This window comes from Octopus sinensis, linkage group LG1 (assembly GCF_006345805.1).
Source record: "Octopus sinensis linkage group LG1, ASM634580v1, whole genome shotgun sequence".
NCBI lineage: Eukaryota > Metazoa > Mollusca > Cephalopoda > Octopoda > Octopodidae > Octopus > Octopus sinensis.
Genome location: NC_042997.1, coordinates 18,614,190 through 18,686,278, shown reverse-complemented (window position 1 = coordinate 18,686,278; position 72,089 = coordinate 18,614,190). Strand labels below are relative to the sequence as shown.

Here is a 72,089-nt window from a genome sequence, read left to right as displayed (position 1 = left end):
CCAGATAAAGCAGTAAAGTTGTTTAAATCTTTTTATGCTATTGAATACAAGCTGTGATTATTTTTGATTTTCGAAACATATTCCTAGAAAAATAAAATAAAAGTTGTATTTTTGAATATTTTCAAAATATTTTACTCTTAAAATGTAATCAAATTATAAAATACAGCTAGAAAAAGTCAGTTTAAAATAACAAAATAATTTGTGACTTCAGGTAGAGCATTTTCTTCCTCTAGGCATATTATTTCTTGTTACATGAATATTCATAATCAACTTTTATATATTCTGTATGTTTCCCTTTAAACAATTCGCTGTTGATAATTTAAAACAAAACAAAATCAAAATAATTATTTCCTCCTAGAAGTAAGCATGGCTGTTTGGTGACAAAGTTTGTTTCACGACCACTTGGTTTCAGGTTCAGTTCCATTGCCTCACACCTTAGGCAAGTGTTTTCTGCTATAGACCCAAGACATTCAGAACCTTGTAAGTAGATTTGGTAGCATATATACAGCCACGAAACATGTGTCATTATTCTACCAATTATATACGTTTTTATTATTTTTTTTTTGCAATTTACTTAATCATTGACATTTTAGTGTTATTTTATTTTAATATTTCTATTATATGTAATTTTCTAGATGGTGTAATTTGATTGTTCATTTTGAATTGATAAAAAGTGTTTTTTTTCTAATTTTTTATATATATATTATATTGTGTGAAATTTAATTTAGTATATGTAAATTGAATTTTTCCCTGTAAGTTTGGATTTATATTCCCTCAAATGATAATTATATATATATCCATCGATGGAGTAGTTTCTCCATGGCGCAAGCCTGGGCGGTAGGAACAAAGACACTGGGCTGCCCAGACACCAGAATCTCCCTCTCGGCCCCCCCAGACATAATCCAAAGGAATGCAGTGCAGTACGTTTGGAGTCTGGTTGGCTGCAGGAGTTGCCGGAAAAGGGTCGAGATTCGACACCCTACCGCCTTCGGGGCTCCACTCCGGATTTTCTGTCTGGGTTTACTCCCATAGCCTTTCCCTCTCCCAAGAGCATCCGCAAGGCAGCGGAGCGAAGGTTTGGAGTCAGAGTTTTCCTTCTCCTAGACTGGCTGCCAACCAAGGCTAACGAGCCCAGTCTGCCCACCTGGTTATACTGCCAAGTACCCGGTCGCGCCAAACAGCAGGCTCAGTGAGAACAGGGTGTACCGTGTGAAGGTGCTGCTGTGGACACAGTAGTGCAGGAGAGGCCATTAGCAAGAACTTTCCACAAGGCGCAGCCAAGTAGAAGTTCTGCAGCGATCATTACACCTGGAGAGGAGAGGCTATGAGAGACGCAATCACTTTCCTTTGCCCCCCTATATATATATATATATATATATAAAATAAATATTAGGGAATAAATCCAAATTTACAGGGAAAAAATCAGATTTAGGATTAATCCAATTTTATAGTAAAATATTATAAAATATTATTAGAGACAAAACCACTATTTTGCAAAACAAACAAGGAAAGACTTAATCAATACATAAAATTTAATAAATAGTCAAAAAAACCGCCACTACAATTGTTCTTGTCTTGATCGACAATCTTCAGGTGGACTTCCAATCTAAAATATCAATATTTTAAAATATAAAAATAATAATTTTAAAATAATTAAAGTATGAATGAAAAAATATAAATATATAATCCATATATAACCTATATATAATCCATATATAATCAATATATAAACAATATATAAACTAAAATAAACCTATCAACAATTAAATATAAAATATAAAATATAAAATAAAAATAAAAACAAAAAAAAAAAAATAATAATAATATAATAATAAACTATATATACACCCATACACATATACCTAATTATATATAACCATATCTAACTACATACACTAAATCACACTCCTATATATATATCCCTATACATACACATAAAAACGTCTAGGCAACTATAAATAAATAAAATAGCTAAATACTTCAACACAATACTTATTCATACCCCACACAAAAACACATACAACCCACATTCACGCTCTAGAAAACGGACATCACTTAAAATTATGAACGGAGAAATGGAATAAATGGAATTAAAAATTATATTCACTTGGTAAAACGAACACTACTTAAAAATTATGAATGAAACAATGCGATAAAACAACAGACATCGCAAATAGACACAAATTACTACGAATTCCTTAAAAACCTACCATGATAAACCAAAACTCATAAAAACTATAATGATAAATCTCCCTTTACTAAACTCTATAACATACCTATATAGCAATCCCCCTAACCTAAACATTCACACACAAATACACACACGTAAACCACACACCCACGACATATACAAATACCCACACCACTTACACCCATACCTTTACATACATATAAACCTCAACATATACTCCAAAAACCCACTCAACCCCACACAGACAAATAAACACAAAAATTATGAATGGATTCTTTTATAAAACTACCATGATAAGCTAAAACTCACAAAACATAAATGATAAAACCTCCCTTTACTAAAACACTATAACATACTTATATAGCAATCCCTTTAACGTATACATTCACACACAAATACACACACGTAAACCACACACCCATAACAAATACAAACACCCACCCCACTCACACACACCCACAAGTACATATAAGCCTCAACAATACACCAAACAAAATTACTTTACCAAGGAACTTAACATATGTATAAAAAGTATAACCGCTCTGGAAACGAACATCTTTTAAAATAATGAATGGATGGAATGGAATAAATGGAATTAAAAATAATATTCACGTGGCAAAACGAACACCACTGAAAAATTATGAATGAAACAATGTAATAAAACAACCAACATCGAAAATAGACAAATTACCACAAATTCCCTAAAAAAAACCATGATAAACCAAAACTCTTAAAAACATATAACGATAAAATCTCCCTTTGCTAAACTCTATAACAAACCTATATAGCAATCCCCCTAACTTAAACATTCACACACAAAAAACACACACGTAAACCACAGACCCACGACTTATACACATACCTATACTAACTTATAAACCTCAATATACACCAAAAACCCACTCCCTCCCCACACAGACAAATTAACACATACATCCCAAAACCTAAATAACAAACCCATATACACATTCACACACAAACACACACACACGCAAAACACCACACACACAACAGATACATATACTCCCTCACATATACGCATATACATACTCACTAAACTCGATATATACAACAATATTTACACACCCACACTCATACAGATAAATAAATTATACAACTAAAAACTCACACACAATATCATATACATAAACACTCCAATAAAAAACAACATTAAACACATCGTAATTAACCAGAATATCAAAAATAACAATATGACATAAGGAGAAATAAAATACATACTTACAAGTCAGTTAAATTTGAAGTGAAGTGAAATTAAATTCTTAGCCGTTAAAAAAACCAAACCAAAATTACGTTACCATAGAAATATAACTTATGTAAAAAAAAAAGAATACGCGCCATGGAAAGTAAACGTCATTTAAAATTATGAATGGAGAAATAGAATAAATGGAACTAAAAACTATATCCACGTGGCAAACCAACACTACTTAAACAAAATTTATTATGAATGGATTCTTTAATAAAACTACCATAATAAATTATTATATACAATTATGAGCTTTAGCTCATCTTAGCAGCTCTAACAAACAACTTGCAGTAACCCAAATCTATTCTCGATACCTGCCTTACTACTACACTATTCCATTCCCAATTCCAAGCAACGCTAGCCCACCACCCGGTTACAATTCCCAACTCCACCCATTCATTCACAATTTCAACGACGGTCAACTCCACAGCGCTACATATAAGCCTCAACATATACACCGGAGATTCGCTTTCAATCCGTGCGGATGGGTGAGAGTATACATTGAGTGTAGTGATAATTTTGTTGTTTATTTGTCTGTGTGGGGTTGAGTGGGTTTTTGAGTATATGTTGAGGTTTATATGTATGTATAGGTATGTGTAAGTGGTGTGGGTATTTGTATATGTCGTGGGTGTGTGGTTTGTGTGTGTATTTGTGTGTGAATGTTTAGGTTAGGGGGATTGCTATATAGGTATGTTTAGAGTTTAGTAAAGGGAGATTTATCATTATATGTTTTATGAGTTTTGGTTTATCATGGTAGGTTTGTTAAGGAATTCGTAGTAATTTGTGTCTATTTGCGATGTCTGTTGTTTTATCGCATTGTTTCATTCATAATTTTTAAGTAGTGTTCGTTTTACCAAGTGAATATAATTTTTAATTCCATTTATTCCATTCTCCGTTCATAATTTTAAGTGATGTCCGTTTTCTAGAGCGTGAATGTGGGTTGTAGTGTGTGGTGTGGGAGTATGAATAAGTATTGTGTTGAAGTATTTAGCTATTTTATTTATTTATAGTTGCCTAGACGTTTTTATGTGTATGTATAGGGATATATATATAGGGGTGTGATTTAGTGTATGTAGTTAGATATGGTTATATATAATTAGGTATATGTGTATGGTGTATATATAGTTTATTATTATATTATTGTTATTTTTTTGTTTTGTTTTATATTTTATATTTTATATTTTATATTTAATTGTTGATAGGTTTATTTTAGTTTATATATTGTTTATATATTGATTATATATGGATTATATATAGGTTATATATGGATTATATATTTATATTTTTTCATTCATACTTTAATTATTTTAAAATTATTATTTTTATATTTTAAAATATTGATATTTTAGATTGGAAGTCCACCTGAAGATTGTCGATCAAGACAAGAAACAATTGTAGTGGCGGTTTTTTTGACTATTTATTAAAATTTTACGTATTGATTAAGTCTTTCCTTGTTTGTTTTGCAAAATAGTGGTTTTGTCTCTAATAATATTTTATATATATATATATATAAACATCTAAAAGTATATATGTGTGCATGTGTAGAGGCATCTGTGTGTGTCATTGTCAGGACATAATCTAATAGTTGTAAGCGAGCATCACTGTCATATAAATGGTGTACTTGATGTTCAATCTTCTGTGAAGCATATCCAGCAATATGAAAATATCATTTTATCTGGAAACAGGTGAAAGTTAGCAATAAGAAGGGCATCCAGCTGCAGAAAATCTGTCTTAATGAAATTCCTCAGACTCATGTGAGTATGGAAAAGGGATGTTAAAATAATGACATAGATAATGATGATGATGACAATGATGATGATGATGATGATGATGATGATGTTGATGATGTAATTAGAATATTCCCTAAATAGTCATTAAAAGTTATCCTGTTATCAAACTGTATTAAAAGTCTAATTTGTAAAAACTCAAGAGATATTTCTAGCCTAACAACTCTTCACATTATCTAGCTCTGATTTAAATGGTGTCACCTCCCTTGAGATAAAATTGTTTATATCCTGTCACAGTTTCTATTTCAACCTTAGTTGGAAATAAACACTGTAAGTACAATGTGCAAATAAACATCACTTTGATAAAGAGTAGGAATGATCTAGCACCTTGCTTTCTTGTTATGCTGAGACAAAAGAAGCATTCTATATTTGTTATGTTGCTGAGCAGAAGTTCATTTTGCCAGGATGAGCTCTACTAAAGCAGCTATTATCTATAATTAGTGAACAGAATTTCATTTTATATCTTCGTTTGAGCTTCAGTTCAGAATTCTATAATTAGTTTTTTATTACCTAATTAAAATTTGCTTTTACATGGCATGTTTTGGCAGACTGGGCAGTACTGTTGACCTTCTCACATCCTCCAAGAGCAGTGAGATTGATGCGGGTGATATACTTTTGAGAAAATGCATATTGTAGAAAAGAGAAAGAATCGGCAGGGTTATCAGATAATATAATATCTGATGCAATTCTTTGCTTGTTACTGAGGCATAGTGATGTGAGAGAGATACTAAGGCAGCTACATAATTATTAATGAAAGTGAAAGAAAAATTGGGAAACAGAGAAAGAGAAAAAAAGAGAGTAGGTGGTATCAGATACTATCATATCTGGTGCAATGCTATCTATTGTTACTGAAGCCTAATACTTGGAGGCTAAGACTTGTGATGAGATAAATGTAGTGGTATAGGTGTATTCAGACAGATAGATTTAATGTTTTATTTTATTTCATGATACAGTGAATATGGGAATGGATAACAAAAAGATGAGAGAGTACTTTGTACTTAAAAGGGACAGAAAATTGAGACATAGTAGGTACAAATAGGGGAAAGATCCAGATTTATGAGTATATATATATATTTGTAAAAAATGAAGTTTCAAAATGCTGCTATATTAGAAATTTTGATTTTTATATATACATTATTTATTTAACATGTTTCGGTTCTTGAAATGACGAACCTTATATATATATATATAATATATATATATATATATATATATTATATATATATATATACTAGCAGTATAGCCCGCCATTGCCTGGAATTAAGTTAGGATTATTAAGCTAATCAAGCACTTTGTTTCAAACCAAACTAAGTAACACCGACATCAAATTTTAGCAAAATCCATTGAAATTGGTAAATGTTTGGCTGAAAATGGGTTGCAGACATAAGGAATTGGTTTATCGATTTTTCCACTCATCTTTTTTTTTTTTGGAGAATTTAAAGCATTCCAAGATCTCATGGGTCCTAAGTAATGCCAGCATCAAGTTTGAACAAAATACATCAAAATTGGGAAAAGTTATGGTTGAAAATGGGGTGTAGCTAACTTTAGTGAGAAATCCTATAAGGAATTGGTTTACTCATTTTTCTTCCTGATTGAATGGAAACCCCCATAAGGAATCAGTTTATTGATTTTTCACCCCAAATAGGACTTAACCGAACACAACATTGCTGATTCAAAAAATCTATATTTATACTTTAAAGTTGGTTTTCAAACCCAACCCAGTTCTGCAGAATCAGTGTTGTGATGGGAACGCATGGGTTGAGAGTTTGACTGGCAGAGGTGATCAGATTGCACATGCTGGCCCTTTCGAAACCACTACCCCATCATCTAACCTCCCTTAGCCCATAGGTAGGGAACCCTTCCAGCAAGGAAAATAGAATGCCCAAAAGGGCTCCCGATCCTCTATGTCAAAAGAGGTTATGTTTGGATCACAACTAAGCCTTAACCTAAGCCTAAGCTAACCTAGTGAAAGAGGGCTCAGGAGCCTCTGAAGGGCAGCAACTAATCCCGATCTTGACCTAACCACTCCTAGGAGTACTATCGGTCAAAGCTGCATCGAAGGTTGCCTCAGAGAAGGATATGTAATGGTTTGTTGGTTTAATGTTGCTATTTTTATCTCTAATTATACAGTTTTGGTGTTCGTTGTCAGCATTCCTACGTTTATTAATATTAGTGTGGTTAGGAAGGTGGAAATTACTAAAATTTATTCTATTCTTTTCGTTAGTAAACTTTTGGTTGTGGTTCTCTTATTGGTTGTTTTTTTTAGTATAGTTATTGTAGTGAAGATTGTCATGTTTTTGCTGATGTTATGTTTATGATTTTTATTGAAAGTTTTTGTTATACGTTTATTGGGGTTTAGTATTTCATCAGGTGACTTGGGTTCACTAATATTATCTACGTTATTCGTTTCAAGATAATGTTTGATATGATTAGTATTGGTACAGTCATGTTTATTATACTTAATTTCATAATTATATCCTGCCTTCTTAAGTGCCAGGTTATAATAGCCCTTATGGTTGCTAAATATTTCCTCATTAGGTGATAGTAGAATTATTCTTCACTCTATGTTAGTGGTTAGGTTTTCTATAATGTTATTTGGATGGTTGCTATGCACATTTATATATGTTAATTGGTGTTAGGTTTATGGTAAAGATGGTGGGTAGAAGTATTAAGATTGAAGTTGATGCCTGGGAAGTTAACTGAGTTGTTATCATTTTCAATGATAATAGATAGTCATTGGTTTTTAAAAAAAGTATGTAGTCACTTTTTGTAGAGTTCTAGTTTTCTGTTGGAGGTGTTTCTAACTAAGAACAGTATAGTCTACCTTCTAATTCAGGGAATTCTTCTTTAAATTGGTGTAGCAGGTAAATCCCAACTAAGACGGTTACCTCTGTGTTGATGGGTACATCGAAGCAGTCTAGTGTGTCTTTCCTGGTCCAATATTTACCTTCATGTAATATTACAGTCTTTCTAACTTCAAGTATGATTTTAATTTCTTTCATTGATAATTTAGTTCTTTTCTTGGCAAAGATAAGTGCCTTATTTAGTAAGATAGGATTAATAGATTGGTAATAGCTGTTTACATCCAGTTGGATGAATTTACAATTTTTCTTATCTTGTAGATTAGTGAATGAGTTAATTGCATCTAGTGTTTTTGACCACAGGTGGAGATTTATTTTGGATCTAAGTAATTGCAGGTATTTGTTTATAAAAATTTTGCTTAATTTTCCTAGGTCAGATTTACAAGGGCAGATGAGCCTTACATTTGGATCTGTGTGAAAGTTAGGTTTGTGGTCTTTTAGGCTAATTCTAGATCTAAATGGTTCATAAACTTCAGTTATGTCATCAATTCCATATTCACTTATTAATTTCTTCGGCTTTAATATTAATGGATTTAAGAACATCTTTGTTTATTGTCTTATATATATATATATATATATATGTATATATATATATATATTTGTAATTTCTTTGTGTAGGAGATTATGGTATAAGATCTACATCTATGTTGTATAGATTTCTGGTTCTATCAGTCTATATGATAATACCCTTCAATTTTCGAAATTCATTAACTTTATGATTCAAATTACATAGGTGTTTATTCCTGAAAATGTTTTTCTGAGACTTAATATTTCTAAGTAGATTCCATAGGTCGTCTTCAAAATTTTCCAATATACGGTTTGCTGGGGCGACTTTCCAGGATTTAAAATTACTTCTAATTTTAATGAGTTCTTTGTTTTATTGTCTAATTTTTCTTCCATACTATTTTCTTTGCTAAGGAATAAAGCCTTCCATTTCATTCTTCTGGTGAGATCATGAAATTTAGCTATGATCTCCTTAATGTACTCCTTATGAGTAGGCAAAGGTACATCCTTAAGAGATGTTTCCATTTCAATCATCTCCATTTTTTTCTTTATTTTTTAGAAATTAAGTTCTTATTAATATAGGTTATTAAAATGGTAATAGTAATATAGATGTATAAAGGTTGAATGTGGATTCATCCTTTAATTTGGATGTTTCCAAACAAGGATTCTAATGCTGACTCTTCATATTATGCTGGGAGTTTACAGGTGTAAATTTCTGAAGGTATGAAAGTAGTACTTGTATATAATGTATGGTGAATTTATGGAATGAAGTCCCATAAAACTCATCAATTTAGTTAAAAATGGAGGAGACAAGTTGTTAAAGTATATAAGATGTTTAATTCTGGCAGACGATCATTTTCTACAGAGATATGATAATAATGATGTAAATTCATGATTGAATTAAATTAAATTATTTAAATATCAATGTACACCAGTTCTATATTTAACAGATGAGGAATTATGCACATTATTTACATTATTTACATTTGATGGATATTTGTCCTCATTGTGTTTGTTGTTAACACAGCGTTTCAGCTGATATACCCTCCAGTCTTCCTTCATTAGGTGTCATGAGAAAATTTCAAACCTAGGTTCTTATTCCTAAGGTATTTTCGGTGTTATTATTTATTATTTTTATTATTATTATTATTATTATTATTATTATTATTATTATTATTATTATTATTATTATTATTATTATTAATATTATTATTATTATTATTATCATTATCATCATCATCATCATCATCATCAACATCATTATTATTATGTGTCAGAAGGAATGGAAATGTTGCCCATGATGACATCAGATATAAGTCTTATATGATGAGGAGGAAAGAAAATCACTACATCAGATCTAAAAGGCTCTTAAACAAACAGAAAAATCCAGCACAAGATTTGATTTGGCTTTTCTCAAAGGAGAAAAATTTTCACCAAGATCAAAAAGTTAACAGAAGAAATGGCAGATGGTTATATGCAGACCCTTCTAAAGTTCCAAGTGTTATACATACAAAATTTCCTGCAACTGTCATGGTTTTAGGGGTTGTCAGCAATGAAAAACATGTGATACCTCCTTACTTCTTTTCACAAGGCCTTAGAGTTAACTCTGCAACCTACATTGAGGTCCTGGAAACAATTGTTAAGCCCTGGATAGACAGTGTATGCAAGGGAAGGCAATATGTGTTTCAGTAAGACTCTGCACTATCACACATGGCTCTAGTAACACAAGAATGGAGAGATGAAAATTTTCATAAACACATAAACCCTAACATTTGGCCTCCTAATTTCCCAGATCTCAATCCATTGGACTATTACATGTGGAGCATGGTTGAGAGAGAGGTCAGTGAACATGCCCATAACACCAAAGATTCTTTGAAAACTGCCATAGTCAGAGTAATATCCAAAATGAACCAGGACCACTTGATTCGAACATGAAGAGGATTTAGGTCTCATACAGAAGCAGTTGTTGAAGCTGAAGGTGGCTTTATTGAAAAACATTTTTTAAAAGAAGATTTATTTTTATCCTCATATCTTGTTACTATATATCTGTTGTTTTTTTATAAATATAAATCTGTCCTCAAATATTTTATGCACCCTGTATAAATTCAAGCTAGTCTGTTGGGTTTGACTATGAAATAAACTGCAACTTGGTGATTTGTAGCATAAAGAGAAATAAACTAAGTACTAGATTGAAATAAGCATAGTTAGCTAAAACACTTAACCCTTTTGATACCAACCCGACTGAAACCGGTTCTGGCTCTGAGTACAAATGTCTTGTTTTCATATGTTTTGAATAAAAATCTTCCACCAAACCTTAGTCACAATTAATGTTCCTAACACTAGCTGAATGATAACTAAGTTACTTTACTAAATTCTTTGTTATATTTAAAGTAATTGAAAGAACCACAGAGAGTCTCAAAATAAATGCAGTACCGAAAGGGTTAAAGCAGTCTCCCAGAATGGCTGCAATCCAATGATTAAATCTAGTAAAAGAATATGTGTGTGTGCATGTGTGTGTGTGTGTGTGTGTGTGTGTGTATAGCAATATGATATTAATGAGTCAATATACTAGTATATGAACTATGACAAGCAATACATTAATGACTATCATTGCTGGAGAAAATATATTTCACTCTAAGAATAATATTAACTTGCAAAGAAAATGCTATTTCTGCATCGATAATCTCATTATTTTTATACAATAATATAAAAGTTTTACATTTGCTTTTTCTTTTATTTTTCTGTATTTGCTGCTATTGTTTAGAGATTATTGAAGCTGAGGAAATAGATTTGAAGAAATTCACATTAATTTTCTAAAATCCATAATTTCAAATGAGACATTATCATATAAATTTTCCCTCTTCATCTTATATCTTTCAGTAAACTTCTTACACTTTTAAATACCTGATGTGTGTGTGTGTGAACATGTGTGTGTGAACATGTGTGTGTGAACATGTGTGTGTGTTTGTGTGTGTGTATATATATATATTATGTATGTATGTATATAATATATAATTATATATATATATATATATATAATATATATATATAATATATATATATGTATATATATATATATATACATATATATATACATATATATATGTATATATATAAATATATGTATATGTATGAATATGCATACATACTGTTGTATATATATATATATATACTATATATGCAGCATATATATACACATATAGATATATGCATGTTTACATGCATATATGTGCATGTATGTTGTATATATGTATTTATTTACATATAATATATATATATTATATATATATGTATATGTATATATAGCGAAGAATATATATATATATATATATATATATATATATATGATATATATATATATAATATAGATGTATATATGCATATGCATATACATATATGTATATATATATGTATATATGTATGTATATATTATGTGTGTACATCTATATGTGTATGTATGTGAGTGTGTTTGTGTGTGTGTATATATGTATATATATGTATATATATATATATATATATATATATATATATATATATAAATACAAACACATACACACACATATATATATTATGTATATATATATATATATATATATATATATATATGTACAGATACACATACGTGTTTGTGTTTTGGGGTGGAGGTATGAGTGGAGAGTGCAGGGTAGGTCTGTTTGTATGTGTGTGGATAACACATACTGTCCGTTTGCTTGCTATGTCTAAATTATCTGATTAAGAAAGCTATATTTTCTCATTCACACTATTAACAATCGGTGGATTCATTGAAACGCGATGATAAAGAAAACTGCTTAGTAATGCCATTACTATGGGTTTTTGTCACATCAGTTTTTTTTTTTTTTTTTGTTTATTTGTTTGTTTACTGGTCTATTTGTTTATTCTATGCAATTAGAGACAAAACTTTGCATTTTCGTTCTTTTCACAGCATCCCGGAAGTAGCTTTCTCATTTGAAATAAAAGACATTACTAGAAGTTCGTTGAGAGAAAATATCTTGTCGTATCATAATCTGACCTTTTATTTTGTTAGTATTTTAGTTTTGTTTTTTGTTTTATTTTTATTTTATTTTTACCATTTATTTCGCTGATAGAGAGGGGGAAATATGAAATAGTTGATGTTCAGATGCTATGTGCTTAACAAAAAGTAGTAGTAGTAGTAGTAGTAGTAGTAGAAGCATAGTAGTAGTAGTAGTAGTAGTAGTAGTAGTAGTAGTAGTAGAAGCATAGTAGTAGAAGCATAGTAGTAGTAGTAGTAGTAGTAGTGGTGGTGGTGGCGGTGGCAGTAGCAGTAGTGACAGCAGTGGTGGTGGTGGTGGTGGTGATAGAGGTAGTCGTGGTGGTAGTAGTAGTTGTGGTGGTGGTGGTGGTAGTGGTTTTGGCAGCAGTGGCAATGTTTTGATGATCTTTAATATATTAACAAAATTAACAACGTTCGTAAAATAATAACAAAAATAATCACCGATAAGCAGAGTGAGAAAAGCGGTTTGTTTTAAGCATTAAGATATAAAAATAAGAATAAAGAGAGGAGGGGGAGAATAGGAATGGTGACAATAAGAAGTGGAAATGGGTGGAAAAGAAAATGAGCTGGTTGTGCAAAGAAATACACAAAAGGAATGAATAAATATCAATTCAGCCATAGCAGTTTTTATTATATTATATATATACATACATACATACATACATACATATATATATATATATATATATATATATATATATATATATATATATATATATATATATACATACATGCATATATATATATATATAATATATATATATATATATATATATATATATATATATTATATATATATATATTTGCATTTGATTTTTTAATGTCTCTACCCTCATACTTTCTTGAGTTGAATTGAGCAAACACTATATGAGAGAGGTTTTCTTTAAGTGTTAGAAATAGTTTTTTTAGCTGCTATTTCTAACGAGTTCAGTATGCGGCAAAGTAATTTATTTTACTAAGCCCTTTTATATAATGTAATAATTTGAATTTGCCTTAAATGGTCCCTTTGCATACTGAATACTTGGTGAAATTGATTAATTAATTAATTAATTTTACCCTCAATTGTTGAAATTATATATATATATATATATATTGGCGCAGGAGTGGCTGTGTGGTAAGTAGCTTGCTAACCAACTACATGGTTCCGGGTTCAGTCCCACTGCGTGGCATCTTAGGCAAGTGTTTTCTGCTATAGCCCCGGGCCGACCAATGCCTTGTGAGTGGATTTGGTAGACGGAAACTGAAAGAAGCCTGTCGTATATATGTATATATATATATGTGTTTGTTTGTGTGTCTGTGTTTGTTCCCCTAGCATTGCTTGACAACCGATGCTGGTGTGTTTACGTCCCCGTCACTTAGCGGTTCGGCAAAAAAGAGACCGATAGAATAAGTACTGGGCTTACAAAGAATAAGTCCTGAGTTCGAGTTGCTCGATTAAAGGCGGTGCTCCAGCATGGCCGCAGTCAAATGACTGAAACAAGTAAAAGAGAGAAAAAAAGAGATAGGCGTAGGAGTGGCTCTGTGGTAAGTAGCTTGCTTACGAACCACATGGTTCCGGGTTCAGTCCCACTGCGTGGCACCTTGGGCAAGTGTCTTCTACTATAGCCTCGGGCCGACCAAAGCCTTGTGAGTGGATTTGGTAGACGGAAACTGAAAGAAGCCTGTCGTATATATGTGTTTGTCCCCCCCCCCCTATCATCGTTTGACAACCGATGCTGGTGTGTTTACGTCCCTGAAACTTAGCGGTTCGGCAAAAGAGACTGATAGAATAAGTACTAGGCTTACAAAGAATAAGTCCTAGGGTTGATTTGCTCGACTAAAGGCGGTGCTCCAGCATGACCACAGTCAGATGACTGAAACAAATAAATGAGATAAATGAGAATGAGATATATATATATATATATATATATACATGCACAATTCTAAATGTTATGACAAAACAAGAGATATGAACAAGAATGATGAGACAAGTGGAAACTGGCAGTGAGCTGGGAGTTAGAGAAAACAAACAAAACTCTGTCTGCTTTGCATCCATGCTGATTTAGGTAACATCCCATATCACAGCATTTGAGCAAGAATCTTTTCACCAGTGTTTGGTTACTGGAATTTCATATGGAAACCTATTATATCTTTCTGTACTGCTTTGTTGGATCACTGTATTTTTGAGAATTTTGTTGACCATATCACTCCTAGTACTTACTTCATCAATCTCTGTGTGTCAAATCACTAAATTATAAGGCATATGAGGACACAAAAGACTGGATTTGAAACAGAGATACAGAAACGACAACACAGACATACAAAGTAGATATAGAAACATGTCAAATTTATCTATTTCATTGTAGATTGGAAAAAAAAAACAAGGAACAACTTTAATCAATTTTCAGTCCTTCTTGAAGCTCCATCAGAGGTGTCTGTACACTTTGGTTAATCTCAGAGAAACAAAAAGACAATCTATTTATATGCACATCAAATCTAATAGCTCTACTTCTCTGGAGCTACTAATTTGAATGTTATAAGTGTTTAAAACTTTTTTTAGTATTAGAATCCTGTCAACAGGGGATCTAATCCTATGTAGTAGATGTCAAATTTACTTATTTTTCTTTAAATTGAAAACTTATGAGCAGCCTTAATTTTTTAACCTTAGAGGTGGAGGGAGGGGTCTCATCAGCAGTGTTTATATTCCTTGACCAATCCCAGAAAAACAAGAAGCCAATCTGATTATATGCATATCAAATTTAGTAGCTCCAGGGAACTTGAGCTCCTTATTTGCATACTATAAGTACTCAACAGACCACATAGTATTCTCCATAATAGATCGCTAGCCACTACACATTCTTTATTTTCTTTCCTTTCTGTATTCCTTTCTGTGGAAGAGTGTAGGCTCGAAACATTAAAGACTTTTTCACTTCCTGGGCATTATACTAATACATCTGTTTGTTATCTACACCACCTGTCTTCGTCTTTTGTTTTTTTTTTGTGAATTCCCTCAACATAGTATCAAAGTATGATACAATATATGTAAACTTAGAAGACGTATAAACATATCAAATTTATCTAGTTTTCTATAAACTGAAAAACTAATGAACCTCCCTAAGGGATTTTCAATCCTTGCCAAAGACTCAGTGAAGTTTCTGTACTCAAATTCCATTCATAAGGTCTAGTGCAACCCAAGGTTCAAATAGAAGACACTTGCCCAAGCTCATTGAGATAAAAAAAAGTTCTAATTTTTAAGTATATTTACCACTACCTTTAGTGGCAAGACATTTTGCTAAATGACTTTTGACCAAATAATTAGTGTTTTGAAACCAGAAACCAACACAGGAAAGAAACTAGCTATTTTGAACCACCCACACCTTATACGAGGGAGTACCCAAAAGAAACCGGAAATTTGACAATATTATTTTATTCACTTAGTTTTACGTTTACACTTTTATCGCCTTCAAAATATTTTCCATTTGAAGCAATGTATCAGTCCAGGCACAGTTTCCACTATTCAAAGCAGTGCTGAAACTCATGCAAAGTGATGCCTTTTAATGCCTCCATCATTTTTTCTTTACCTCTTCTACACCTCCAAATTCTGTAGCACCAGCTTTTGTCACCAGTAATGACCTTTAAAAAATGGTCCAGATCAACTATCAGCTGTTCTTTCAGTTTACAATGTGCATTCAGTCATGACGGTTTTTGATCTCCCATGAGCAAACGAGGCACAAATTTTGCTGCAACTCTTTTCATTCACAATTCCTTGCTCAAAATTCATTGGCAGGAGCTCCAGAACACACCAGTCATATCAACGGGTTCATCAATTGTTTGATGATGATCCTCCAAGATTAGTTCATGAATTTTCGTGATGTTTTCATTCATTCAGAAGGTCGATGGTCATCCTGAACGAGGTTGGTCTTCAAGCAATAAATGACTATTCCAAAAGCAGGGACACACTTGTAAACTTTTGTTTTGCTCATGGCAGCATGAGCAAAACAACTATTTCGACTGCCATTTTCCCAGGCGAAAAGCAGAATTTCATGAAAGCATGTTATTCCTTTGTTTCAGCCATTGCAAAAATCAACGAACAAGGGAGAAACAGTGCAAAAACAAAGCATCACAACTTGGCAGTACGACTTCACTGGATGATGCTAGTTGACAGACTGATGCCTGAGGGTCACATCAAATGGTTCTCGTGATGGAAGCATGAACTACAATGGACTTGTCCCACAAAGAAGTTTCTGGCTACTTTTGGGCACCCCCTTATAGATGCCTTAACATTTCCATCTCAGACTAGAGTTGTCTCACTGCTGCCAGAGCTATTGCACTTTGATATTCTTGACTGTGGTCATTTTACATTATCTGCATTTCTATTCTCAATCTATAACAGATTATCCCCACTAAAGTTTTTTTTTCCTTTTTATTCAGAACTAACACCCTTCCAAAAATTTATAGGAGCTCTTGAATTTGAAAACACTTTCATTATTTCATCATCTCCTACAAAACAACTATCACAACTAGTATGTTCTCAAATGATAAGCTCAAAAATTTATACTATATCAGAACAGTTCCTTCTCATCTCAAGTGGAACAACAAACTATTTAACTATGACATCATTAGACATGGTTTTACTCTTAGTTTCTATTGTCATCTCAAGTTGTCATCTACCTATTTGCAAGAGATGTATCATGTTAAAATATAAATCAGCTTACAATTGCCTGTCATGTTTTGTGCATATACATGCTTGCACAATACACATATATTTCTTTCTTGATGCCTTTTGTAATCTCAAATACAATCTATTAAACATTATTACCTATTGGAGTTCATTGACACTTGTACTGGGTCATTCCATAAATAATGTGTTTTTATTTTATACTTCTTTTATTTTTCAAAATTTAGATAAACGAAGTTCATTTTTAATCTAAAATATACTCTCCTTCATTTTCTACAATGCTCTTCCATCTGTTTGGTAGACTTGCAAGGCTCCTGTTCCAAAATTCACTTGTCTATGATGAAAAATACTCCTTCAGTACTGTTTTAACCTTACCTACAGAATTAATACTTTTTCTGTCCAAATGAAGTCTGTGGAATAAAGGATAATCAGATGGAGCAATGTCCGGCGAATAGGATGTTTTTGTAACTACCATCGTTTATAAATGATTTAATGTGATATATAAGTGCTTATCAATTTTTTTCTATAAATGTGTGTGTGTAAATACGTATAGCCTTCGAAGATTGTGCTGAAGGAGTCCATACATGACACCAAGAAAACTTTTGAATCTCAAAAGACTGCGCCAAAAAGAAAGTTCTTATATGCAAATGTTTTTGACCTGTAAGCACATTTCCAGGAAATTAGCAAAAACTGACGAATCTGATTTCTGCAGGATGTACAGCACTGGGCCTTACAATAAATTTGAAGAAACTGTTCTGATGTACCAACTGTTTTCTCTAAGCTTTATGTGGAGGCTTCTGTGACTGCCTATGGACGAAGGTTAGAAGTTGTTACCAAATTCATATATTAAGGAATTACTCTCTTGATAATGAAATTTCGTATAGAACCAGCAAAGCTAGTAATGCCTTTCGTAGGCTTGACAAATGTCTCTCGTCTTGCCATAGTAAATCTATCCAAACTAAAATTAGGGTTTATAACACATGTGCTGTGCCATCATGGGTTGTATATCATAAGCATTTTGAAGCATTTGGAACCATTCCATCAATATTATCTTCGGAAAATTCTTGGGATAAATTGGATAATAGTGATCAGTGATGCAGAGGTACTTGAGAGTTGTAGTAGGAGTGTGAAATCGATCATTCTGCAAAGCCGTTTATGGTGGGGTGGACATCTGGAGAGAATCAATGATAAAAGACTTCCAAAGCAACTTTTATATGATGAGGTGGAAGATTGTAAATGGCCAGGACATAAACCCAAAATGAGGTTCAAAGACTACCTTACAATTGCTTTAACACAGACAGGAATTTCAGTTGTTAATTAGGAGAGACTGGCAAAAGACCAAAATGGATCGAGGAAAAGTGTGCACAATGGTTGTTGGAAGTTTGAAAGAGAGAGAATGGAGCATGAGAAGATCAAAAGAAGGCTTAGAAAGAATGAACCAATAGAAAATGAAGGAGTGTTGTTTTTTAACATGTTTGATTTGTAGGAGGAAACGCTTGAGCCATGCAGGCCTGGTCAGCCATCAGAGAGGTCACACCTTGTAAATTATGATATGGCAAATGTTCACAACAGAACATGTGCAGCCTGTGGAAAGGTATGCAGTTCAGCTGGAGGATTGAAAAGACATGTCAAAATACTTCATACTGTGACACCTAATCCTTCTGTCAACCAACACAACTGTGCTTTATGCAATAAAATGTGCAAATCTTTGGCAGGTTTCAAGAGTCATATAAGGCCCTCATATTGCATTATCATTGACTCATTTCATTGATTCTTTCTAGCAGTGGATTTGCTTGTATACAAGAAAGCAGCCGCTATATATATATATATTTCGTTTTGGGATTTGGTTTGCAAGATTCTTTATATGAGCTTGTGTGTTGAAGCATATTCTATTGTGTCTGGGGAGAGTCATTCTCTTTTGGTGCCTTATAATTTAACACACTCACTGGTAAAATTTCCATAGTTTTGAAAACTATTGAAAAGGTTGCAGGACGCAACAAAAATTTTTTTAAAATAAAAAAAGAAATAAGTGGAAATTTTACCAGTGAGTGTGTTAAATTATAAGGCACCAAAAGAGAATGACTCTCCCCAGACACAACAGTATATATATATATATATATATATGCATACACACAACATGCACACACACACACACACACATGCACACACACTCACACAAACTCATCAAGAGTGCTGGCTAATTTAAGAGATACTCCTGCTTTTGGATAACTCACTTTCATCAAAACTATGATAATCAATTCTTACATGTCCAAAAATAAAGTTATTCTATTTAGTCTTTTAAAATTATCTCTGTTTTACTAAACATCCTTCTGTCTATTAATACAAGTAACTTCTACTTGTCTAGCACTAAATTGATGCTACCTTTTATCAAAATTGTTTAAAATTAGCATATGTTTGTAACTGAATAACTGTCTTTCCATGAGTGATTGTTGTATGCTGGTTATTTAGATCATTATATCCTTATTTATAGAGCTTCATACCAGATTTTCTTCTGAAAATAACCAACATAGCTAACAATGCAGTTTCTTTTTAGAGAGACATTTCCACATAACTACTTGCAAGATTCTTAAATTCGCACTTTCTTGTATATCCTTTGTTTACTTTCAAATATTTTAATTTTGAATTGGCATCTTGTATCAGTTATATTATTTTTCCCCTTAAAAAATGTAAGCTAAATGGGATTTAACTAACTATAGAAAAAAACTTATAATCATCTTAAAGTTTTGCAGTCAGAATTAGCTAAAAGGATTGAAGTAATTTTAGACACTTATTTAGAAATCACTCATGAAACAAACCAATAACTTTAATTACATCGCCATCATCATTGTCCTCACCGTCATCATTTAATGCTGGCATGAGTTGGGTCGTCCAACAGGAACCAACTGCAACAAGCTCCGGTGTCAGCTTTCGCATGGTTTCTATGGTTGGACACCCTTCTTAATGCCAGCCATTTTAAAGAGTGTATTGAATGTTGCTTGCTTTTCTTTTTTTTTTTTTTTTATCATGCAAGCACTAGTGAGGTTACTAAGCAACTCACAAAACGAATCCCCTTTCACTGAGTGGAGGTGTAGTATTGAGCAGGTAACAAGTGTCTTGCTGAAGAGGAAATGCATGGCTTCCCCAATTTGAAAGAAAGCAAAAGATGGTAAAAAGCATACCCTCAAGTTGTGAGGTGAATATAAAAGAAAGGATAAATATATAGGATCAAAAAGGGTTAGTGGATGGATAGGTAAGTTCACAAGAGTCTGACAGATGGTTAGAGATGGGGATAGTGAATGGGACACACAAGTAGAGGTGTGGTCAATGATGAATACCAATAAAGTAATTTTATATATTAGTTTCACGTTTTCACACAAAGCTAGTAATTTTAGCAGATGGGGTAAGTGGATGACATTGACCCAGTGCTTGACTACTATTTATTTCATTGACTCCAAAAGAATGAAAGGTAAAGTTGACTACAGCATAATTTGAACTCAAAACATAAAGACAGTCAACGATTAGCCAGAGATGATTTTTAAAATGAGAATATCTTAAATAAATTCAACTGCTCCCACAAACGAGAATACTAAAAACAAACCTAACAGGAAAAAATAATCCAAAATCCTTGTCCGGTACCAGATCAATCCCAAAATCTATTAAGTCCATTCCAGTCACAAGGTCAAACATCCTTGAAAGTTTCATTCCAATCCATCCAGTGGTTCTTGAGATATCTTGTCCACTGGCAAACAGAGAAACAAACATGACTGAAAACAATACCTCCGCCTTTGTGAAGGCAGAGGTAACAATATGTTTATAGATTGATTATTAATCAGTATCTGAATGCTAAGACATGAGTTAGGTGGTTGTAGCCTAGCTTTGTACTGCTGGTTTGCCTGGAAGCAAGCTCCAATTGTGCATGCACTAAGTTCACTGCTGGGCTATAAACAATCTCCAATTATGCAATTATTCAGCTTTTGGCTGAGCTGGAAGTAAACTTTGATTGTATATATTTTAATTCTTCAGCTTGGCTGAAAGCAAACTTTGATTGTGTATATGAGAAATTCTAAATATAAGGAAAATGCTTTTTAAAATTTTTTTGGTATCTTCCAAGAAATTGTCATATTTTTTTTAATCCAAGGTGATAAACATATTTTACATACCTTTCATACATACCTTTCATTCATCTCTTATCAGCCATCAATCTCCTCTGACACTCTTGTGAGCTTTATCCACTTACCCTTCCCAATCTTCTGTCCCCATTCTTTCTTTTAAACATTCTTTTATTCTTGAACTTGTTTCAGTCATTTTCGACTGCAGCCATGCTGGAGCACTGCCTTAAAGGGTTTTAGTCAAAGAAATCAGCCCCAGGATTTATTCTTTGTAAGCCTAGTACTTATTCTATCCGTCTCTTTGCTTAACCACTAAGTTACTGAACCACTAAGCAAAAACACACCAGCATTGATTATCAAGCGATGGCAGGGGGTCAAGCACAGGCACACACACACACATATATATACATACGATGGGCTTCTTTCAGTTTCCATCTACCAACTCCACTCACTAGGCTTTGGTTGGCCCAAGACCATTGTAGAAGACACGTGCCCATGGTTCCAAACAGTGAGACTGAAGCCGGAACCATGTGGTTGGGAAGCAAGCATCTTACAACACAGAAACATCTACATCTACATCTTGTATCTTGAAAATATGTCCTGAACCTCATCACCACCATCCTTGGCTCTCTTTCTAGTTACTCTCATCCATCTTCATATAACATGGGATAACCATGTATCTCTTCCACAGCATAATTTAATCTCCCAACATGTGATGTAAAGCTGCCTCTTTTTCCAATACACTTCACTCAGTTATGGTTTTCTTTTTAGTCTTATGATTTACATAGTAACCCTATTTGTGGTTGTTCCACAAAAAGCATCCAGTACACCATGTAAAGTGGTTGGCAATACACAAAAGCCACCAGTCATAGAAACTGTCAAAGTAGACCCTGGAGCTTGTTACAGTCTGCTGACTCTGGTTCCTGTTGAGCCATCCAACTCATGTCAGTAATGTGGATGATGACGATGATGATGGTGGCAACAGCAGTGGTGATGGTGTTGGCAGCATGTCTATCCACTCTTTTTTGTTTCTAGACTATGATCCAATGTATCTATTTTATTTTTTATGATAGAAAGGTGTGTTCAGAGAGAGATTTTACTATATATTTTTCATAACTGCTCTCTCTCTCTCTTTCTCTCATTCAAAGGCCTGTCCTTGTCATATTGTGGTATATGGATTTAGCTTGAGTGTACATGTGTCTGTGGAATACACAGCCACTTACAGATTAATGTCTGAAGCAGGAATTCAGTTGGTCAGATAACTGCATACTCATTGCTGAAAGCAACGAAGTGTCCACAATACCAATGGGTGGGGATGATGATAATGAAGATGTGACAGTATGATGGCATGATGACAATGAAGCTGTTGTTTAGCCATTGGTCATCGATTATTGGGTGGACATATTACTAAAGGCATTTCAACTATGGCTATTCCATCTATTTTTCAGGAATGTTGAACCTAGGATGATATTATGCCTGCGTTCTTTCATTCTTAAGACAACAAAATGTGATTTCAAAGAAATTTGGTAGGCATTTCTAGCAGGTTGATTGACCATATTGAGTCCCTCCATGTAGTTAAAAAATGATTAAAATTGAAAGCTGTTAGTGGGAGGCAAAAAAGAAGTAAAGAAAGGATGGATGGAAGATGAATGGCAGTTATTTTGTAGCTCCTGATGGGTTCTGAATGAGCAGACCTGTGAGGAAAGGCATTCCAGCTGCGACCATTCCATCTTTATTTCAGGTCTAGGATTGTGTTCTTTACTTTTATATATTTAGTTAGTTAGTTTTGAAGTGTGATTTTTAGGGAGATATGGCTGCTATTTCTGCTGGGCAAGCGACCATGTAAAGTCTTCCCTCATGGGTTTCATTTCATGAATGAAAATAGATGAGTGGAGTAGAGGGGTAGCAGGTAAATGAGACTGAATAGAAAGATGAGGATGGAGTGTGTGTAAGGTGGGAGGTTGTAGGAATAAAGGCTACTATATTAGGGAGGAAGGAAATGCTGCAGAAGTAAATTATAAAGGCTGGAGAGTGAGAGGTGGGTGGAAAAAAGGTGGGGACAGAAGATAAATGGAATGGGGTGGCAAAGAATAGGGTGGATCAAAATTTAAGAGTAGCCATTTAAGGTGCTGAAAATAAAATAGTAATAATAAATATTAAAAAGAAAGGGGATGAGGAAGGCGGAGAGAAAGTGGAGAACAAATAGAATATGAATGGAGCTGGGATGAAATTTATGGATAGAATCTGGGGAAACAAAAAAAAAAGGGAAAAAGAAAAGAATAAAATGTAGAAAAGCAAGGAGAAAAAGAAAGCAGAGAGAAAGGAAAGAAATACTAATGGCAAGGAAATAGCAACAGTGGTGGTTGTGGTGGTGGTGGTGGTGGTGGTGGTGGTAGTGGTGATGGTGCTGCTGCTGCTGGTTTTTGCGGTGCTGGTAGTGGTTGTTATGGTAGTATTCTTTTCTACTATAAGCACAAGGCCCAAAATTTTGGGGTAAGGGACCAGTCAATTAGATCGACCCAAGTACACAACTGGTACTTAATTTATCAACTCCTAAAGGATGAAAGGCAAAGTCGACCTCAGTGGAATTTAAACTCAGAACCATAAAGACAGATGAAATGCCACTAAGCATTTCGCCTGGCATGCTAATGTTTCTTATTTCTTTATTGCCCACAAGGGGCTAAACATAGAGGGGACAAACAAGGACAGAGAAAGTGATTAAGTCGATTATATCGACCCCAGTGCGTAACTGGTACTTAATTTATCGCCCCCAAAAGATGAAAGGCAAAGTCGACCTCAGTGGAATTTAAACTCAGAACCATAAAGACAGATGAAATGCCACTAAGCATTTCGCCTGGCATGCTAACGTTTCTGCCAACTCGCTGCCTTGTAGTTATGATGGTATTGTTTGTTATGGTGGTTTGTAGATGTGACAGTGATAGAGTGAGAGAATGCAGAGGGATTTGTTGTTGATGTTGTTGCTGTGTAGTAAAGGTCAGCTCTCATCAAGTGAACCTACGGTCAAAGTATTTCTGAATGTGACCAACTGATGTGACCATCTCTTCCCATCTTTCTTTCAGACACTGAATCTTAGATGCATTTTCCTTTCTTTTTATTTTTTTTTGAAAACTGTAGATTTTGACTTCAGGGATACTTGATTGCTATTTCTAGCTGCTTCATAATTTCCTAGAGATTTATTTCTTTATTAACTTAGGCTCCATCTGTTGCACTAGTTTTATCAATAACGATGGTTGCAATTGTCTGTGAGTTAGGCACATTATGGTCGTTACTCTATACTCTTAGGTCAGGATCTATAAAGTGTATCTATGTTATGCTTTGATTTTTATTAGAAATTAATGACTTGTAGGCACACAATATTTCGTTACACAACCATAATATGCTACAAAGTATATTAAACGTTTTTACAAGTCAATACTCTGTTCTACTGTGTTAACAATGCCTTTAAATCACATATTAAGGTCATCTCTACAGATTTTCTATAGAAATAACATCATAATGAAATCATTGCTGGCTATAATTTCTATAGAGAATCTGTAGAGATAAAGGACCCAACACTCAGACAAATACAAGAGTGCATCCTCATAAAGGAAACATCCCCAGTACTAAATAGGAAATATACGTTGTAGATAACCACACCCCCATACCCACAGTTTGTATTTATATACAGGTAGAACAGTTAGTGGGCTATTGTGTAGATGTATGTATGTATGTATGTGTGTGTGTGTGTGTATGCACATATACGTAGGCATATGAATATGAAAGTAAACAGATAGACATACAGACGGATAGGTACATAGGTAATATGAACAGACAAGCACACACATATGCAAATGAAGACTGAAACACATGACCATATACGCACACACTTCACTTCACACAAGGACACATATGGAGACACACGTCCACACATATGGAAATACACATCCATACATACAGACACAGTACATAGTCACAAAAACCCATACACACACATGCACATGCACAGACACACTCAAACATGCACACACAAGGAGACAGGTACATACACACATGCAAACACACATAAAAATACACAAACGCACAAACACATGAATATGTAGAATACATACATATATACATATGCATACACACATACATACATACACTTACACAAACACACTGACCCACACACATGTGCACAAACAAACAAAAAAGAACACAGCTTGAATAACGGACAGAGTCAACAACTATTGAAAAGGTTGCGAGACACAACGAAAATTTTAGAAAAATAAATAAGTAAATGAGTGGAAATTTTACCGGTGAGTGTGTTAAATCATAAGGCGCAAAAAGAAAATGACTCTCCCCAGACACAACAGAACCTTAAAATGTTTATTTAAAAATTCCAAACAAGATCAGAAGCCTCTTAGTGTAAGTGACTATGAAGGAGAAATTAAGATGAAAGGAATGAATTTACTTTAGACTTGAAAGATTTCAGGCCATTAGACGGAGAGGGTATGTAGCCTATTAATAAAGTTCAATCTACAAGTCTACATGTTTCATCATTTCAGATATGCCACACCTCCACCTAACTGAAGACTATTTAAGTAAAGGTTAATCATAAGGGACACAATGTGACAATCTGTACATGTTATACTCTATACATTGTCCAGTTCTCTGTAAACTTGCTACTGCTGCTGCAACTGCTGTTGTTGTTGTTAAGCAACAAGATGAGTAAGGGTGATTAGGTGATGGTCTAGGGCTTAGGGGCGGGAGACCCCAGACCTTGGAAAAAAGAAACTTTGGTCGTCTTGTAGTCGAGGGCTCTTCGTTGATGCCCGACACCACTGGGAGGTGGCCCTCGAAGTCGCTAGGAATGGAGATCTCCAGGTCCAAATTCTTGAACAGCTCTGCTGCTGCTGTTGTTGTTCTTGTTTACCTCTGATCAGTTTTGATCCAGTAGGCTTACTATCAAATCTATTTCACCCATGACTGCCTCATATTTTTAATCAGATGAAGGATGCATTATTCAATATGTCTCTGCCTTCCATAAAACAAAAGTGTACAGTCTGAGGGAGATTTGGTTTCTATTTCTAGCAGTTTGACTAATTTTATAGTGGTGACCTTACATTGCTGTTTTGTAGCCTCAGATCAGCCCTGATTTTGATCTATGACCAAAAGTCTTCCAACCATTACAATCTAGTCTTTTTGTATAGGTAAGACTACATTGTCTGTTGTAATCTTAGATATGCAGTCCTTCATTTTTAAAGACAGCAGAGTATGATTTGAGAGTGATATGGCAGCTATTTTTTGCAGGTTGTGTGACCTCCTAAAGACTCTCTTATTGGCTCACATGTGGTAGCTACAACAGAGCCAGGTATTGTATACTTGGTCACTGCCTCCCTTGTATAATGTTTGTCCTAATGGTACTCTATTCACTTATATATGTAGAATTTTCATTTATAATTACTTGAGCACTGATGCTGTGTTCCACCACATGTACACAATAGAATTTTCACACACCCTATCCCAACAAACCAAGCTACACACCCCTTTCCTCAAACTGTTTCTCTTCACTTTCCCACATTTCCTCTTCATTCACCATGATTATCTCCCACTCCCTAATCCAGTTTTCACTGCCCTGCTTGCTGTATCAGTGCTTCCCCAGTTCCCTCCCCCTCTACATGCCCAGATTCTCACCAGTCACAGCATTCTCCACTCCCACTTCTTGCTTGCAACTTCTTGGCAATACCCTGCCGGTACCTGCCACCATTCATCTCTCTCTTCCTTACTCTACCATCTCTATGCTCTGATCCCCTATTCCTTGCAAGTATACCCTGGTACATGCTACCATCTCTCTCCAGCACTTGCTGTCTCCTACTCTCTCTCTCTCTCTTTCCCTTGCTCTTCCCTCTGACTGAGTAATTATGTATCTCTTCTATTTGTCTCTGCCCTCATTCTCTTGTACCCTCTCTCACCCCTTCTCTTACTTGTATCTCCTTTGCAACAGCACACATCTTTATTGTTAACTCCGCCTCCCTCTCTAAGTAACCATGTCCCTCCTCTTTAGCAACACACCTGTTTCTGCCCTCATTCTTGTTAACTCTCGCTCTCTTTCTCTCCTCTTCATCTCCCTCTCTTCCTCTCTCTCTCCTCCTCTCTCTCTTCCTCTATCTCTCTTTCCCTTTCTCGGGCTGGGTAACCATGTACATCCTCTACAACAAGACATCTGTTTCTGTCTCTCTGTCACACTCTAACTTTTCATTACATCTCTGCCAATGTCCCCCTCGCCTCTCAAAGATTCCTTGTCTTGCAAAAGTTACTTGGTGACCCTGCCAGTGCTGTGCCACTTAAAAAGCTCCCAGTCAAAATTTTTAAATAGTTGGCATTTGGAAAGACATCCAGCTGTAAAAACCATGCCAAAACTGACCTGGTCTTTGCTGGTCTCACATAAAAAATCACTCTAACCACTCAGGGGAGTCATTGGTGTTAGGAAGGGTATCCAACCGTAAAAATCATGCCAAAACAGACACAGAAGCATAATGCAGGTGCCTGCCTAGCTAGTTCCTGTCAAACCATCCAACACATGACAGCATGGTGGGAGGACATTAAACGACAATGATGATGATGATGATGATGATGGTCGTCCTCGTCGTCCTCGTCGTCGTCGTCGTCGTCGTCGTCGTCGTCGTCATCATCATCATCATCATCATCACCACCACCACCACACCACCACCACCACCACCACCACCAACCACCACCACCACCATCATCATCATCATCATCATCATCATCATCATCATCATCATCATCCCCCCCCATTCTTTTGTGTAGCATGTTATATATTCAGGACTCAGTTAACTAGTATTGTAATCCTTTCCAGGATGTTTATGTGAAACTTTGGAGAGATTTGGGTGCTATTTCTACCAGATCAAATAATCATTTAATCACATCTGGTTTCATTTAGTAATAGTATTGTTGTTACCATTGTTGTTGTTGTTGCTGGCAGTGGCGGCGGTGGTGGTGGTGGTGTGGTGGTGGTGGTGATTGTGGTGGTGGTGGTGAGATGGTGTTTATCTCTTTAAGATCTAAACTAGTAGATCTATGATTAAAAGAACAGTTCTATGTCCAACCCATTTCTTTTTGAAACATAGAGTACAGAGTGTGCCCTCACTTTTCAAAGATGACTGACTTCAATTTAGGCAGTTTTGGATGGCTTTTTTAGCATTTCTATTGACCACTTAGAGTTAAACTTACTGAATTGTTGTTGTTGTTGTTGTTGTTGTAGTTGATGATGATGTTATTGTTGTTGATGTTGCTTTTTGTTATTGTTGTTTACTCTTGGATCAGCTCTGATTAAACAGACTAATGATCAAAGATATTCCATTCATGACTGCCCCATCTTCTATGTCTAAGACTACATTATCCAGTATGCCCTCTTGTAAGCCGATAGGGTGTGGCTTGAGGGTGATTTGGTTCTTGGTGGTTGTGGTAGAGGTGGTGACTTCATTTATATTCTGAATACAAATCCTTTAAGCTTAGACTTTACCTTTCATCTATGAATGGTGGGGAAGGCAATAAAGTTAGCAGCAATGTGCTGGGACAGTTTCAATTGACTATATTTTTCACCCGAACAAAACTTGACCTTGTTCCTAGCCAAAAGAAATCCCTATTTATGAATGTGATTATGATTTAGGGGTTGTGTTATGAATAACTGTGATTTCAACACTGTGAGCCATTGTTTTGATAGTTAGTTTATTCATTCAGTTCAGCATTCCACCAACCAGCTGCTTTCCTTTGGTACATAATTTACAGCCTGCCAAAGGCTGTGCATGGTAGAATTAAATGCCTTGTCCGGTGACACATCATAGTTTTAGTAATGGAGTATGAATTCCTGTCCACACAACCTTTCGGACTTCACAATGTTATTGCAATAAAAACAATTCTGATTTGCCTAAAGCTTGTGGAATTTGGCTGCAAGCTAAAATATTGGATCAAATATAACTAGACAGGAATGGCAGCAGCAGTAATAATGGTAATTACAGTTGTTGCTGTTGTTGTCGTTTGGTGAATAGTCTAAATTGACTGTAACTAAGTAGTTTTGTAGCGTAGAACTGTGCTAGTTCCTAATTCTTAATAGGGACAGTTGTGGTGAGTGGGGTAAAATTCACAAACTCACCATGACCAACATGGTTCAGATTTTGATGTTGTTTATTTGTGATATCGATTAAACAGAGCAGCTGATACCTTTCATCATTAGCAATGTCTTCACATACTTGCTGAATGAAAGATAAAAAAATACAACTTGTTTTTATCTTTAAAAAAGGATTTGTAGAAAATTAGTTATTGCTGAGAAAATTTATTACAACAAATACTACATAAAAGGTTTCAAAGTCAATCTTTGTTGATGTGTCACTAATAATAATTTCTAAAGAAGGTACAAGGCCATAAATTTTGTGGGGATGGGTTAGCTGATTAAATCAATTCAAGTACTTGGATATTACTTTATTTTATTAATGTTAGAAGCATGAAAGGCAAGGTCAACCTCAACCGGATTTGAACTCAGAACATGAAAACCCAGAACAAATAATTGCAAGGTATTTCATCTGTTGCTCCAGTGATTCTATCAGACCATTCTCTCTATATGTGTCAGTAATGATAATATTTCCTTATATAGGTTACAAATATAAGATGTGTGTGGTAACAATCAAACCAATTTCTTGACCATTATTTTATCAATTTTATCAAAGAGGAATGACAGATAAATTTGAACTTGGTGAGATTTGAAGTAAGAATATGAAGATCCACAACTAAATGAAGCAAGGCATATTGTCTGTCGTCACTCTGCTATTTCTACTAATTAAATTAATTTAAGATGAAGTTGGCACTACTTTTTTCCTTTGCATATGAAATGAAAAGATGTATTAGAAATTTTGAAATTAGATATAAAGCTACAAATTTTGGAGAAGTGATTGAAAAGAGGTTGATTTAATCATCCCCAACATATCAGTAGAGCTTATTACTATTGGAAGAACAGAAAGCAAAGTAGATTTGGTGTGATTTGTGCTCAGAACATAAAGCAATATAAATATATGTCATAAGTTATCAATTTAAAATTTTTTCCTCAAATTACTATTAGAAATACTCATATTAGTGTTTAACAGTGGCACAAGCCTACATATTTGCAGGAAATGTGTATTTGGGTTAATCAATTTCTGCCCTTTACCAGTTCTTAGCTCCATTAAATTTGGCAGTATGAAGGGCAAAGTTTACTGTAACAAGATTTGAAACATGGATGAAAATACTACAAGGCATTTATTTTTTCATATGCTCTAATGATTCAGCTAATTTGCCTGATAACTATACTAATATCAAAACTGCTTAAATGCAAGAATACATATACTATTGATGTGTTGAATCTCTTTCTTTAGTCCAACATGATATGGTTTCTTCTCTAGAATCAGATACACATGTCAAGCACACTTTGGTGTTCTTATCATAGAATTTGTTGAAACTTGATCAAAAAACTTAAACATACATTGCAATATAATGAAATAATTATATAAAATCGCTTTACTTTCAGTAATGACCCAAATGTGCCCACTTCTTTTTTTTTTATCATTATGTTGAGTGGGTCACCTAGTATTAGATGTTTTGGCAATGGATACTGCAAGTAATGTGATTATATACAAACCACTATACCTCTAGTATCTTGACATCCTAGCAACACAATACTTGTCACACTTTCTGGCAGCAGATCAGCATAAACTTGATGGTATGGGAGTAGTAAAGATGCCTTAATCTATTCAGCAGTACAAATTTCTGCCTTTTTTGACTATAAACGCTAAGACAAATTAGATGTAACAAATCATATGCAAAAACTATTTATGCTAATCAAGAAAAAACATCAACACATACAACATCGACCGAAAGAAAGTGTGTGTATATATATATATATATATATATAATTGAAAAACAATCATGATTTGTTTAAATGCTAAAAATAAGTGGAAGTTCAGGTTTAACAGCTCCTGTTAGCTCATACTTTCCAGGCAAACAAGAAAGATGGAAAAAAGATTGCCAAAGTACATATATGAAATAATCAGTCATTTTGTATATCTGTAACAAACCCATAAAAGATAGCAAACAATGCAAGTTAGTAGTAACTATTGTACAGCTATTAGGATAACAAAGCAAAATCAAAAATTAAAAGAAAAAAAACCATGTTCCTATTCTATTTACAATGATGGAAAAAAAATCGCTGCTTTTTTTTTTTTTCCATACAAAATGTAATATAATTTATCTGTGGTGAAAATATGCTTATCAATTCTCATCTGCAGACACAAAATATGAATAATGGATAGTTCGCAATACTTATGAAATCAACCATCTTGTTTGAAATAATACATTTGAGACAAAACACTTCAAATATTATATTTTCTTGCACACTCTTATCAGATATTACATTTTCTCAGTCTATAGTTATAGTTTTTACTGGACTAAAAACAGAAATATAATCATGCTACACAAATATTCTGTCAATATTACTCTATAGAAAGAATACTTCTCTGCTGAAATAACACCATATCATCATTAGCTGATGTGTGCTTTCACATTTTCTCTCCTCACTGAAGTTTAGCAGTTATGGTGTTTTCTTTTGCTTTATATAGTTGAACGCCATTGATAATAAAAACTTAGAGTATATTTACAAAATAATCTATGTTATGCTTTATTCTGATAATGTAGCACATTCTTGAGCTGTGGTTTTTCAACAATGAGCTACAGACTTTTAAAAATATAATTTAAGCTTGTCATAAAAACTTTACTCTTGCTTGAATCTCTTGACACATAACTATGAGGATGATGATGATGATGATGATGATACTCCTCCCTCTCCCTTTCTCATCTTCATCATCATCATTTAATGGATTTGTTTTAAATCTATGAAAAATATCATTTATCAATTCTTACCTTGTAATCTGAATTCTACTGCTTTAAAAAAAATCATTTTTCAGAAAAGTAATATTTACAATAGTTTTGAAAGGAATTAATGATCACTTTGAGGATGTAGAATGTAGTCAGCATTTTTAGAATTGAGGGATATACTGCAGATGATCTCTTTTGCTTAAGTGGTATGCATCAATTAGAACCATGTGTACATTGTTGGTATTCTGTTTTGCTTCCTTGTGAGCTATTGAAAATAAGAATTCATATAGTTTTACATTTATTAAAACTATATAGTCTCCTATTCCTTGTTTCATAATCAATAACTTCTGGAAAAGTTTTCTAAATTTCACTGAAATAAAATTCCACAGGAAAAAAATTGTAAAACAAATAAATGTTCACATTTGTAATGTGAAATTGCTGCTGACCATTTTGTTTGGAAGTTGAAATTTAAATACAACATATATTAAAAGGTTTCTTCTTCCTAGCTCACCTTCAGTGATGTATTATGTTCTTGGAAAAGACAAATAACTCTTTAAAAAGAACCAGTTTATGTAGATGCAAATAGGAATCTTGGTCAATTCATGCTTACTGAATCATCGCAAACTTGAAAACTGATCTCTCGTACTACCATTAAGTGCTTAAAACTGTAAGCTCTGCTAATTCATTGTTATAAGCAGTAGGACTTTATTATCTTATAGTGCTGTATTCAAATTTTCCTATGTGAGTCATTTGTAGATTGACAGACTCCTGCATATAGCATATATGAACAAGGTCTTTGTACTCCACCCAAAGCATTATTAGATTCTTCCAGTACTGTCTCATGTATTAATTTACTTGTGTTTTAATAATTTTATTCGGTTATATTTAGTATACGTTGATGGATTGTGATCTTTAGTTATGTTTATCCATTTCTTCCAGTCTACAAAGTTATGAATGCACAATTGCAGGAATTCAGGTACCATGCTAATGCACAGCTAATAAATGTATTTTACAGGTGCATGCCCTCTCACTAATAACCAATTAATTATTGATCTCTAGCATTGGCACAAGGCAGTCAGTTAGTTATTAACTATCATGTAGTGTCACTTTAGACAGAAAAAATATTAATAGAATTATGGATAGGCTTTTACATGAAGGCCTTTTATCATATATATATAATGTATTTTGAATTTATAATTTGTTTATGTAATTTGTCCTGTATAATAAGTAGATTTCCTGCTGAAAGGAAATATGTATTAAGCGATTTCATTATGCTGTCATGGATTCTGACATTTTAAAAGGAAAAAAAACCTGGTGAATAATTTAGATACTTCAAAGTTTCATTAGATATCTCTTAACAAATATCTCAAGATCAAACAATGTAACATTTTTAAAATCAGAATCAGCAAAATGTAACAAAATTAATTAATGTTCAACATTTGATACACCTACACATCATCTGTGTTGTTACTATATTAATATCAAAGAGTGATGGGTTAGCAGAATCGTTAGTATCAGATAAAATTTCTTGTGGTATTTAGTAACAGCCCTTTATATTCTGTGTTCAAACTTTGTTAAGGTCAGCTTTACTCTTTATTCTTCCAAGGTCAATAAAATAAGGCGCCAGTCAAGTACTGAGGCTGATTTAATCAACTACAATCTCTCTCAAAATATATATCCATGTTTGTGCAAAATGTTAAAAATCATATTAATGCCAAAGCTACTCAATGAAATATTGAAGATTAGCATTTTGTTTTATTTTAGAGTTGTTACTGTCTTTGCCTACTGAGAGAGAAGCACAAACTTAAATGTTGAAAGCATGGTGATTGCACTATAATGATTAAACAAAGAATATTGTTCAACATATTATTTGAAGTTAACCTAGTTGAAAGTATGTACTGACAGAAGTTTGTAACTTGGTGGTGGTAGGTATTAGAATAGACAGAAGAGCATTCATCTGTTAAATGTTTACTATATTTGTTCCATAAAAAAATCCACTTAATCTAAAATTTTATTTCAAATATTTGAATTTTTGAAATGATTCATCCATGAATTCATTGCAGAGTAGCCTGACAGAACTAGAACCCTTCAGAAGAAAAATGAAAATAAATAAACAAATGATAAATAACTGAATGGAAAATCTCCTTATATCTCTTCTGAAATACCACTCACCAGATATTCAGATATTTGTCTTGCAATGGAAGTTTCTTATTTATTTTGAAACTATTGAAATGTTTGATGGAAGAATAAGTGACAGATTAATCTCCTTCAAACAGGACAACATCCATAAAGCAATGGATATCTTAATGCACTAAAATCTTAAAATCTCATTATCAGCCTTTCTTTCAAGCTGTTGAATTACTGCAGGAATCTATGAATAGCTTCGTAAGAAATAATTTTATTAAATGGTTGAAGCTGAGAAATAAATTCAACATAAATAAAAGTTTTAAAAGGGGGAAAAAAAATCTGACTTAAGTGTTTGGTGGAGATTATTTCACTTTCTAACTTAGCTTCTAGTCATTGATTCCCATTTGCCATCTTGGCTGAGATAAGCATGTCATTCCAACTATGAAACATTCAACTTGAAGTTACATATGTGGGTGTGTGTGTGTGCATACAATATGTATATACACACACACGCTTATATACACAATATGTATGCCGATATATATATATGTGTATATATATATATATGTGTATATATATATATATATATATATATATATAATATATATATATATATATATTATATATATATATATACATATTTATATATATATATATATATTATATATATATATATATATATATATACATATATATATATATGTGCGTGTGTGTGTATATATATATATATATAACCTTGCCTCTGTTTCCTCTCTACCGTTCCTACTTTCTTTTTATCTCTCTCTTCTCCCCTTCTATTTCTCTCATACTCACCTATTCATAATGTCTAATTTTTAACCTGCTTGCTTGCTCCTATCAAGAAATTATAAAGGTGAAAGTCCTTTTGAGTTTGCAACTTAGCTTTGTTTTCTTCCACATATTTATTATTATAAAATGTATCCTATCTAAACATATGTGGGGAAATACATACTTGTATAATTATATATATGCATGCATAAGTATATATATATATATATATATATATATATATATAGTCAACCCAAACATGAACAAGCAAGAAAAAAACAACAACGTGAGGACGTGGAATAAGTACAGTGTTATTGGACACTCAGGAAAGGAAAAAAAAGAAAAAGGACTTCATGTTTCAAGCAGAGCTCTTTGTCAGAAATATAGAAAAAGTGCAAAGAAGGGAAGATGGAGTGCTCCATGTCATCAAAAATGATGGCTAATTGTAGTATTTTATATATAAATAAGTTACAAAACCAAGATTTTGGTTTAATAATTCTTTTATTACTAAATTTTTGGTGAAAAATCTATCTGCAACTAACATTCTTTGACTGCTTGTTTCCTTCAAAAGAATTTTCAAGTTTTTCTTCCTTCTTGTCTGACTTAAGGCTGCATAAAGCTGGCCGTAACTAAATAGAGGAGCTGGTAAGTAAATACCAAATACACAAAGTTGAAACACTGTTTGATTTTTCTTTTCAGTGTTGAATGCTCACCATCCACTTCCATTGCACACACACACACAAACATTCACATACCTCCCTTTTACATACATACACATAAACTCACATAGAGCTGAAGCGCTGTTTGATTTATCATTATCCCCGTACAGTTTCCATTATCCCACTATGAAGTTTGCCATCACTCCTTCCTTCTTTATTCATCTATCACTCCTTCTTTTCTCATTCATACTTCGTGATGGAAAGCACAAGAGTACTATTATAGTAGATAAGGTACAAAACAAAGTTTTTAGTTTAATAATTCTTTTACTACCAAACTTGTGAAAAATCTATCAGCAACTAACATCCTTTGACTGCTTGTTTCTTTCAAAAGAATTTTCAAGTTTTCCTTCCTTCTCGTCCGACTTAAGGCCACATAAAGCTGGCCGTGACTACAAACAAGAGCTGTTAAGTAAATACCAGATACACAAAGTTGAAACGCTGTTTGATTTTTTTTCAGCATTGAATATTAACCATCCCACTTCCTTTGTGCACACAAGTGCAAACACACACGCAGAAACACACACACATTCACATACCCCCTTTTACATACACACACATATATTCACACAGAGTTGAAACACTGTTTGATTTATTTTTTTCAGCATACAATTTTCATCATCCTACACCCAAGTAAGACATAACCCCTTCCTTCCTTATTCATCTATGACCCCTTCTTTTCTCATTCATAAACACAAGAGTATTATTATTGTAGATTATCTCGGTAGCCATGGGAGCTATGAAAAAAATACAAAGCCCAGCAATACCACCAGATCATTCTACACATCCGTGTAATTTTTCACACAATTCCACCCAGCTGTTTGACCGTGAATCCCAAGACAAGAAAATATACAAGAAACAATCATCCCTGTCAAATTTGTAGGTATAGATGCACACACTCACACACGTATGTAACTATATATGTGTCTATCTATCATTGTTACCATGTCATCATTATCTTCATGTTATTATTGTCGCTCTTCATATTGTTGCAGAATTCATGTAGTATTTCTGAAACCTTCACTTCATATTTATACATGAAATCTTTATATATAAAAGTCAAGTTGTGTGTCTGTCTCCTACGATTTAGATTCCTAACTACTCCTACATTTTGCGGTGCAGTGTAACCAAAAGTGGGTATCTTATAGTCGTGATTCATATCGAGCCCTTCTGGGTATTAGCGCGTGTCTATGATGAGTCTACGATTTTAAAAATAATTTACCATCATTTTTTTCCATTTTAATGCATTTTTTTCGCTAAGGGAAGTAACTCTCTAAAAATGTCTACGACGAGTCAACGATTTAAATAAAAATTTACCATCATTTTTTTCCCATTTTTAATGCATTTTTTTGCTATTTTTTGGTTATAACTCTCTAAAAATGCTTATATAGTTATTTCCCTTACAAACCCGAGCAACGCAGAGCGATACTGCTAGTTTTATATAAAATTGCATTGCTATATTGTTGTGCTTTGCATGATGATGGATTGGCAAAAATAGATAAGACAACAAATAGTATATCTTATGTTTGATCCAGTTTTTTTTATATTCAGACTTCAATTCTTCTCAAAATCAATTTCGCCCTTCATCCTTTTCTGGTCTGTTAAATAAAGTAGTAACCAAAAAGACTTTTCTTTTTATCATGTTTTTATCAGTTTCATGCGTTTCTACAGCATACTATGTGCCCATCCATGTTTATGACAAGCATACAGCATTGTCTTTGTTAGTGGGGATGGCTGTGGAATTATGCTTATATACAATGTGTTTTACTTTGTGGTAATGCTTGTTTTGTTGTATCTTATATCACATTAATGTTTAATCCATTTACCACAATATGTGGTACATGGATTGCATTATTTTTCTGGGTAGTGTTTTGTATTTCATATGTGTTATATGAGCCAAAAAATGGAAAAAGTAACTGGGAAGAGTAATCTTTTCTAAATGATATAAAGGAAATATATATCGACTTACCTTGTTGCAAGTCTTCCTCTAAAGAATGTTCTGTTTGAAGAATTCTATCTCTTATCAGGCAACATAAAATGTGGCCAGCAGTCATGGGAGTTCAATATAAAACTAGCATCGATATAAGTGGAGGTGCAATGGCCCAGTGGTTAGGGCAGCGGACTCGCGGTCATAGGATCGCGGTTTCGATTCCCAGACCGGGCGTTGTGAGTGTTTATTGAGCGAAAACACCTAAAAGCTCCACGAGGCTCCGGCAGGGGATGGTGGAGATCCCTGCTGTACTCTTTCATCACAACTTTCTTTCACTCTTACTTCCTGTTTCTGTTGTACCTGTATTTCAAAGGGCTGGCCTTGTCACTCTCTGTGTCACGCTGAATATCCCCGAGAACTACGTTAAGGGTACACGTGTCTGTGGAGTGCTCAGCCACTTACACGTTAATTTCATGAGCAGGCTGTTCCATTGATTCGGATCAACCAGAACCCTCATCGTCGTAACCGACGGAGTGCTTCCATTCCAGCACCGATATATCTGCTGAAAGAAACTATCCTACAAAAACTATCTTAAAGAACTCAATATGGAATTAACTTCCTAGAAGCATATGCATTCTTATCACAGGGTATATATATATATATATATATACACTCAGACATACACATACATACAGACTCACTCACACACACACAACCATATGCAAAAAATCAGTATCATTTTATATTCCATAGATGAGTGGATGTGTCAGTGAAATTTAGTTTTGTAGATGGAAGTTAAAAAAGTGTTTAGTGTGGGGTTTTGAGGTGTGGAGATGATAGGTGGAGGAGAAACAGGTTCATTTTATATAGTACATTGAGATGTGTTATACATTCTGATAAGCCTTATGGAACCCATGCTTTTGATGATGTACATAGCCAAAATTAAAAACAAAGTGAGCTAAACATGCAGTATACTTCAAGTATCTGGACAATATATTCATCATAATGGATACAGTGCAAGAAAGCAACAAAATAAACAAAGAGCTAAAAAAACAGTTCCATGTTAAAATTCAACAGCCAGAACAATACTAATAAAATTCGTAGCTGTACAATAACATCTTTTTTATAAATGTTTATAAATAAATGTTCAGCAAATAAAATTACCTGTTTACACCAAGTACACAAGTATATGCTTACATAAATAAAAACAGGATTGGAGATAGCAAATGTCAACACTGATAAAAATGTCAGTAGTAATATTTCTAGATTCTTCTCCACAAAGTACTAGATAAAAAAAAAATCTACAGAATAAAACAAATAGAATTTAATAAGTTCTGTTCTAACAAATTAATATATCAAGCAATAAATTAATACAGCAAGAAATACAACTCTGCCGATATATAATTACCACATATATTAGAATACACAAGCCAAACTCAATGTGAAATAATCATCATAATAAATATCATCATTATCATTTATTTTCCTTCTTGCATGGTCTGGGTGAATTTTGTTGGGACAGATTTTCTATGGCCCAACGCCCTTCCTACTTTCAATCCTCACCTGTTTCTGAGGAATGTAATATTTTCCTATTGTCAGATGTTTTCATAGAAGACTGGAAGCAAAGCACACAGCTTACATGGCAATGACACTTGTCAAAGCAAGGAGACAATTACATACGTGTTCATGTACATATACACATGGCTGTTTTGTAGGAAGTTTACTTTCCAACCTTATGGTTCCAGGTTCAGTCCCACTGAGTGGCACCCTGGGCAAGTGTCTTTTACTGTACTCTTAGGCCAACTAAAGGCTTGTGAATGGATTTGGTTGATCGAAACTGAAAGAAGCCTGTTGCATATGTGTGTGTGTGTGTGTGTGTGTATGTACATGTGTGTGTCTGTCTGGCTTTGTGCTTGTGTTTGTCCTCCCACCAACTGACAATCGGTGTTGGTGTGTTTACATCCATGTAACTTAGAGATTCAGCAAAATAGACCGATAGAATTAAGTACCAAGCTTAAAAGAAAAATTAATACTGGGGTCAATTAGTTCGACTAAAATTCCTTATGGTGGTGCCCTAGCATGGCAACAGTCTAATGAATGAAACAAGTAAAATATATTTACATGATGAGCTTCTTTCTGCTAAATCCACCCACAAACAAGTCATTGGTTGACCCAGAGCTACATAGAAGACACTTGTCCAATGTGCTATGCAGTAGGAGTGAACGTGAAACCATGTGATCAGGATGCAAACTTCTTGTCACACAATTATGCCAGCACCTAATATATTAATTGAATGCATACCAACTATAGAATAAGTTCATACATTACAAAAAATCTTCATTAAACAGAACAGAAAATACATTATATTAAAGAAAAATTAATACAAATAATATACTGCTTAAAAACTAGAATTAAAAACCTTATCAACAACAAACTCCAAGCATGTAAAATCATGAACAAGGTACTAATGACCAACATAATTTATAGAATCTATCACAAATGTTAAAGTTATTAGTTTAATGATTCTAACTGTTACGTTAGTTATACTCTCTCTTATTAGCTCATTATGCACATTCAACAAGGAGTAACACAAATGAATACAAGTCAGGGGAACATTAGTAGAAAACACATTTATATTCTACCTACAGAATTATTCCCCACATAATAAGATGATTAATAATGGAAGAAATATCCATAATTCAACAAAATACTAAAATAAATACATACAACATTGTCACAAAGATAAATACTTGACAGATGACATAAGTGTACTGGTCAAAATCAAATTCTAGTAGTAACAACTCTACTGGTCATATTGAATTTTTTCCTACTATTAAGAAGTAGCAACCCATGCCAGCATTTCTCCATCCTAAAGATGAAACAATAAAGATCTACAAAAGTTAAAAGTCAACATACACTAGTCACAAACAAAAATAAGTACTTGATTAGTCAGGTATTTATGGTCAAAACTCAAATACCAGCAACAGTGTTCTTTACTACGAAGGTCTAATATAACCATTCTCAAATCTATATTTGCACTCGTATATGCAAACTTCTGTAATATTTTCAATGCAATAACCACAAAAGTTTTGATTTAAAAAAGAAATGTGTCCACATTTGCTGAAGTAAATTTTTTTATATCCAAATTTAAATAAAATAAAATTGTTTATTCATAACCAAACTTTGATAATCAATGTTTCTGGCAGGATAATATTATAGTTATTTAAATCATCTTAATTATAGTGCCAGCAAGGACTTTTTAAGAATAACATGAGTTCTAATTTTTACCATTCTTCCTGAACTGCTACAAATAGAGATTGAATATAGTTTTGGTTTCAGAAATAGTTGGCATAAATTTTTTCCATATGTTTCAGCTTTGGAGACTCTCCAAGTCATAACAAATCTCCATTTCTCGATTTTAGAGATACCCATCGCTTAATTTGAAAGAGTGAGAGTGAGCTTCATGTTACTACATGTCCTGTTTGGAAAGTATTGTTGTTGTGTACAAAGCATATAATGTGGCTTAATAAAACAGTCTCAGTGTAATCCTTCTAGAGTTGATAAAAGAAGCACACATTGGAGTATTATTGGGTTTAGAAAATCAAGTAAACCTCCTCTCAAAAGCATGTAGCAGATTTGTGCCCATGTTAGAAATCAGTTTTGTACAGTGGCACTTTCATTGTACACAACAATATACTTAACATTTTGTCAGATGATACTATTTTACAGATACCTTCAAATGGTATCATTATTAACAATATTTCATAAAATCAAGATTGTGGATTGGCAGAATATGTAAAGCAGCAGATACAATAACTTGCAGTATTTAGTCAATGACTTTAAATTCCTAGTTCAAATTCTTTCATGGTCAACTTTGTCTTAGTCCTGTCAGTGTCAATAATATTTGCTTTGATTTGATTAATTGTATCTTCCTCTCTCAAAATTCAATATTTCTTAAAATATTCATTTGGTTTTCTCTTGGTGTCAGAAAGGAAGATATCTTGATTCTTCAGTGAAATTAGTTTAGAAATTAAGTTTCTTTTTACCTTTTTTTTGTCTGCAGTTTAAAAACTGCATTTGTCAATTACACATTTTTGATTGATAGTATACCTTTCAAACAAAATTTCTATGATAAATTCTATCTTCTTGGGCAATCATTTGTAATAGTGGAATTGAATATATTTATACAAGTGGTCTTTGTCAAAAACATTAAGAATAACAGGTAAGTTGCTTTCCATCTGTAAGGGCCAGATCTTTTCCAACTTTCTTTTACCTTTTGAATTCAGAAAATTTTCCTTCTTTGTGAATGATCATTGCATAACATATATACAAACTCTAATTTGGTTATCCTTCTTTGTGTTCATGGCATCCCTGAATAATTTATTTCAGTAATTTGTTTTCTCAATATACAACGTATGTATAATATTTGATAAGTGCAGTGAAATATACACCACAACACAACAATACCACAATTATCTTTCACAAGTATAACTTAGTAGAATGTCACAGGTGGAGAGAAAATTGGCTACATTTTTACTGAGGAAGTTTAATAATACCAGAATATATCTAAATTTATTGTCTGCTATACTTTCCAGAATAATTAAGATAATATTAATCACAGGCTATTTGGTTTTTCTTTGCTGAACAGTTATTTATTATTGGCTTTAAAAATTTTCCTTGCACTATTTATGACTATTCTTTAAATATTTCATTAAACAATTCTATGTATAGTGGCTAAAATAATATTTATCATTCTTTCTTTTAGCTTCATTTTGAAAGTCCAGAAACACTGGTCTTCATCAGGAAAATCATTTTTTTAACATATCTCACCAAAGGAGGTTAACATTTGTTTACCTTCTATAATGGGATATATTAAGCTAAACCTACATAGACACCTTTTCTTACAAATCTAATTATATTAAATAAAAATTTGATAAATCTTATTAACAACACTGAATGAAAAGAAGTATATGAATTTTAAATCAAATTTAAGTGACAACAAAATCGAGGTCAAAGAACAAAATAAATAATAAACAAGAGGTATAAAATAAAACACACTTTCTCAGATTAAAAATAATTCCAAGACTACCATAATTAACTTATAAGAAGCCCTGGTGACTAAAATCCCATGACCATAGTAATTAAATTATAAGAAGAAGCCCTAATGTACCGGATATTTTTAAAGCCGAGAATTTTGCAGGTGTTCCTTTATTTTGATAAGATGCGTATGCATGTATTTTTCAATATTATAGAGTATAATTGATGTTAATGTTTTATTCATTGAAATTTGTGATGTAATTCACCTTCATTGTAATTGTACAATGTAATGAAAGTAAATGGAATTGAATATAATGCATATGCTTGAGCATATATAAATGTATAAATGAATAAGTGCCTGTAATAATATACTATATTATATATGTGTGTGTGTATATATATATATATATATATATATATATGTGTATGTATATATATATATATATATATATATATATATATATACATATATATATATATATATGTATATGTATGTATATATATGTATGTATGTACATGTGTACGAACGCCTATATACACACCTACATTCATACATCTATTTAAACACAGACAGACACACACATACATATACACATGAGTGTATGTTTGTGTGTGCATACATATATATGCATGCAATATGCATATCATTACCACTTATACATATCATATTTATATATTGGTTTTTGTATATATATAATAATACTGTAATTGTTCCACGTGTTGTTGTTTTTTTGTTTTCCCGTTTGGATTAAAATTATATATATATATATATATATATATATATATATATATATATATATATATATATATATATATATATTAGTTATTTTCATACATTTCTTTTTAATAAGTTTTCTGTCAGCCTATCTGATCACATAATCTAATATGTACCTTGTTATCAGCCTATCTACATATATGAGTATTTTGCTATTAGATTTTTGTATACTTTTAAATAAGTATAACAACAATTATTGAGTTAGGTGCCAGGTACAGGAGAATATATTATATCATTGTGCAGGGCTATCCTTGAAAAATGAATAAAATTAATATTTCAATATGAGAAAAAAAAAATTTGAATTATTATCAAAATATATTTTCTGGAAAATTCCATTGTTGGATAGAATTATATATTCATAAATTATTTTTCCCTGTTTACTCATAAACGTTAATATTAAGCATGAGCATTAATGGAGATATATTCAATAAATTTCAAATTTTATTTGTTTATTCATAATCTTTTTTAGTTCATGAAGATTTATGAAATAGGCATGATCCCCTTAAAACTAGGAACTTTCAGTAAGTAGGAAGTCTTGATATCCCTATCTTTCTCATCTGCATTGTTAACATAGGGGAAATTCTCATCAAACTAATGAGAGTCTATCCTAAACAGTATGATTCATGTCTAACACTAAGCTAATGTTGATGATGTTTTTTTTTTATTTATTGCTGGTTATCCCTGCTCAATTCTGCTTAACAAAACATATGCAACAAAGGTAGTAGAATGAATGAATGGTTAACAAATTATCCTTAGGTCCAGCACACCAGACATAAACTATCCAGCATGTCAGTTTATATTGATCCAACATTCTGTTCTAAAATTTAGAAGGTGGAATCGTTTTGTGATGTTATTGTTTTTCTTTAGACAAAAAATATAAAACAAAAATCTCTCTCAAAAAACAGAGACTGTTCAAAAAGATTTGGTAGCAATATAGAAATAAAATTTAAGAGCTTTGGTGTGACTACATTCTCAACTTTCTTCAACTGAATGTTTTTAGAGCATTGTATACGATGTAATATATAAATTGGCAAAGTTGTTCTTAGTATTCCTGTATACTTACATTTTAGCATTAACTTTACATGGTTACTTGACTTGCTTAACATAGCAGACAAATATCTCTTAAACAACACTCAACCATCCTTTATTAAATGAGGAAGATATATTGACCAGTGCAGCCTGCCATAGCATATGTCTCAGAGGGTGGGATGACTACAGTTGGAGTATCTTTTCTTCATAAGTTTGCTCAGTCAGAAGCAAGCAAAATATATTTTTCTGGATTATTCCTCGTTAATGAGGAATTGAAGAAGAAATAAGGAAAAACTAATTTAATAATAAATGGAACTTTATTATCATTCTCATCATCATCATTATTATTATCATTATTATTAAGGCAGTGAGCAAGCAGAATCGTTAGCATGCTAGATGAACTGCTTAGCGGTCTTTCACCTGTTGCTATGTTCTGAGTTCAAATTCCACCAAGGTCAACTTTGACTTTTATCCTTTCAGGGTTGATTAATTAAGCACAAGTGAAACATTGGGGTCAATGTGATCGACTTACCACCTCCCCACAAATTTCAGGCCTTGTGCCTATAGTAGAAAGGAAAATTACTATCATTATTATTATTATTATTGAACTGTGACTGGTGGTGGGGATTGGTAGAATGCAGTTGCCATATTCCCTGCATGGCATAAGAAGCAACTAAAAGGGACAGAAGGAAAGGAACTGGGAATCCACTCCTCCTAATAATTTCATATTCCTAAAAAGACAGCAAGAAAAAGAGATGTGGATGGGAGAAGGTTAACACCAAATCTCACTCAAGTACCAGGGTCATGGAATGTGCATGGATGTAGTACAAGCGAGGTAAAGAGGAAGAGATAGGGAGTGTGATGATGAGGAGAAGGATGGATGTGCTGGCACTGAGCAAGACTAAGATGAAGGGTAAGGGAGAGTACCAGTTTGGGGAGGTGACTGGATGAGTGTCGGGAATAGGAGGGGGAGGGCTTGTGAGGGAATGGCCTTGCTGGTGAGTGAGCGTGTGAAGGAGAGTGTAGTGAGGTGGAGGGAAGTGTCTTCAAGTTAATGTGAGTTAAGATGAGGTGAAGAGGAGAGATGTGGGTGATTTTTAGTGCATATGGTCCAGAGAGTGAAAGGAGTGAGGAAGAAGTAGAGGAGTTCTGGAGGGAACTGACAGAGTGTAGATAGGGTGGGGAAAAGTCGTTATGTGGTGGTTTACCAACCACACACAACAGACTTATATCCCTAAAATTTCCACACTCACATTTATCGCCTTTTCCCTTGTACAGTGGCACTATACAGGCACTGCACCAGTCCTTTTAGTACTCTTCCAGCAATATAACAAACATTCATAAACCTCACTAACCATTGAATCACTGTCACTCCTCCTTTCTTTAAGCATTTCACGATACAGCCATCTATACCTGGTGCTTTCTGGTTTGTCATCTTCTGCAAGGATTCCCTCACCTCCTCCCTTCCACTTGCACCGTAGTTCCATTCCCCAACAAGCATTCTCCTCTCTCCTCCTACAGCCACTATACTTGCTTCTTGGGAAATTTGTAAGTTTGACTTTTTTTTTTAATTTATTATTTTTTTAAGTATCAGCATTACGGGTATTTATACTCCAGTTAAATTAAGAAATCAACTTATGAATATACGAAACCTTTGAAACCATCGCCCTACACACACTCACACACAGACACACAGTCACATATGTATGTATGTACCCACATGTGTCTACGTGCATAGGTACACCATGATCTATACATACACAGCCGAAGGTAGCATCAAATGTTATATATATATATATATATAAGGTAGAAAATATTTTAGTGGGGAAACACAGGTGGTGAATATATATAGAGCCATGATAATAAAGATATTAGATATTATATAAATCTTTCAACTCAGTTTGATGAGCAATGCGAAACCAGTTCTTACTTCAATTATGTTGAAAGAACAGAACCTTATTTTGTACAAAATTGTATATCTTTATTATCATAGCTCTAATATACTCTTAAATCCTGTAAAACAAATCTTCTGTGTTGTTTCAACTTTTCTCTTTATATATATATATATATATATATATATATATATATTGTGTACTGTTCCATGATGGTAAGCTCAAGAAAAAAGTACTCCATCTGGTTAGAGATAAATAATACTTAATAGATATAATACGTTTTTATGTGCTAGTAATAGATTCTTGTGCTGAGGACATGCCAAAACGATGCATACACTGTGTGCCTATTAATTCTTTCACAAAATATCGGCACAGTGAAAACAATTTGATTCACCTGTCCGCCAGTTTTGAAGATAATCAAACCACATTTCCATCATTTTGGAGCATCCTGTTGATTATAAAACAAGATTTAATCTTAAAAAATGTTAAACTTAAATTATAGTTTTCACGGTAGAATAGACAATAATCTTGACATTTCAGCACTAAATTTAGATAGCACTGGGTTTAGGATAGTTAATACAATTAATGTTCTATTTGAATTGCTTGTGAGTTTGTGGATAGAGCAAAAAGAGTTGTCCAGACTCCAGTTTGTAAGAATTTGGCCGTGTTGGTATGAGTGGTTGATAACATTAATGAGTAGAATTATTTCTTTCAGCCATAAGTATACATTCCGCGTTTTGGACTCCATTATTTGCCTTACATCATAAACATTAGTAATGGGAATGAAGGTGGGGTTGTGTTGAGCAACGTAAGTTAAAAGGAGTCGATATAGTTGTTGATGAAGCTAATTACTCTTTATAATGTTTTATAGCTTGTTTTGTGGCTTATGCTGTATACAGTCTTTGTGGCTTATGCTGTCTTTGGTTCATTGTCTTTACTTTCCCATTTAGTTAATTGATGCCCAGTTTATTTTTGCTTTGTATAATGATTTTATGTTAAGTATGTAAGTATTTTTTTTTATCAGGTTGACGATTTCAGTTCTGTAATCTGAGTTGCTATTTTTTTATGTTGGAAGTATTTAGTTGATGGTTAATCCCAGGTCAACTTTGATTGGATATACACATGATCAAATATTTTCTAGGGGAGATAAGTATTTATTTGTTGGTGATTTTATTTTAGATACTTGCAATTATAGCGTATTGGTATGATCAGTTATCATTTAAATGTCATTTGTAATTTCTATATATACAGTATTGACTCCACCATAGTTTTGGCTCGTATTTAAAGATTTGGAGCATTACTTCAGTATTAATGTGCAAAATTAATTTATTAGTTCCAACAATGTTGAGATCTGTTAGCATTCTCTGCTAAAAGTATGTTCGAATATTTAGTGTTATGGTATGTGGTATATACTGATCAATGTTATTAGTACTTTATGGGATGTACTTGGGTTTCAGTATGTATTCTATTATTATTATTGTTATTTTTACTGTTGTTGTTGTCGAAATTTTGGCTGTCATTATAGTTTGAGTTAGGGACCTTCAATATGAAAATAATGGTGGCAGTTATGGTTTTTGATTTTGCAATTTGTTGTTAATGGAGGTATGTTTGAATGTTAGTGCTTTTTATTTTATCTATATAACAGAGTTTTAAAGTAACGTACTTTTGCTTTTCCAAAGTTTCCTTTGACTATTTTCTTCTCAGTTGTTGGCTCTGAAATTTTTTTATGCATTTCATGTTGTTGATCTACTCACGTTTCTCTTGTAACTTCTCTTTTCTTTTCTTTTTTTATTGCATCTTTCTTCCAGATTAATATATATTCAGGATTGCATTGTTTAGTACGTCTTCTTTTTAAGACTGTAAGGTGTTATTTGAGGCAGATTTAGCTGTTAATTTTAGTATGTTGCTTATTTGCTTTTTTTTTTTCTTGCTTAAAAAGAAAGTGCTTTTCTTGGATTTAACAGTCATGAAACAAAATGATAAAGCCTCATAAAAAGCAAAATATGTCTAGACCAGAGAAATACAATAATGTACTGTGATTTAATCCAACTTTCAAAAGGAAATTCAGTTGCCTTAGGCTTGTGATAGAGAATAACAATTAGAAAACACAGTATGCTAATAGTAAATAAGAAGCAGAAAATATTTTTAAGGAATATTCCTTTATACAAACGTTGGCAAAGCAGACAAAATAATCATGCTATATATACTAAAATATATACTTAAAAACGAATTGTTGAAAGCTATTTAATATTAATCTAAGTAAACTGGAAGCATTTTCTTTTGACAATATCAGAAATAGTTTTGCAATATTAGTACTTTTGTCTGTCATAAAAATTTACAAATATAAAGTGTTAAACCTAGATGGTAGTGGTGATTTATTTTGATGCTAGCTTTAGTACAGCTGTAAAAGAAATGTTGCTATTGTTGTTGCTTATGTTTTTGATGATAGCTGATGATGATGATGATCTATTTATTTGGAACACTTGCAAGAAAGAAAAACAATAGTATAATAATGACTTGTCATAAGAAATTGTTATAAACAATTGACACCTAACATTTCTTAAAAAAATATGTTTATCGATTCAAGAAATTATTTCAACTTGTAGAATTACAATAGTAAATTAAGGAGAAAATAGAGTAATCCCTTGCTGCAAGGGATTCAATAAGAATCATTGTGGGCTAAATTTCACTTTTTACTCAATTTTAACATGCAATATATCATTGATATAATTGCTGTAGCTATTATACATAAATTTGCTTGATTTTCATTCTCATTCCTTTTAGTTTACAGAGAAAAGAATATAATGTAGAAATGAAGATCTGCAGGAAAGAATAGTGTCTCTCTAAGTGGCAAAATAAAGTAAGTGTTTTGGTAAAGTTTTGCATCAATGCATAGAGAATAGGACTAAACCAATCTGCTATTTCATAAATGATTCAAAGGAAGTGAGGCAGTGCCCATGTTCTTTACAGAGCCTTCTAAGTTTATGGGTATGAAGTGGCTTATGTTTCGTTCAGACTTCTGTAAGTTGGTGTGTTTAGGTAAAATGTAGAAAGAGAGAGAATTCCAAGGTTTGCATCATTGGGGACAAATGATATGAAAAGTGATACAGGGTAAAAATGAAACTAGGAAGATATTTTTTTTGTGCTCGATAGGTCTAGGCAGATGGTTATGTTGTTTGAATGGAAAAGAGATATTGAAATAGAGGTGAAAGTTACAGAGATGCATTAATGCATTTGTATGCCACTATTGTAATTGAGTAAATTTTAACTAATTATTTTAAAAGTCATCTTTTGGCTGCCATATAAAATTCTTTACATATGTAGCAGCAGCACTGCCTCAGATACCTTAGCAGCATTCTTGAGTTTTAATAGAAGATAAGCAACTGGTCATGGATGAAGTGATTTTTGGTTTGCAAGGAAAGACTTTATCATGAGGATGAAGTTTTGGTGATGTTATATATGTAAGCCACCATCAAAGATGAAAAGAAAATAATGTCTTTTGGAGCTTTAATGACTTGATGTTCACATGTAAGAAGATAGTGACAATATCTTTGTCATGGTGAATGATAATCGGTTGTCTTGATACAATTGAACGATGTTGTCATTGTTGATTATCCCCACATCAAAGTTTATTGAGCAGATTTAAGATCAAACGGAGTCTGATTACTCACACCATCCTATCTTTTTTTTTCTGACATGATGCATTGTCCAGTGTCTCTCTTTTAAGATGATGGGGGTGTGATCTGAAAGAGATTTGGTCTCTAGTTCTTTCTAATAGACTGGAAAATTACACAGGGGCTTTCTTTTTGGCTCATTCTCTTCAGTAAATTATGTTGTTTGAGAATCCAGCTCATGGGGAAAATGTAAGTTTGTTTAAGGGTATCTGAAGTGAGATTTTGAGTTGATGATTTCTGTTTACAGTGAGGTAAAAAGTTAATGTGGTTTCATTTGCATAGAAATGTGTGTTATTAGAGGTGACTGAAAAAAATACATTAGTGTACAGTGAGAAGAATGTGGGAAATATAACTGAAATTTTAGGTACACCAGAGTTGATACATTGGTTTGGAGATAATTCTATCAGGAAACTACAAGAAGTTTACAATCCCAGTGTCAAGCATAAGGTGGAGGCTATTAACAGATTATTTTACCAGGCATATCAAAAATATTACAGATGTCAAGTGCAGCAAAATGACTTCTTTCGAAGTCTCAAGTACCAGTGATCTCTTGTGTATGAAGTAGAAGAAAAAGTATTTTGTAGATTTGGATCTATGGTTATATTACACAAAGTCTCTATTGAGACAAAAACTTAAGGAAATAGGGTTGTAAATGGTAGAGTCAGAGTTTTTTTTCTTACCTTTCTTTGGAACAGCACTTACTGATTCATGCTTCTATATGAAAAAAAATATATTTAGTATGCTTAGTCAAATATGACCGAAAATGACGTTTGTATAGTTGGTTTAACAAAAGACTGTGTCTTCTGAGATTCATGAAACTGCATAAGTTTAAGCATGTTAGCAAATGTAGTTTAAAAGTAAAAGTTGTCTTACTGACTGTGCCTTTATAGGATAAGTGAGTTTTTGTTAGGTTTGGTATGATAGATACTTCATGAGAGTATATCTAGAATTGAATTTAAAAAGAAAAAACATTTTCTCAATATGACAAGCAAATACTTATAATTTTGTAAAGATTCCTGCTAAAGTATGCATTTTAATTGTAAGGTAATAACTACTTCAAACTTGAAAAAAAATCCAATATGCTTTGTCAAAAGAAGGCTTAAGAAATCAAATTTTCCAAATTTCTGTTTTCCATAGAATTGTCATTCTTCAATGTTACAGACTAATTATTAAGAATCATTACTACAATAAAAATGTTTCTGACAAGAATTGAGGTACTGAATATAATTATAAACAAATAAAACATGCTCATATGAAGAAAATGTTATTTGAGAAAGTTGCAGTATATTTGTATCTGTGTAACTTGGAACTTCAATTCTTTTGTTAAAGAAGATAGTTGAAATATGTTCTTAGAAAGACATATTTTAAATATTTTGTTTTCGTTTCCACAATTTTATACCTAAAACACACGTTGATTGAAATAACTATACTGTTTTTGCCGAAAGATACTGATTTTGGCAAATTCAAATATAATTCTTTCTTTTTGCTTTATGGGAAGAAATTTTTAGATGTTAGTTATGTTTTTGTTTTCTATAAAATACAATTTGCTGATGCTATGATGCACAAATACACAAAAGCATATATTAAAGAAACAGAGAAAAAACAGAGAAAATAAAAAAACCAAATCAAATGAATATAATACATCAGATCAGCTCCTCATAATCATTAGACCAAGAAAGAAGGAAATCATCTCATGCATAAAATTGTGTCATAAACATTATTCCTGATAGCTTCCATTCTTCATTGATACTCTTCATCATCTTCATTTATGAAGCAGCAATCCTTGAAAATAATCCATCAGCCCATCCCAATGCACTGCTGCTTTCTTCAGCTTTCTCTTCACTCTCCCAATTAGGTCCTGTCACCTCCTGCCTGCTCCGTTGAGTTGAATCTGATTAGCAATTGATTTTTAAAAATTTATTTTCATCCTGTTAAAATGAAAAGCAGGCTATTAAAATTCATGGTTTAATTGTTTCTTTTACTCTGCTTTCATCTAATCATTTTCTTTTTGGTGAAAAACTTAAAATTTAGCAGAATCGTCAGTAATATGAGGACTTATTTTAGTGCATGTTGCATATTTCTTTAATAACATTTTCTTCGTGTAGGCATGTTGCCTTTGTTTATAATTAAAGTCAGTTTTTCATTTCTGGTTAGCAACACATCTTATTGCAGTAGTAATTCCATAAACAACAGAAATTTGGAAATCTTGGTGGCTTAGGCTTTCTTTTGAGAAAAAGATTGGTTTTCCTCTAATTTTGTAATAGTAATTATCTCATTATAATATCCAGCCTCTTTAATCAACTTAGGCAATTACTTTTAAAATTTAAATACATACTTAATCAAGAAGCTTCATAAAATAATAATTATTTGTTAGTCATACTGAGAAAATATTAAGGTTTATGATTTCTTTCCAAATATATCTATTAAATTTCAGTGTGTGAGAATTAAGATTACTATAATAAATGACCATAGCTCATAAGCTTCTGTCTTGCATTCTATATTAAACTGTAACAAGTTGGACTGCAATCAGAAATTTCAATGTCTTCTAAGACTTGTAATATAAAGAACTTTCCTAAATATAGAATAATTTGCTCTCAGTTACTTCTCTGTGAAGTTGTGTGGCCAAGTAGTTAAGGTGTCCACCTCACAATCATGATTTTAACTCCTGAACAGAACAGCACATTATGTCTTTGAGGAAGGCACTTCATTCCACATTCTCCAGTCTATTCAGCTTTAAAGGAATATTAGCTGGTTATTTATGTAGACTTTATCCTTAAGAAGTTGGCCCATTAGTAGTCATTGTTAATTTCATTTTATAACAATCAAATTGATGTGGGCTTGAACCACTCAAACTTTTGACTGTTAGACTTCCGTGCCAGCAGTCGTGTTGTTTGTGTGTTTATATCAACAATGTGTTGTGATATGAATGCTGCTTACATGATTAACAAGTCTATCTTTGTGAAGACTTTTGTTATAAATACATGGTGAGCTTCAAAAGTATTATATTAGTATGTCAATTTAACAGTTGGGCTAATAAAGTTTACAACTGTCGATTTACAATCAAGCTTTTTGACTGCTTTGGTCTTTTATTTTTATTGGTAATTTAGTTTTATTCTTAGGTTTACATGTATGCTTGTGGTGAGTTATAAGGTTTTGGTGTTTTTGAAGTATATTACTAATTATTGTTTATTGTTTGTTGTGATGCATTTTTGTTTTTGTTTTTTATTAAGTGTGTGATTATGGGTTCGGCTGTTCAATAGCTGTTATTAAGTTAATTTATATAAATTGTACATGCAACATGTGTACTTTCAGTGAGTGTTCTCTCTAATGTATACGTGATGTAGAAACTAAAATTCAAATGTTAATGAAGTCAAACGTTTTGGCGGTAAACTCTACATAAATTCATCTACTATAAAAGAGGCAATATAAAAGCCAAATGCATTTTATATCCCGATGATATTATAGTAAAATTCTGGAAACGTTGATTATGGATCTACGAGCTTTTTGTTGTTCCATACAGACTACGGAAAGTTTTATGGATATACAAAAATCTTTAATATTACACTATGATGTCTTTTCTGGTGCAAATGGAGGTTATGTGTATAGTACAAAAAAAAATGAGGGGCTGGGAGTGAGGACAATGCTCCTCAAGTGTTTTGATGCAAACGACTTGACTTTCTGTAATAGGAATTTCAGAAAGCTGGCCAACCACCTGCTCACCTATAAATCAATGGATCGCATACACTTTTATATATAACCACAAGGCCATTGTACCTTGTCCCTGTTTTTGTCTTCACACATTTGATCATTCCAATTTTCCCTTCTGATAAAATGGATTCGTTCCATGGTCAAGTGGCCCATCTACTATAATTACAACCTGCATGGATTGTTGGGGGACACTTGGGTCTGAAGATACACAGATATTTACTGAGACTGTGATAGACACAGAGCTTTCTGGATGATTAACAGGTGAGACAAACTTGTGGAGAAATGCTTGAGAAAGGCATTTCCCCATTGCTTGTCTCTTTGATGGAGATATAGACTCTAATTAATTTAAGATCAAATTGGGCACCTGGTATCTGGAATATTGTCAGACACTCACACCCCTCTATGAATTAACTGGGGAAATTCCTCCTTTAGCATTCTGTTGAGGACTAAGCACCACAATATTCTTCAAAACAATCTAGGCATCAATGAGAATGAACTGGCTGATCTGCTCCATGAATAGTTCTGCTCAGGAGCTATAGGAAACTTCCAAAAATCTATACTCTGACAATGCAACCGAGGTGGAGCTGATGCTTGTTTGAGATAAATTCTACAGGCACGGAAGTATCACCAGCTGGAACTTTTTGAAATGCACACAGAGCAACGACCTTTCTGTTCACACTGTTCTGACACATGGTCTTATAGAGAACAGCTGTTGTCGTGCATTGAATGGGTTTGGTTCATCGTGCAGATTGGTCAACTACCTTAGTTTACGTATGAAGCGTAATTTTGCATTCTGCCAACTATAGAGAAAGCGTTTGAGTTTCGGTTGTGACTGAAGGGCACAAGGACAGACACTTTTTTCAACCAAGCCCTTTTTGACATTTTCGAATTCATCCAGTTTTAGCATAAACCTCCATTTTGCAACCTGTCTCTATAATGTTCCCTAATTCATCGCCTTTGTTGTAATATCAAAGTAAAAGATCGTCATGATTCGTCACCATCCTCCTCCCCATCATTATTACCAGCTGATTTTGCTGTTGCCAGTTGTTTTTACACTTAACTTTCGGATTTTTTTTCTCTGAACCCTCAACATAAAGAGGCAGGAATATATTACTTCTGCTTGTTTTCCTCGCACAGGGAAAAATACATAAATTTGCGAAACGAAATTTTTCTTCTACTCATAAATTATCATAGCTACTCAATGCAGAAATGGCCAACAAAACACAAACTAAAGCAAGTACATTTTTATAGACTTCATTTCATGTTTCATTGTGACAACTTGTTTTTGAGATCTGAATAAGAAGACAGGCAATATTGACAAGCAAGTTAATGGACAAACCAGCAAGTAGCTATCAACAGGAATTGCGATGACGATGCTCTTTTTTAACTTATTTCGTTAACTGCGTAGACAGTGAAGGAACAAATGGTTTTTAGTTATTAAAATTTGAGAATAAGTTTTTCAAGATAGAAATATAATAATACTTTAGATTATTAAATTATTCACAATGTTTTACAAAGCAAAGGTAGCAACAAACTGACAATATGTGTAAAATATATGTAAACAGTAATAAAGGCATCTACATTTCCCTTTGAAATAGGTTGGTGAAGGCAAGAATAAATGCTGGCAGCATTGCCTCGTATGATGGCTAGCGAAATTCTTTAAGGCCATTTCCTAATTGTCACAATAAGGCAAAGTCGATTTCATGAAACGTCCACAACATCCAATACTTATAATCGTTATTTATTTCCCTAATAATTTGACAGGACTCCTAAGAACAACTCCATTGTAATCATGACCTGAATCAAAAGAATCCACCACTGTGACATTCTAAAAATACCAGTGTCCCAAACTTCGAAATTACATCATTTGATCTTCTTACATAATTATGAATATCAACTGATTTTCTCCAAAACAGGTGAGGTAAATTCCCACTTTATTATCTATGTGACATTATGTGTCTCGGAAACCTATCAACGTTTAAGTGACAGAATCACCTACGTAATCCAAAGCCAACCATGGGTTTTCCTGCAATTAAATTTGCATGGTGTACAAATATCAGCACCCACTCATAATAACAGTTTGATTCTTCACTCATTGGTAATCATAAATTATTAATGTCAGCAACTGACCGGTCATTGATCCTCATAGATGAGTGATTGTCCTTACTTGGCCAATAGAGGACTCTATTGGTTATAATTCCATAACAAACTGTCATTATAGCCATTATATGAAGCAATGTAGCCAGAATTTTCTTTTATACTCACCAATCTTATCAAGATACCACCCCACTGTTATAGTCAGGCTGTATCTGAATATACTTCCTTACAAATATGTTCACTCTCTTAAAATCACCTTCAACTCCATGAAGGAATTAAAATTTCTTTTTAGTGAAGGCAAGGATTTCAGTTCATTAGAGATAAAGATGCATAGGAGGTTGTCAAAAAAGAAGGCAATGAAAAGGTTTTAGAGCAATATAAACTCAAACCAATATCATTAAATGCTAAAGAGATTATGGGCTGTAAATAATAAAGAGAAAACAAATTCAATTATCAGTAGAGTACACGTATTTCACAAAAAAATTTATGACAGGAAGTAACATTATTTTAAATAAGTTAAACAGTGTGAATAACAACAAAATATTTGCCTGTCAAAAGAATTACTAGAAAAATTGTACTGAGCGATAAAAAAAAATAGTTCCAACATTTTTTCTTTAAAGAGGTTTCTAGTAAAGAACTTTGCAACATTAATTACTTGTGTGACAACGATAAGTACATCACTACACAAGTCCCTTATCAAATGTAGTCATGAAATTATTCCAACTCACAAATACCAAGCTCCTTTCAACTCACAAAGCGTTTAGTTAATTATTCGTGTTTAGAGAATACAATTTCTTAGACCCAACCAACCTGTAACTATTGGAATTTGTGTGAATATCTTCTCAATGAATCCCACCTCTCGAAAGAATTGTACACTGTACTACCATACGGCATTGAAAGGAACTATATGTGAACTATATATCCAGATGGCATTGAAAGGAACTATATGTGATTGTCAGTGAACACTTTGAAGAGGCGTTTTGTTTTTCCAATATCCTCCTTCATTTGTCCTTGTAACAATTTGTCTGGAAACTCTGGGCTCACCATGTAACATCATTGACATGACCATACCATACTTTAACAATGGTACAGAATTGTAGTATTTTCTAATAGTAAAGTTTCAGATCCTGAAGCAACCTGTAACATCTCTAAATCAGGGACTGGAGTTATTGTCTAATTATCACCACCGGGTGAGGTCTCAATCCTAACTATTCTTATGTAATTAGCATTTATGAAGATAACAACTCTGAGGTGCTTCCCCCACAAGGCACAAAAGGATAAGAACAGTGTCTCTGAAGAGTGGAACAAGTTCCATCATGTCACCGCACTTGACCAATGGGAATCGACCTTACAACAACAGACACATCTCCTGCCTTTTCATATTCCCAATATCGTCTGAAGACTGACGAGCAGATACCTGATGTGAATACAGATGGAGAAACATTGAGTAACCATGGATTGAATCACTGACTCTTCACCTTGTATGGAGTGTTCTTTTCTTTCTTTTTGAGCACAAACGTGAATATACATGTTTGCGTATATATATATATATATATATATATATATATATATATATATATTCATATACACACATACATACCTGCACACATAGATACGTACATATATATATATATATATATATATATATATATATATATATATATACACACACATGTATATATATGTGTATATATGTATATATATATACATACACATCGCTGGTCACAATGCCTTCGCATTGTTTTAGCCTTCAAATGACGCCACCCCGCTGGCTAATCGAACAGGCCAACAGAAGAAAGAGTGGTGAAAGAGTACAGCAGGGATCACCACCCCCACTGGAGCATTGTGGAGCTTTTAGGTGTTTTCGCTCAATAAACACTCACAACACCCGGTCTTGGAATCGAAACTGCGATCCTACGACCGCGAGTCCGCTGCCCTAACCACTGGGCCATTGCGCTGCATTGTGACCAGCGATGTGTAACAACATCTGATGGTCTGGTCGGTCACGTGATATATATACACATACATATTACACACACACACATATATATATACATACACACACACATATATATATATATATATTATATATATATATATATATATTATATATATATATATACACACACATGTATATATATGTGTATATATGTATATATATATACATACACATCGCTGGTCACAATGCCTTCGCATTGTTTTAGCCTTCAAATGACGCCACCCCGCTGGCTAATCGAACAGGCCAACAGAAGAAAGAGTGGTGAAAGAGTACAGCAGGGATCACCACCCCCACTGGAGCATTGTGGAGCTTTTAGGTGTTTTCGCTCAATAAACACTCACAACACCCGGTCTTGGAATCGAAACTGCGATCCTACGACCGCGAGTCCGCTGCCCTAACCACTGGGCCATTGCGCTGCATTGTGACCAGCGATGTGTAACAACATCTGATGGTCTGGTCGGTCACGTGATATATATACACATACATATTACACACACACACATATATATATACATACACACACACATATATATATATATATATATATATATATACATCTATACATATACATAAATACAAAATAATCCTAAATACACCAGCATGTCTCATTTTTTCTATCAAAAACTCTTTCTTGCATGCATACATACACATGCATTTATTCACAACATGTATATACATCAACATTTCCCAATCTTTTAACTCTGTCGTTTTTTTTTTGGTGGGGGGAAACTGACCCACCCCCTCTCACCTGTTTTTCTCATCTGTTTTTCAGTACTTGAGAGGGTTTGTAAATTTATCTATTGTATTTTCTTTTTCTCTCACTATCTTTCTCTCGGTTACATACTCACTCTTTCCACCCCCACCCCCACCTCACTAACTCAGTTCCTTTGTATTTCTTTGTTACTCACATTCTCTATCCTCTTCATGAAAGCATGCTACAGGAAAATAAATTCAACGGATGCAACGACTGCAACAACAACAACAACAACAACAGTGCCAGTAACAAAAACTATAACAATAATGACTGTAAACAATAACAAACAAGAATAGCACCAAGGACAAACATTCGAAAATAATTGTTTCTTCGTTGTTTATGCCCAGCTCTTCTCCATCAATATTTTCTTTGTTTCTTTTTTTCTCATTCGCATTTTGTAATTTTTTTTTTTTGCTCAGATTTTGTCTCTTCTGGTTTGTTATTGATTAATATTTGCATGTTGACAAGTATGTTTTATTATGTTGACGTTGTCTTTTCTCCTTTTCTTTATTATTATATTTTTTTAATGGAAATTTATCATATTCCTAAGGGAGCATATATGTCCTGGATGAGAAATCATGGATCACTTCCAGATATATTTTATATCCTTTCCAACTCTCCGGTTCCTTTATTGTACATGTTCGAACAATTTATGAGCAGGATGTGGAGGCATGTTCTGTGAAACCTGCCAAGAATTCCAAAACCAGATGTAATTTACCATGTGAAAATAATACTAATAATCTGTTCTTTATTGGCCACAAGGACCCATACACACAATGCAAAGTATGGCATAAAACAGAAGCTACAAACTGTGGATATGGATATGTGTGTGTATGTGCAATGGAGGTGGATCAAAAGATCAATAAAATATAACAAGTAAACACATTTGTACATAAACACAGCTGCATACCACACACAGATTGGTAGTAAGATTACACTAAAGAAAAATAGGGGCATATTAATATTTCGACTAACTTCCACTCTGTCACTTTCCCCAGACTGAATGCTCCAAGCTAGTTCTTTAGTGCCATCAGCATATTCAACCCGCTAGGTCTCACATATCTTCTGTAGAATACACCTTTAGTTATCAATAGATGTTAACTTTGGTCTCACCAAGCACCTATTTTCCCACTCTTGATAATGTTCTTTTATCTATTTAATTTTAATGTGGTATTAGAATTGGTAAACAGTTATTTAACATTTGGTGGGCTGCGTATCACATTCATGATGATCACACTGACATGAGATTAGTTCTCATACATTCTTATTAACCTGGAACATTGCACTGACACACATAAACACATGTGGTTGGCGTTAGGAAGGGCATCCAGCTGTAGAAACACTGCCAGATCTGACTGGCCTGGCGCAGCCTTTGGGCTTCCCAGACCCCAGTTGAACCGTCCAACCCATGCTAGCATGGAAAGCGGACGTTAAACTATGATGATGATATACATGTACAGAGTAGATGAAACAGGGACAACTGAAGGAGGGGAATATTTTTTATGTTGTATGTCTTGTTTCTCTGTTTTTTTTCGTTGTTTGAAAAAAGTTTGTTTCTATGTTTTTGTTTCTCATTGTGTTCAACGTTTTTTTTTATGTCCTGTACCCATATATGCATGTGTATATATATATATATATATATGATTTTGATTTTTCCAGTTTCAGCTAATGAGCTGCGGCCATGCTGGGGCACCGCCATATATTTATATATATATATATATATATATATGCATACATATATATATATACATACATATATATATATACATACATATATATGTAGGTATGTAGATATATGTATGTATGTATATATGCATATATTTATATATTATTTTCGCCATGATAGATCGGTAGCCACTACACACATTTTTTTCTCTCCTTGTTTCCTTCTGTGGAAGAGCGTAAGCTCAAAAAGTTAAAGACGTTTTCAATTCCCGAGCATTATACTAATACATCTGTTTGTTTTCTACAGCACCTGCCTTTGTCTTTTGTTTTTTCCGTGAATTCTCCCTATATATATGTATGTATGTATGCAGTTGAGCTGAATAAAAAGAACACCATTCAAGAGATACCGACTGGAATAAGTACAAAATTTCATTGCATTATATGTTAAATATGAATTCAGTGGACGTTCATAATCATTGAAAGCAAATTAAATAGCAAAAATAGGAACACCTTATTCCAAAGGGACTGACATAGCTTAGAGGAGCACCTCAGGTCATTCCTTCAAGATATACAAACAATCAGGCTTTCATAACGCTTAATAGAGTTTCTAGACTGTTCAGTCAAGCTATTTGACAGAAAGATTCCAGCTCACTTGGTCACACATTAGTCTATCTGATTACCTGAGCCATGTTTGCAAAGGAGTTAATGCCTTTTATGGCAATACAAGTTTTCATAACAGGCTTTGTCTTTTATGGCAGTATGGTAATACACGGTCCTGAGCTTGATGGTTCAAAATTCAGAAGGAGCCTTGTTACACAGCACAATATTTGTTTTAGCTTCTTTCACTTCTTTTCTTCATTCAAATAAGCTAAGACTATCTTTTTGGAATCCAGGTAGAACAGGGTAGACTCTTTTCACTAGGGATTTCGAGCTTCCAGTACTAATTTTGTCAGGATTCAGTTTTGTCCCTTTTTTCTTATTTCATCGTCACTATTTTATTGCTTCCCATTATGCTTCAGTTTTCATTTTCCTCCCATTAGCGCAAGTATATGGAGACTCTGGCTGGTATTATGCTGGAATACAAATTCCTCAGCTTCTTGGTGCTTGACTTCGTCGGACTATGCTGCTTGTGCCATTGATGATAAAATGATTTCCTTTGCTTTAACCCGCTTTAATTAATCTTGGAACTAATGTCAGTAGTTTTCTGGAAAAAGAGCTTGTAGCACCCTTAATCATAGTTATAAGTCCAGAATAGCTTTATGGTATTCAGGGGTGGAGGGTTTCAAGATCTGGATGTTCATACGACTTCTAACAGATCATATCTTACAAGACAAATACCCACTCAGTATCTATTCATACTGATGTGTATGGAACAGCATGGTGTAGTTAATACAAGCTGAAGCTCAATACGATTACAATATCTTTACGAATTACTGAGGCCTGAACCAGTTGGTATGTGTGTAGAGTATCGGCCACTTTTGCTTTCTCGATCTGTTCCTGATTTTTGAAACTAAGCACAGGCATTCATATATCCTATTCCAGAACAGAAGCGTACTTCAGGGTTTTTTCTGCTTTTTCTGAGTTATGTCACTTTTCTTAAGATCCTTTTCTTAAATAAGGAGATGCTTAAATGGGAAGCAATTTTTCACTCTTTTCTTGTTGCTAGGCATATGTACACATCCTTCTTTCTTGCCTTTTCCTGGATAAACACACTGAGTAAGGAAGCACTATCATTTACAACATATTGTTTTCCTGGATAAATTTTGTGTGTTTTCAAATCTAAATTGTATTTATTCCTAATGCAGTTTGTTTTCTTTGTTCCAAATTTTATTAGAAAGTGTCTAAGTTTTCTGTCTTTAACTCTCTGGAATGGGGATAACTGAGGAATCAGTACCGTCACGACTTCTTTTTGTTATATTTAAGGCAGAAATTTTGCAGCATATATTTTTTGCAAATGTCAAAAATCTATAACTTTTTAATGCGTAAAGTCAGAACTCCTGCTTAGCCGGTATATAGGGTAATGTTCAAATGTTACAGAATTCCTGGTAGCGAAAGTTCCTTTCTTCACAAAAAACTCTTTTTGCTTTCAATATGTTAATCCTAGAAGAGAACAGAGCTCTCTGGCATCTGACTCTTTTTCTCGAACAACAGTAAAAATAATAACTATATTTCTCTGCAATAGAACTACATGATGGAATATAAAACAGATAAAACTCTGAAGCATTATTGTTTGCTGTTACTTCACACTTACATCTGTATTGATCTCATTATGAAATACTCAAGAATTCATATTGTAATTTCAGCTTAAAAGGTGAAAAACAGCCACTTCATCTTTACAAATGGCTTGAAAGTATGTACCAAGAAAAATTCAACCTAGGATGACTAAAAAGATTTCCAGTGCTTGCATCACAATAGAGTCTTGGATTGGTAAGTGTGCTAGTGATATATATTGAAGGAAATAAGATAAAATGATAAAATGAAAAGAAAATGAATGAAAAATACAATAGCTATCTCTCTGATAGCTCAGAGCTTCAATATCGTCAGTTAAAGAAAAAATATTAAGAATAGGAATACAAAAACCTGTAGAGGTCGCACAATCCAAAGGCGTATGTGTACTAGTTGTGCTCAGAAAGAAACATACTATTTAAGGGCCATATACAAAACAAAAAAAGCCGTCAGTCACCAGTAGAATAATCTTCTGCTTCAAATGTAACAAAGAAAAACTGCTCCAGATTTTACAGCCACATAAATATAGTAAAACAAATGTGTCCCTTAAATCGATATAACAGCTGGCAAATTCTAGGAAAAAGGAATGCAAATCACAAGGAAGAAAAGAGGCTTCACAATAACGGTTCATAATATAAAACAGCAAAATGTACCAAAAAAAAATTGAAATTAAATGTAAAAAACAATAAAAATCTGGTGGAAAAAAACATAGAAAGTACCATTAAGAGACGATAAACCTGTCTGTGACAAACATGCATTCATCTGTGACTAATGATCCATAGCCTGAGAATTAAAGTAAAGACCTAGAAACTGAAACAAAAGCATGTATAACAAACAGTTTTGTCCGATCAATATATATTACAGAAATATAACACTTCTTCATATATATATTTAGATCTCAATACACACATACACTTACGCAGCACAGTTAACAAACCTCTACAAAAATAGACTTTAGAATTGATGTTTCAGTACTTTCTTAAGATTTCTACACAGAAATGTATATGACAAATAATAATGAGGTTACAATAATTTATGACAGTCACATATTTTGAAAGGAAGGTATAGTCAATAATATCAAACCCTGTTCTAAATCAGAATGTAGTTTATTAAACCAGGAAGGATGATAGGTAGCAAACCATGCTTCTATTTGAGTAAACAAACATAACAGCAAGGGTGGGCTGAAAAGTTCAAAGGCTGACAATGAAGGAGTCATGCTAGAGCTGTGAAATCTTGCATACATTCATTTCAGCTCTTTATATTAAGAACTGCATTGTTTCTTTCCAGGTAAACTGATATCTGACAGGTCAAAGAATACATCAAATATAACTAGTAGCCACTTCTTTTGAAAATGGATAGAATTTGCATCATGGAATTATCAAAGGCCAGCAGACAAAAGGTTTACCTCACAGACATTTCATGCTGATATGGTTCCAACATTAGGGGATGACACTCCAGCTTTATCAATAGTGCAAAAGCAGGCAGATGAATTTAGGAGGGAATGAGAAAGTGTTGAAGTTAACCCAAAATCTGGATGCCCAGCAAGTGCCATCACCAAAAAAACAAATATTGATCATGTTCACCACATGATGATGGATAACAAGTGATGAACTATTATTCAAATGATCAATGTTATTAGCATATCCCACAAGAGAGTTGAGAATATTCTGCACAATGAACTGGGCATGATGAAAGTTTCTACTTGGTCTTATGAAACCTGATCAAAAGCACCTGAGGTTGATGACATCATGGCTAGATCTAACATTGTTTGAAGCAGATCCAACTGGTTTCCTTGGACGTTTTCTAACCTAGGATGAGTGTTGAGTTCATCACTTTGAGACAGGGACAAAGAGACAATCCATGCAACCCACGCCACCTGCTTCAAAGAAGGCCAAGATCATTTCATCTGCAGGGAAGGTGATGGCTTCAGTGTTTTGGGATGTAGGAGGCATTGTACTTATTGATTATCTTCAAAAGAGCCACACCAACTTACTGGGGCAATTACCAACTTACTGAGGCAGTTACAAAAGGCTATCAGTTCAAAAGCCCAGGAAAATTGATGGAGGGAGTGTTGTGTCATCAGGACTGTGCTTCAGTACACAGATCCTTGGTTTCAATGGCTGTTGTGTGTTACTGTAGCATTGAACTAAGTGATCACCTACCATATTCTCTTGATTTGGCACCATCTGGCTATCATCTGTTCCCCAACATGGAAAAACTTAGCAGGAAACCAGTATCACTGTGAGGTTGACATCATATCTGCAGCAGATGACTTTTTTATCTATAGGCACTGCAACACTGTTGGAAGAAGTATGTGGACTGCAAGTGGGACTATGTTGGAAAATTATCCTCATTTGGTCACATTCTATGACAGTATGTTGGTCAACCTATAACCTTTTCAGCCTACCCTCGTAAATACTGGAAAGGCCTTTTGTCTGCCACTTTTGTTATTTCACATCTTTCTGATCATGATAATAATAAACAATTAGATTTATGCATAAAGCTAATTTTATGCATATATAATAAGTAACCAAATATATTACTGAAGAGGTTAATAATATAAACGTAATCAACCTTATAGGGATGTAATGTTCATTTCAACAAAATTTGAACTTTGAACGCAAGTGATGAAACTGAATACTCTGTGGCATTTCTATCAATAATCTAGAACTTTTAAAAATTGGTTTGGTCAAGAGAACGGAGTTATTGTGTGGCTATCACCGAAAGCTGGGTTTGCAGTGTGGTTGGTGTTTGTGTAAAATTCTTGAAGGTTCAAATACCTTCTGTAATGTTTTGTGACCTTTCAACCCTATATAGAAGTTCACTGTTGTGGAATACTATTTCTTGGTTTTACTTGTCCTACCGTGATTTTTGGGAATCTTGTTTCCTTCCCCACATGAATATACAATTGCATTCTATAATGCTGAGCATACATATTAATGCAAACAAGTAAGCACAATTTCTTCTATACTGAAATTAAAACTACATGATGAATGCTGCAAAACAGTCATAGTCCTATGGAAGTCACATGGATAAATATGTATTCACCTCCAATACCTCTGGATTTTATGATTATATATATATATATATTTCTTTATAACCCACAAGGGGCTAAACATAGAGGGGACAAACAAGGACAATCAAACGGATTAAGTCGTTTACATCGACCCCAGTGCATAACAGGTACTTAATTTATCGACCCTGAAAGGATGAAAGGCAAAGTCGACCTCAGCGGAATTTGAACTCAGAACGTAATGGCGGGCGAAATACGGCTACGCATTTCGCCCGGCGTGCTAACGTTTCTGCCAGCTCGCCTTTGTTATATATATATATGTGTGTGTGTGTGTGTGTGTGTGTAAGTCAATCAAATTCCAACATAGCCCAATTCTCACACTTTGTACTTTTACAATTTTTATAATATTACAAGTACATTCATATTTTTATAGCAATCTTCTGATAAATGTTTGCATAATACCATTAAAAAAGAGCTAATGGGATTTGTAATTGACAACTAAATGAAATGACTGAATTTTTTCTTTAAATACTTTCTGATAGACTCCAGAAAGCTAAGCTTGCAAATACTATTTTAACCAATCAGCATGCGACTTAAACATCATGGTTGTATGAATGCAGTAACACAGATAACATTAACATTCTAACGAATTTGAGCCACTGATAACAGATTTGGCAACAATCAAATATTGAAAAACATCTGATACTACAAACAGTTGTAATTAAGTTCAGGCTCAGGTAATCTGTCAATATTATATAGTTTCTGAACAGAATTAAGTTTAAATTAATATTCTAACTCTCATTGTTGTTGTTGTTGTTGTTGTCGTCGTCATCATTGTTGTTGTTGTAATCCAACGGCGGACTGTTATAAAGTCCACTCCAGTATAGCAGTATTGTAAGACATGACTATCTATGATCGACTACTGCCGACTTCTCGACGTCACAGTATTTGTAACAACTAACACATACCACTCATCACATGGAAGGGGTGTTCCATTATTATTATCATTATACCCATAACATTTTCCCTTTTAAGTTTTCTTTTTTCTTAAGGAGTGTAATTTTATTTCTTTTTATTAGCAATAATTTTTACATCACCCCACCTCCCACTTTTGAGGGGATTTTTTTCATAGTTACAAATTTGATATTTTTTGGTCTGGAATCCACTTCCAGGAACTCTGTATTTTTTCTTTTTCTTTCACTTGTGTATCTGGGTTCAATTATTTGTAGTAGCGTTGGTACTTGTAAAGTATCATATAACCACTCCATTGGTTCTTTCATTCTCTTGCATTCGCTCTCAATGAATCTTTTTTGTTGTTGTTGATTGATGTGTCTCTTGTGTACCTTTTTCTTCCTTTTAGCAAGTCCAGCATTTTTCCTATGCGTTTGGTAATCACGCCATCTTTCCAACTTTGTTTTCCACTCTTATATGTCCTTACAAATATATTTTCACAAATTTTGAAATACCTTGCTGTATTGTTCATTGCAATTTTTCTTTTCTTACCAAGTATTAATTTGTCAAAGACTGATTTTATTTTCCTCGCAAACATCAGCTCTGCTGGTGACATACCTGTTGGTGTGTTTGGATTTGTTATCACTCAGTATACTCTTACGATTTGTTGTAGAACTACCTCATCCATGACTTCTTTATTCGACTTTCTTAGGGCTCTCTTGAACGTATCACCAAAGCATTCTGCTTGTTCATTAGATCTGGAATAGTATGGCACCATAGTTACATGTTCTACAGTGAACATTTTGCAAAACTTTTGAAACCCAAACGACACAAATTGCGTAGGCATATTTTTTTTTACCACAGTTGCTCTGGATGGATCTGGTTCCCATTCGTTTTTATTTATAATCTGACCCAAGTATTTAATTTTTTTCAGAAAGAACTGGCACTTTTCTTCACTCAACTTAAAACCATATTCTCTTACCTTTTCGAATACCCTTTTTACATGTTCTACATGTTGCTTTTGTGATTTGCTTTTTATTAGGATATTGTCAAAATAGGCGACAGCAAAATTACTGCCTACCAGCATTGAATCTATTACTTGTTGAAATGTGGAAGGGACCATTTTTACACCGAAGAGAAGGGACCATTATTACACTCTGAGAGTGGTGGTTCCAAGTACATTACAAAAAGGTGTATTGCAACAATTTCACAACAGACATCCAGGAATGGCAAGGATGAAGGTTCTGATGAGGAGTTATGTCTATTGGCCGTCTATGGACTGAGATATGGAAAACTTGATCAGAACGTGCCGGGGTTGCGTGCTCGCAGCCAAAGACCCTGCTGGTAACATATCAATTGTGGCCAGAGATGGAGAATCTATAGTCTACACATTGACAATGCCGGACTGGTAAATGGCGCTTACAATCTAATCGTAGTAGATAACTGTACTAAGTAGCCAGAGGTTTGCATGTGCTCTAGAGCAACCTCTAAGACAACTACAAAGTTAAAATTAATGAATAGTAAGTCATCCAAAATGCTGAAAAAATGTTCTCACCAGACTATGTTGCGAACTCAGTTACAGAATTTAAGTATGAACCAGACGAAGGAGTTACCTTCGAGTTGTACTGCAGAATATACGAACAGATCTTCAATAAAGAGTGCAAAGATTGGGACGACAATATGAAAACGAATCTAATCCTAAGAAAACTGGCAGCAGGTGAAAATAAGCATCACAGCAATTACGTACTCCCCCCCCACAAAAAAAAACCTGACATAAACTTTAAAAATAGACATATTGTGTAAAACTTTAAGCAAATAAATCACGCTGGAAATGTTTGAACCTAGAAAAAAACCACGACGAGAACTACATCACATATACTGGTAGAGTTAACAGAGAATGTGAATATTTCATATTAACGCCAGATATGTTTAAGTGCTCGATATTTATTCAGGGAATAATTGCAGAAAATGACACAGAAATAAAAACAATAACTCTTGCTAAGCTGGAACAAAACCTTACAAGTGTCAGAAGAGTGTGAAAAAATAGTAAATTTAAGACTCGACGCACAAAAGATTGAACATAAAGACTGCTCCTAAGTGAAACAAGTGGGAAACAGGCAGAATAGAAATCAATTGCGTACTAAAATACAGTATAAACAGGACAAAAATCGAGAAACAAACCCATGTTTTGTGTGTGGAGGACTACACATAAGATAAAATTGCCCATTTAAGAAAGTGGAATGTTTCCATTGTGGAAAAATTGGACACGTAAAAGCACACTGTAAAACCAAGATGACAAAACATTGGAACAAAGAAAAAAGAATAAACAAGATAACGCCGAAGGAAAATGGTCATGTAACGAAGAGAAAAGTCGTAAATGTGAAAATTGAAAATATAAGAGTAAAAATGCAGTTAGATACTGGAAGTGATATTACCATTGGGAATGAAGAAACTTGGAAGTATATCGGTAAGCCAAAATTAAAAAACAACTGGCATCTGAATTTTTATTCTGTTCATTTCTAAGAGCTGCTTTTATTTTCGTAATATACTTATCACTTGCAGTTTTCATTCTTAAATCCTGTGCCGCCGTCACTGGTAGTTCTTGGATAACGGTCGTCATAACACTTTTAATCTCACATTCTGCCTGCAGTGTGGCTATAACAGTCTCTTCTAGTGGTTCCATATTTTTTGGAATTAATCCCGATTGTATTGCATTTTGAAATTATAATTTAGTAATATTACACCCTAGCGTTGCAGGCGGTTCCCAGCATGAGTCGGTAACCCTTTTTTAGACCGATAAATTGGCAGCAAAGGTCTAAGGTCTGTTTGTAATAAAAAAAACTTCTGCCATACAGAAACCTGTGAAATTTTTTGACTACAAAAATAATTGCTAGGGCTTCCTTTGCAATTTGGCTATATCTTTTCTGTCTCTATTAGCAAATGCGAAACACGAACCAGCATACGGGATTTTCGCTAACTGTAACTCAATTTTTATTATTGTTGTATTTGTTTTTGCAGCTCCTGTAGTTATTTTTGTTGCTGCTCTTGAAGCTGTACTACTGCAGCTAATAGGTTTTCCATGACACAGATATTGTCAAATAACCAATGTGAGTTTCAAACGATCCTCAACGCCAGATGTTATATCCTTATGGATTAATGAATACACTGCAACTGAACAAAGCACCCATGTTTCCAGAGGAGAATTATTCAATTAGTAGGTATCTTCACTTTCCCTTGTCTATTATAGTTATTATGTCTTGGTCTATTATTTTCTTACTTCTTGTTTGTTTGAATAGGAAAGTCCCACAGAATCGTATAATTCTCCGACTTCTGCCCTCTTTCAACCCGATGTTCATAGCATATGTTTCTACCTTCAAGTCCTTATTTCTAGCAAAGCTTCCAGTGTTTAATTTTTACTATTTGGTCATGCATTCATTCTTATATTCTTCCTGTGCCAACTTGGGACATTCTACAACAACATGGCCCTATCTCGTTCCAAGATCTCCAGATTCTATATTTTTCTGACTTCTCCCCATATACATTTTTCCTCAAGTTCGTTTTTATCATTTCATCCTGGATTGCTACAATTATCTATTCTTTTTCATGTTTTACTTGTTTTAATTATTAGGCCAGGGTACCATGCTGGGGTACCACCTTGGAAAAATGTAAGATGCTTACAGCACCTAGGTTTTTCAAGCAGTCACCCATCTAAATACTCACTAGGCTCAATGTTACTTAATTTTGGTAATCGAATGAGAACTGGTGCATTCAACGTGATATGGACTATTTCTTTTTTTAATTGCATTTTTTTAACCAAGTCAAGGATTTTGTTCCACATATATCTTCAGTGGCTCTCCAAAATTAACCATGCAGATGTTGCTCTTCTGTATGCCTAAAGTGCTCTCTATGAATTTCATTCTTGTCCTTTTCTCCTATTTCACACTCAATCACCTGTTCCTTATTCTCTGTCTTTTGTAGTTACTCTGTACTATTCAGTAAATATTCTAGTAGGATTTTTCTTGCCAACTGTAAACACTCTTCCTCGGCAATTTTAGCCTTTTCCACCCTGGTTTCTCTTCAGGTACAACCAGTTGATATCAACTTTCGGGTGGTAGGCTCCATACATTGTCAACAACATTATAGATTTTCTGTCAATTTTCTGTGTTGTTTTTGGACCAGCCTACAATTCCAACTCCATATCCAATTTGGGGTTCTATTCTTGCATTTATTGCTTCAAAAACATTTTTTGCATTCAGCTTTGGCTGCAATAATTTTCTCACTCTCCTTGTATACTTTCGACTGGTAATTTTTTTCATTTCTTCCTGTTTTATTTCAGCAGCTTCCAGTATCCCAAAATGGTTATACCACCCTCCTTTCTCAACTGCTTTCATTATTTGCCCATTTGGCATGTCAATTCCCTGGCTTCCTTCATATCTTCCTCATTTCATTTTCAACATAGCGCACTTTTCAATCCCAAATTCCATACCCACATCATTTGAGGAAATGCTAACAGTATGTATAAGACTTTCAAGCTGTTTCTCATTTTTGTGCATAAATCTTTATATCATCCATAAAAAGGATAAATAATGGAAGCTATCAACTACTTCTAGCTTTCTCCACTGGCATCGGATGGAGTGTATTTTCTGTACATTTTTACTGTTTGTTGTACCTGTGCACCTTCCACACACAAAAACTATTTTTGTGTTAACCTTCCCCTGGCATTGCTACACCTCTTATGCGTCCATAGCTTATACCAGGTATGTCTTATGAAATTTCTACCTATGCTTTTTCTGCAGACCAATCAGGGCCATCTACCTGAGGGGATTTGTGATTTGTTGGTTTTCCTATTTACTAAGATTTTGGTTTTTGCTAGATTAACTCTAAGCCCTTTGACTTTAAACCCCGTTTCCACACCTGAAATTTCTTCTCTAGTTCTGGAAGTGATTCAGACATGAGAACACAAATATCAGCATAGAGGAGCTCCCAGGGACAGCCCATCTTAAATTCCTCTGTTATTGCCTGGAGGACTACGATGAACAAGAGGGGGCTGAGAACTGATCCTTGGTGAACCCCTATTTGTAACCTGAATATATATATATATGTATGTATGTATATGCATGTATATATATATATATATTAAGAAAAAGATGGTAGTCAGGGTTTGGCAAAAGGGATGAAAGCACTAAATAAATATTTTAAAATCCAAATCCTGATTCTTCTTTTTCTTAATATATAAACAAGTACACCAATTTAAACAAGCTATACACACACGCACACACATATGCATACATACGCATGCACTCACGTGCATCCCCCATACACACATACATATTAGTTGCATTCCAGTTGTTTTAATAATCTTCGTATCTTTAACTGATGCCACTTGGCAGTATATTCTCTTG

At 33.6% G+C, this 72,089-nt stretch overlaps 1 protein-coding gene across 1 annotated transcript; it reads right to left on the bottom strand.

Moving 5' to 3' along the window:
* Nucleotides 1-32,469: 32,469 nt before the first annotated feature.
* On the bottom strand, nucleotides 32,470-67,810 carry LOC115218293 (uncharacterized protein K02A2.6-like). The gene is made up of 5 exons (XM_029788045.1): nucleotides 67,349-67,810; nucleotides 51,152-51,217; nucleotides 50,955-50,988; nucleotides 46,995-47,048; nucleotides 32,470-32,573 (listed from the first exon to the last, which is right to left on the bottom strand). Exons 1-5 carry the CDS (start codon nucleotides 67,808-67,810, stop codon nucleotides 32,470-32,472), a joined length of 720 nt encoding a protein of 239 aa, XP_029643905.1.
* Between the last annotated feature and the right edge of the window lie 4,279 nt (nucleotides 67,811-72,089).

Excerpts from the sequence above, each read along its gene's own strand:
- LOC115218293 (XM_029788045.1), bottom strand. The coding sequence starts at position 67,810 with ATGGTCCCTTCCACATTTCAACAAGTAATAGATTCAATGCTGGTAGGC. Across the intron at positions 47,049-50,954 it reads AAGTGCTGTTCCAAAGAAAG|GATGCTCCAAAATGATGGAA; the intron begins GTAAGAAAAAAA and ends TATAATCAACAG. Across the intron at positions 32,574-46,994 it reads TCTTCAAAACTGGCGGACAG|CTCACAAGGAAGCAAAACAG; the intron begins GTGAATCAAATT and ends TATTTTCAATAG.